A 72,089-nucleotide genomic window follows, 5' to 3' on the forward strand; every position below is an offset into this window, starting at 1 on the left:
CTGGTTAAAATAAGTTACATCTAGTTAGCAAAGCCATTATTAAAATTTAAAGGACACACGGAGAAAAATATTGAAAACATATAGAATTTTATGTATACTTGATTGATTGATTAAAGTAGATGAAGTTTTTTACTTTAAAGGGTATCTAGAGAAATTTTGACTCACATGCCATCTTTGTGAAACAAAATTCCCTAATTGCCACCCTTAATAAATATATTTTTAATTTGTCATCTTTAGAGTTGGCAAAACGGATCCCGTCCACAGAGAAAGTCTATTTTTCCCGCACTTTTACATGGGGCGGGGTAAGGTTTTAAGTCCACTCTCTTTAATGTGTTTGTCTCGCTCCGCCCCTTTTTTGCGGGCATGAACTTTTTCATACAATTATATTATTTTTAGGTCTAAAATATTCAATGCCTGCGAGTCTTCTCCGTTCCGCCCTCACTTTTTGTAGGGCAGGACAAGGTTTTAGACCCACACTCTCAAATATGTCTGCCCGTCCTGCCCTGTTTTTTTGTCGGCTTTTATAAGACGGACGTAAACGGGGCGGTCATGCCTGTTTGCCACCCCTAGTCATCTTTTTGTACATTTTAAAAATAAAAAAAGATCTCATCCTTTTAAGAAGCCGCCGTTCAATATGAAGGCCCTCTTTTTTTTCTTGTCATTTTTAATTCTTTTAAAAAGAAATTTTAAATATAATAAATCATAATTAATTAATTAATTAATTAATAATATATCAAAAAATATTTAAATTAATAAAATTTAAAAAAAATTAATTTTAATTGTCAAAAAAAAACATAGATTAATTTAATAATTTTTATATAATCCGGATAAAAAGTCAATTTCGAAAAGTAAAAGTCGATCACGAACATAAGCTTAATATAAGGTGCAAGAATATCGAAAAGTAAAAGTTGGTACGTGTCATTGAGGCGAGTGAAAAGTTTAGTAAAACTGTTCGGTTTAGATCAAAATTACAATTAAAAATACCCGGATAAAAAAGCTCTGATCAAAATGCGATCGTGTGCAAAGTTGAAAAAAAATAGATGAACATACCAAAATGACCTACGCGCACCATAGCTCAGTGAACACAATTTGCAAAACAGACAATTAATGTTCGAAACTTGAAATTTTTGTCTGCAGATTGTACACGCGATCAGAAAATGAATCAATTATTCTGTCTTAACTTTACATATCATATGTTGCAACCATTTTGGCAAAAAAAAAATCACCGAACTACGATGCGTGTAGTCATTTTGGTATGTTCATTTATTTTTTTCAACTTTGCACACGATCGCATTTTGATCAATCATAGCTTTTTAATCTGAGTATTTTTAATTGCAATTTCGATCTAAACAGAACCGTTTTACATAACTTTTCACTCACCTCAATGACACACACCATCCTTTACTTTTCGATATTCTTGCACTTTTTCATTAAGCTTAGTCCATGATCGACTTTTACTTTTCGAAACCGACTTTTTATCCGGGTTATATAAATATTAAATTAATATAAGTTAATTTTCAATTTTATTTTCTTTGACAATTAAACTTATAACTTTTAATTATTTTAATATTTTTTAATACATTATTTAGTTAATTATTAATTGATTATGATTTATTATATTTCAATTTTCTTTATAAAACAATTAAAAATGACAAGAAAACAAAAGGCCTCCATATTGGATGGCGAACTCTTAAAGTGGTGGATTTTTTATTTTTAAAAAAAGTACAAAAAGATAGCATATTGAGAATATATTTATAAAGGGTGGGAATTAAGGAATTGTTTTTCACAACGATGATGACATGTGAGTTAAAATTTCTATAAGTTATGCTTCATTGTAAAAATGGATAAATTATGAACTTTAAATGGAAAAAGTAAGAAAATAGACCGAAACTATTTAAAGTATAAAGTAGAGATAATAATTCTTTGAATGACATAAAATAGATGAACCAAAACTATATTGAAATTAATAATATATTAGTCAAATATAGAATTTTTTTTATTAAAAAGATATTCATTCATTCAAATTGAAAAATAAATCGATCATTACAAATTCAAGATTGCTAAAAATGGAAAAAGGTGAATCTTGCAACCCCTAGGTTAATAGCATACAACGGCAACATGAAAATGCCTACAAATATGACAAAATAAAAGTCACCAGAATATTCATACTTCTGGATCTGCAACACTAACGCCCAAGTCTTCCTCAGATCTGCAATAATTCGAAGTGAATGTGTCAATCTGAACCAACAAACACCGTACTAAGACGGGGAAACCAACAAACACTGTACTATGACGGGAAAACCAACAAACAACGTACAAGACGATGAAAACTCAAAAACACACAAAACAAGTAGCAAATCTACATGGATAACCACCTATATGGATAACCACTTATCTACTTAATATAAATGTAAGGTTGTCATGATGGCAAACCTAGACAAAACCCTAACTTTAGGATGATGTGTCATTCTCTCATAGCTTTTCAGATGACGTGTCATTCTCTCATATCAATTTATTAATTGTCTCACTTTCTTTCTTAAATATATAAATGCCCCTCACTTTCTTCCTCACACGTATATTTTAGAAGTAGATGCATAATCTGACAAAGAATGAGATGAATGAGTGAGCTATTCTACCCCATTTCAAAAAGAATATTTATTTTTCTATCTTTATCTAATCCAAAAGCTCTGCAAAGGTTCATCTTTTTCTACATCTATTCAAATATATTTCATGTCCATATTTTTCCGTATAAATTTTATTCAATTATTTTGACCATATTCAAATTTATTTCATAAATATTATTTTGATCATATTCAAATTCATTTCATAGTCATATGTGTAATATATAATTTTTCATTATTATTTTGCGGGTTTTGCAATTTAATGAGAGTCTACTCGGGTCTCGGGTCAAGCTCCTAACAATAACAATTTTAGAATGAAGATTGAAATATACATCTCTTGCAATCATTTGGAGCATCTAAATTTTAAAAACCGTAATACATATGCTTATGTTAAAATTATTTTGATATATGCTGTATATTTTTATTGTAATAAATATGCATATAAATTTACCTGTTCCAAGTTGGAAGTAATTTATCGGCCTCTACTTCTACACATAACAACCTTAGAATGAATATTGAAATATACAATTTTTGCAATCATTTAGATCGTCAAATTTCTAAAACTATACATGTTTTTCGTCCAAATATAACCATACCAATTAGATTATTATTTTTTGTTTAATTTCCTTTTTCCACTTATGATTTTTCGAATATAACCATACCAACAATATTTAATTTCCATTAAATTTCTTTCATCTCAACTTCACAATATTTTTGTGGTTTAGAAGAAACATGGAATAATTGATGTTGTTATTCTTTATAAAAAAATATTTTATTAGTTTAAAGAAACTACTTTTAACAATCAAGATTCTTACACTATAATTAGTGCATATTGATGATATTTAATTTTCATTTTAATCATTTTGAAGTTTTGTTTTTTATTTCTACATTCCTATTCAACCATCAATGACCTATTAAAAATATTAAAATATATTTTTCACTATTTATCAATCCAAATTGTAACTCTAAAAAAAATTAAAACTCCATTTTCCTATATTAAAGATATTATCTATCAATAAAAACTTTAACTTTGCAGTTAGTACCAAATTCTAATTTTAAAAAGATCGATCTCAATTATCCTAAACCTATAATTGATGACTATTAGAATTTTTTAAATTATATTTTTTTACTTATTATTAATAGAAACTTTAACCGTTTAAATGACAACCAATCAAATGTTGTTTTATATAATTATACATTAAGATAAATATTTTCTCATAAAGAGAAAACAAGTGCTCTACTAGGGTTGCGATTTCCGGCGAGCGAAGCGGCGAATTCAGTGTTTTCTGGGTTAGGGGTGAGCTTTAAGTTTCATCGTATTTGGTTTAAACTCCTAACCTTAGGGTTAGGAACCTTTACGGTGGAGTTTTAAGTTTATCTGCTAACGTGAGTTCTGGGTAATGGGGCGTGGCCGGCCAAATAAGAAGGTGGCGATGACCCCTCCGGCGAGTGTTAGGGTTTTCTCGTCAACACTGAGTTCTCCTAAGAATACAAGTGCAGTTGAGGGTAAGAATAGCAATGAAATAGTGTTGGAAACCATTGTAGAGGAGAAATTGGACAATGGGGAGCTGAATCCACCAAAACCTTGGGTGGATATCATTAAAGGCAATCGACTGGCTTCAAATGGGAGTATGATTCAATATTCGGCGCCAATGATTGTGAATGGTGAATTGGAAGTACATATTGAGGATCAGGATGTGGTCTTTGAGAAAGAATTTTGGAGGGATGCTCTCATTATGTACGCTATAGGTGAGGATGTAACACCCCATACATAATTGACTAGTATATTATGCATGAAATGTTAAAAATTGGTATTGAGTACATACAAAAGCTATAGTTATAGAAATATCCATATAAAATACAACATGAAATCCTAATAAGAATTACAAAACATGTGTCTTCAATGGATCTGCACAGCGGAAAATGAGATCTGACGAGGTCTCCGAGCCATCACCACTTCCCAGTCTTTAGTCCAAACCTGCTACTGACCAAACGCTACTAAACGGCACCTGAAAAAAATATAAGTTGATTGGGGTGAAATTACTAAATCTCAGTGAGTCCTCCTATCCTATGGGTCCACTCGGATCTACAGGGTACATGCAACAAAACTGAATACACCATTGATTCGGGGTTTATCCTCACATCCGGTACAAGTACGGAGAAAACAAGGAATCGTCCACCATAGGACTCATCATATCACAAGTATACAAACACGTATGCCAAAATCCATACCTGTGTACGGGGAATCCAGAAGCGCGTTAATGCCTCGACTAGGTTATAAAACACACCCTCGATGAATCACGCCCATGCCTATTGTCAAGAGACTTGTACAAGCACACCGCAAGATGATTAGACGGGTTCGCACAAGCCTAAATGGCCGCGAGATGACCTTAGCCTAATTGGCGTCATTGTCTCATTAACCATCTTCACGCACATGTGTTAACGCCGAGTACAAATACGCCATCTTGACACATGGGTCCATCGGGCGAAAGCCTAGTGATGTAGCCTACATGGCACCACTAGAGATGGTTTACCTGTTATGCGTAGGCCTACTTAGCCGCATAACGCCACCATACCGAGCATGCAAGTGTGTTAACGCCAAGTGGGAAAATGCCTCAAGACCCTCACAAGCACACTGCAACGGTAGCTCAGGTGTGAGCCCAAGATCACACGATCGGGGCTGTCCCATTGATCACAAAGCCCGGGATATAACGCAGCCTAGCCCCCGGCCCGCTTCGATTCAAGCATACACACGCATCAATCGCCAATCACAAAAGCACACAATCCCAATTGTTTAACCGAAACAACGTGCATCAACAATATATTCATGTCTCATCACAATATGGCATTCATATTTAAACATAATGTAGCAATTAAGTGCAATGAGATTAATTCATTCTAATCATGCATAATTCACATATTAAAATTACCACATCCATGATCATATATGATATTAGCATGTTTAAATACCAATTAAACAAGTCTCACATGACTAAGGAGATATCTGGTTCCCTTTACGGAACGAAGCTGTTCTCGGGGGAAAATAGCAACATTCAATTTCACTCGACAAGACACACTAAGTGGGGTTCAAATATAATTAAATCAAGCATTCTGGTTTGGGGACCAATTTTATTAGAAATTACACGTCGCTAGCTTTCCAACGATATAAAGTTTGCGCGAAACGGACTTACGACGCAAAAGTTACGGATTTCTAAAGTTTGCTGATTTTTGCACTTTTGCCCAGGGTAACCGGTTACCCAGAGTCCAGTAACCGGTTACTGGCATGAAAAATGCCCACTAACGCAATTTTCTACAGAGTAACCGGTAACCCAAATGCCAGTAACCGATTACCCTGAAGCAGAATCAATTTTCTGCATTTTTAAGGGTTCTAAATCAGTCCCATGCACTCCTAATCAATTCCAAGCATCACAATTTAATCCTAAACGAATTCTAACATGCAGCCATGATCCAAGGTACACATTACCCTCATGAACATAATCTAAGTATTAAATCAAGCATGCATTACATAGAATTCACCAAATAGCAATTAATCATATTCATCACTATTGATTCATGGATTTATCACTCACACCCAAAACCCTAACATGCAATTTCCCACAAATTTTCCCCCAAGTCTCTAACTAAGGACTCACCTTGCTAAAAGGAGGTTGATATGATGATCATGCAGCCATTGGACTTCCATTGATGCCAAAACTTCACCTCTAACATGATCAAACCCGTAACCAATCTTTAACACACAATCAACATGCATGTCCCAACTTCAAGCTTGTTTTTCTCCTTCAAAACAAAAGCTATGAACGCGAACCATATGTGCAAATCGAAGAGAATTTCGTTAGCTTTCCAACGAGACCAGAATCGTTATGATCGGAGTTACAAGCAGAGAGTTATACCTGATTTAATGGAGCTATATCAAGAGTTGCGAAAATGGAGAAGATGGTGATGAATGTGAGTTTCTCTCCCTTGCTTATGTCTCTCTCACCTTCCTCTCTTACCAAGAATCTGATTTGGAAAAGATATCTCTACTAACCATGCCTTAAGTCCATGCAAATATTATTTAAAATCCATAATGCCCTCCAACTAAGTGGTAATTACCAAAAGGCCACCTAGTTGGATTCTAACTAATCCACTTACTTTCTTAGGGTCACACTTAGTATATATGTATATTACTACTTATCCAATTGGAACAAGACTGGTGTATCCTTTAATTATCATTTTACCAATTAATGACAATTACCGGTGTCGGAGAGTCGGGGTATTACATTCTCCCCCCCCCCCTTAAATTTAATTCGTCCTCGAATTCTTTCTGGTCACCACGGAAACAACGTGCCCAAATCTATACCAACCAGGGGATGAAATGTTCCTTACATTTCTCTTCAGATAACCTCACTACTCTGTCCGAGGGTCATTCCATACGAAGAAACATAATATGCCAAAACACGTGCGTCCCACTATGCATGGTTAGAAACTTGACTCTCAAGCAACACGTCTATCCAGATACTTCGTCTTGACATATCTAGGGAAAGATCCTTCCAGGGTCCTTGACCTTCACTGCTCTGCACTGAATCTCCAAAACTTCAAAAACTCTAATAATCCACGCATGTCGGATATCCTTCGTTTCATTCTCTGATATGCTCACCCTCATTCGACAGACATTACTGATCCACTCAGCTCCTTGAATTACTTCCCGTTTGAGAATTACTGCCACAACGTCACTTCTGCGATAACACTTCAAATTATTCTCCATTCGAGTCCATACAGTGTCATCAGGCGTTAGCCAAATATCTTGGTCTCAACTAACAGTTCCCAAGGTCTTAGGATGATTGTCCCAAATTTACCTTTACTTATACAACTGAATCTCCTTACTTTAACCCTTACTCTAGTTTAGACATAACAACTGTCACCGTAAACCGCGAAGGTGTAATCATCTTGCAATTATAGCCTTGACATTCGACAACCTCACACAAGATTCTACTGAAGAGAGGCGAAATTCAACGGCTGACCTGTAACCATTGTCAAAGTCTTCCTGCACAATCGTAATACATAAGACATAACCACAAAGAACTTGCGCCAAATGAATGTCCTCTCTAGCCTTCAGCATTTTGGCCGTTACGATACTATGTCCAACCCTTGTGACTTACAAGCTAAACTGATAGCCTACGAACATCGGACTGCGTGCCATTCACAAAAAGTATTCCCAAGCTGGCCCATTGACAACACCTCTCGAGTTTATGGTGGATCCTCGAGAGACTGGAATGAACAAAACGCCGCTTCGACAATTTCCCTTAGGAAGATACTTTCATCCCAACATAAAATCCTACAAATAGTCCGTTCATTCCTACCTCAGACTTATTTGATTCTTCCTTGATCCGTTGCGCTACTCTGATTCCAACAAGCCACACACCTTGAAATCCTCTGAGTCACGTTATATCCATAATTCACTTGGTTTCCATTAATACACAATAATTCCTTATCCACAGTTGTCCAATTACAACACGTGCCAGGACTCCATATACATCCATCATCGACTACTATTCTTCAAAGTTGCATACTCTCCAGAATCAAGCTTCTACTTACTCTGCCATTCCATATAGTTCATCTACCACAACTTAGGTACACATTTCGATCTCAGGACATTGAAACCCAAAAATTCACTGACTTAGAGGTTTGTCCTTGTCACTGATTTCCACAGCGTACAACTGCTATGTTTCTCCCTTCTAACAAGTCTGGTTGCTTAGCCGGTATAATAAACCCTTCAAAAAACGTACTGCAGCTCATGATAACTCTAGCGGTTTTACACAACTTCTACCCAACCATACGCCTTCATTCTCTTAGCGTAGTATCACCTTCGATAACTCATGTGACTTACCGATATAACAATCCTCCCATAGCCACACTCCATTCACACAGTCATCTAATGTCAGTTCCACCTCTGAATTAGACACTCAACTGACTTCCTCGGCGGTTGCATCCTTCATTGCGGTGCTTCTAACAGTCAGAGTGTAGCCACAATGCAAGAAATTGCACTTGCACTTCGAACATCTCTCTTATAGACTCCTCAGAAGTTCTCAAACCAAAATGTCTATGCTTTACCAAGATTGACATTTATTCACTCTGAGTATCTACAGACACTCTACCAGATACGTCACACATCGAATTAGTCCAAGATACCATTCGCATATTCCATCTCCGGTCGCCAATGGTACATGATAGCCACTCACCATACTGACCAGGATATCATGACCGCACATGAGTCCCACCCTAGACACTCATGCAAAATTGCCAACTTAACACTTCATGAAACGAGAACGTCTGGAAGGTATAATCTTACTCTAACTTGTGTGAGCACGATCATTCAGAGTCTCTATAAGCATAGTATCGGATCTTGATCCGTCCCACCATCGCCTGTCTAGTTATTCCTCCACTATCGAGCGCGACGTATGGATCCTTATCCCACATACATTATGAGAGTCTGGATCTGTGTCTCACGAGTGCCAAATCAGAATTCTACCTTGAGCTTCAGATCACTTTGTCCCACACATGTCAGAAAAAGGATGACTCACGCATCTTGTGCACGATAGCGATACTGTGGCATCATACCCGTCTGGTAGTACCAACATGGTGGACCAAATCCGAGGCCATGTATCCAGGTAATCTACCTACGTGGCGTATAACGATCTCCACGTGTATCCTAAAGTCACAACCGACAAGTGTCTGAACAGGCCTCCAATAGGCTCATCATTCCTCAAGTCCTTCGAATCACACTCCTCAGGATGCTAGAACCTGAGAGTGCTACACACCAAGGTTTACTTACTCGGAAAGCTAAAACGCCAAACACGAAGATTTGAAGTTCAACTTCGGATTACCATGCAGTGCGCGTACCCACTCGTCCTACGCATGCATGAGATTCCAAGGATAATTCAGTCCAGATAGATCTTAGTTCTTACTCGGCCGAACGCCCAACGCCAAGCGTAGTTCTATGGCTTCACTCGGGGTCAGACGAATAACTACTAACAAGAACTTAGGTTACTGCATTTCACGCTTCTACATCATTTCATATTCCATCTAGCGTAGTTCTAGAACTTAAATATAAAATGATAAGAACAGAAATACATATCCTCTTCTATCGACCGGGTATTCAAACATCGCCCAATCGTAAGTTACCACACTCGTACATTCCACCAACATCTACTAGGTAACTACTCTCGCTTAGGGTACTTCGAGTTAAATCAGGATCTAATACTTCACCCATCCAATTACTGTCCGTACCAGCGCAATCAGAAAGGTCTGACTTCTGTGTCCGCACTTCCAAAGGTTATTCTGTCCTATCAGCTCATCAGTCGCACTGAACACTGGCAGCATCATCAGTACTGAATCCTACTAAATCCCAGCTCAACACCTTCGGAGAATCTCACTTACAAGGATCCTACTCAATCTGGTCTGGATTTCCCTTGCTATTACCCAGACTTAGAGAAGGTTTCACTTCGTCCAGTCAAAATCCTGGGGGTTCTAGTTGTCTCTATCCACACCTTGACAGTTCGGGTATCACTACTTCGCGTCAAACGTTCTCCTGAAGCTCGATGACTCCAATGTCATCCACTTAAAACGTCCAACAATTCATTACTCATCCCACTCCAACAACTTAGGTTCACAACCTTGCCGGTTTTTTACGAGTCCTCGTGGCGGCTCTGCCACAATTCTACTATCACGCACTCAGTCGATGAGTTGATCAAGTTCAACAAATGAATGAGATATCAGTAAAATTAGGCTAGCAACGCGCACATGTGAGGAAGAAGGGAATTGCTAGTGATATCTCATGGCTCGGCCGAGAATCGACCTGCTCTGATACCAACTATAACACCCCATACATAATTGACTAGTATATTATGCATGAAATGTTAAAAATTGGTATTGAATACATACAAAAGCTATAGTTATAGAAAGATCCATATAAAATACAACATGAAATCCTAATAAGAATTACAAAACATGTGTCTTCAATGGATCTGCACAACGGAAAATGAGATCTGACAAGGTCTCCGAGCCATCACCACTTCCCAGTCTTCAGTCCAAACCTGCTACTGATCAAACGTTACTAAACGGCACCTGAAAAAAATATAAGTTGATTGGGGTGAGATTACTAAATCTCAGTGAGTCCTCCTATCCTATGGGTCCACTCGGATCTACATGGTACATGCAACAAAACCGAATCCACCATTGATTCAGGGTTTATCCTCACATCCGGTACAAGTACGGAGAAAACAAGGAATCTTCCACCATAGGACTCATCATATCACAAGTATACAAACACGTATGCCAAAACCCATACCCGTGTACGGGGAATCCAGAAGCGCGTTAATGCCTTCACTAGGTGTCGCTACCGCGAAAATTAACAGAGTCGCCACTAACATATTTATCCTTAAAAGGAATGGAATGTCAGCAAACCACAAAACAAAACAACGGTCTCACGACCAGAGAAAAAGGGTAAGGGAGTCGGTTACGCGAGGGGAAGGTGTTAGCACCCCTCGCGCCCATTGTACTCGATGGTATCCACGTCTGTGTCTAAAACTATGGGTGTGTAAGTAAACTGCGCTAATCTGGACTAAAATGCATGCAAAATGTAGGGAAAAGAAAGAGTTATACTCGCACGGGCCCTACCCCGCTGCCTACGTATCCTTTTTGAGGAATCAGAGGTACCGTAGCTCGGCTAACTAATTTCTGTTTGTTGTGTTTTTTAGGTGAACGAGTTACATTTACACTCCGCTGCTCGACCTTTGGAGACTTATGCTTGGGAATGGAGCGGAAATAACAAGCTCTTAAGAAAAGAAAATCAGAGAGTGTGGTTTGTGTTTTAAAGAATGCATGAGGAAGACCTAAGCTAAGGGGGAAAGCTTGCTACCTAATGTTATCATACAAATGGTACAAGTCTAAACTAAACTAGCAACCTACGAGGAAAGGCGAAAGCAAACAATGAGTACACAAACGAGCATTCGCTCGTAAAGCAAACAAACCAACGGCACGGACCGAATGGTAGAAAGGCGGTCCCGCCATAGCCAAGGGGAGCAACTCGACCCAAGTCAACCAAGCATTAGACCTCGCGAAAATGATCGGGCCATAGACAAGAGGAGCGATTCCCTCTCAGCAACCAAGTCGCCACGGATCGTAAAGGAAAACGGTGCGTGCTTACACCAAGCATCAACGTCGAGCGACACGAGCTATAGGAAAGGCGGGGGTCCGGCTACATGAACCATTTTCCTGACATACTCGATAACAAGATCTTGTGCAAGTTCGGAAGCGAGCAACGCGTAGCGTGCGCATACCGAACGGACTCGATGAGACTGGGCGGGGGTTGATTGCTAACCCTTTCCGCGTGCCTTCCATGAGGACTAAACGGAGTGCCATAAAGGACTTATTACACCGTGACTCCCTGCCGCAAAGCACAAATGTAAACACACCAGCAAAAACAGAGCCTCTTTCGAGGGCTTGGCCAGATGCATGTCTAGGTCTTACTTCTCATGTTAAAGGATGATGCGAGAAAAGCGATAAAGTGCGAGAAAAGTAAAATGAAACGGGATCAATACCAAACGGATGATGATCCGTAAACTACAGCGAAGCAAAGCAAAGAAACTAAGAATCCCGCGAGCGAGCTAGCAAAGCAAAAGCAAATAGTCAGCACACCGATTAGCCATGAAAGCACACGAAGGTCGACACGCGTGTCGAGCATAATCACAATACACCTGCAAGAGGAACAAGCAAACCAAGCAAGCAGATATAAAGTAATAGGAACGTGTCTCCAAGATGAGAACACGAAGAGAGTGAATAAGATCGTGTCCCGCAAGTAAAGCGGAACACTCACGTAATAAGCGCCGGTAGGTGACTATCCAAAAGCCTTGCATACTAGCACACAAGTTAGAGATAACAAACATCGCAATCGGAATTGCGTTATTGCTATAAACCAAAAGAAACGGGCAAGTAATGTAAATATGAAATGGGTAATGAAACATCAAAGATAAATCAAACATGAATAATCTACAAATTAATGAAAACCAAGCATCTAGCTAGATAGTACATCTCATAAGCTTTCCGACGATATAAAGAACGTGCAAATCGGAGTTACGAGCAAAAAGTTATGTAAGATTGAAGTTAGAAAAGAAAACACGAAAATTACACACAGGAACCGGTTCCTGCACAGGACAACCCGGTTCCTGGTACTAAAAACCAGAGGCAGAAAACTGGGGACCGGTTCCCACCTAGGGACAACCCGGTTCCTGGCACAAAAACCAGAGAGTAAAAACAATGCAGGAACCGGTTCCTGCATAGGGACAACCAAGTTCCTGGTACTAAAACACAGAAAATCAGCAATTTTGGATTGAGTGGGAACCGGTTCCCGCATGGGACAACCCGGTTCTTGGCGTAGCAAAATAGGTTTTTATGCATTTTTAAGCCCTCGGAGCCATTCGCACTCAATCCAAAACCATGCCAATTCAAAATTAATTATAAACGAGCATCAAATTACATGCTATATGCAATGAAACGTTCACGGAAGTAAGGCATAAACACCACCACACATCAACACGAAACATGTTATGAGCAAAGCGCGAAAGCGACACGTCAATCAAAACAACGATCACATTAATGCAACAACGACATCAAGAATTAATACATGCGATAATGATCAAGCTATCAAATATATTCGAGTCATGATTTAAGCGTTAAACAAGTCGATTATCAAACACAAATTCATCGCATGCATTTATACAAACACTTTGAGTGCGTCGCAAGCCACATTCATGAACATCAACTATTATGTATACAAAATCAACAACAAATCATGAATCCAAACACGAATGTCACAATTCATTATCAACAATCATCAATTATATGCAACAAACATTAAATCCAACCCCAATTCACATGAACACGACTAATTCGAGCAAAAGATGAACAAATTCACCAATCAATCATCATCAATCATCCATTAATCAAGAACAAGAGGTAGATCTAGATTCGAATTCACAAAATAATCAACAATTAAGCACTTAATTCAAGATCCGAAAGCTTACCGGATGAAGATCTAAACCGAAGCGCGAACACGACACGAACGCGACACGAACGCGAAAACGAAATCCTAATGGAGAGAGAGGGAGGGCGCACGAGATCTAGTAGGAGAGGAGAAGAAAATCGAACTTCGAATCTTAATTTTTCAATCCATGTTCTTGATCTTGATGAAGATTGATGAGTTTTTGACGAAAGTTTGATGTAATTTGTGGTTTTAATTCAAGAGAATTGAGAGAGAATTGGGAGAAAGTGTTTTTGATCTTTTGGTGAATTGAAATTATGAGAGTCCCCCCTTGATTTGTGAAGAGTAAAATGTTTATATACTGTCAACGCGAAATGTCCAAATTGCCCTTGATGCATCTTATTTTGGCTCATTTTTAAGGAAACTCGGTTCTGCTCTGAATTCCGGAACGAAACCAATGCCACTTTGAAGATGACCAAATTCTTGACTCGTCTCCGCGAGAATCGTCTCAATCCGATAAGCGATGAAGAAAATATGCGCGTTTGAATGACGAGAAACGCCGATTCATCTAGTGCGACGGTGCAGAATTTTGTGAGTAACGCTCAAAGAACTCGATAAAACCCTATCTTCGGCTCAGAATCTGAACAAGCATGTGTGACGAAGAATCGAAGCTAACGAAATTTACGAGAAAATGCCGCCAGAATGGACTTCATACGATAAAAATCGAAGGAGTTATGAATTTTCGAACTCGGCGCGACATACTCAAAAACACACTTTTTACCGAAACAATGCGGCGATCCTTAAAATTCTGGGAGTTTTCAGTGCATAATTGGCCTTCGGTCCGAACATATGAAATCTTGGTAATGATGGTACGGAGCTCATATCACCTTCCAAATATGACTTGTGAATTTTCTCGTATTTCCACTGTTTAAACCATTTTTCACACCTTTCTTCTTAAACCCATGAAAACTCTTTATTATTTTTCTTCAATTTTTGAATGAAGAAATAAACGGCATCATTAACTTATAGCTCAGATAAAGAGGGCAAATTTTGGGGTGCAACACTAGGTTATAAAACACACCCTCGATGAATCACGCCCATGCCTATTGTCAAGAGACTTGTACAAGCACACCGCAAGATGATTAGACGGGTTCGCACAAGCCTAAATGGTCGTGAGATGACCTTAGCCTAATTGGCGTCATTGTCCCATTAACCATCTTCACGCACATGTGTTAACGCCGAGTACAAATACGCCATCTTGACACATGGGTCCATCGGGCGAAAGCCTAGTGATGTAGCCTACATGGCATCGCTAGAGATGGTTTACCTGTTATGCGTAGGCCTACTTAGCCGCATAATGCCACCTTACCGAGCACACAAGTGTGTTAACGCCAAGTGGGAAAATGCCTCAAGACCCTCACAAGCACACTGCAACGGTAGCTCAGGTGTGAGCCCAAGATCACACGATCGGGGCTGTCCCATTGATCACAAAGCCCGGTGTGAGATATTGGATCGAACTCTAGTATTGTCGAAGGGTAGCTTCTTGGTTCGACAGTTCGACCGAGTTAAGCATGAAGTCGAAGGATTGTTCACATGCTGGTGTCGAAGTGTGCATGCTGTAGTTGAAGATGGGTCTAGCATGCAGATGTCGAAGATGCTAGGGTTGTTAGCATGTTAAATTAGGTTTTAGTGTTTAAACCCTAATTTGTTAAGTTAGCTTGTTTATTAAGTTTGCTTGTGTAATGGGCCTTGCTGAAAAAGTCCATTAGTTAGTATGTTAGGTTTTATTATAAATAGCATACTAGTCTCTCATCATTGCTAAGCTGCAAATCCTAATTTAGGGTGAGAGAGGTTATTTGTTATTCTTGTAAACTTGTAATCTTGTTTTAAGAGAAAGTGAAAGAATAGCAGTTATAACCAATTCTTGTGTTCTTCTTATCCTCTCTAATTCCCTATTATACTTTGTTATTGGTATCGTTTTTCACAACAAATTGGTGCGGTGAGCGTGGAGAAGATGCCTTCAACAAAGTATGAGATTGAAAAGTTCACTGGAGTGAATGATTTCGGTCTGTGGCGCTTGAAGATGAAAGCCCTACTGGTTCAGCAGGGTTGTTTGGAAGCGTTGAAGGGAGAGGCAGCCATGAATGCTGCATTAACGGCAGCGGAGAAGACAACTATGATCGAGAAAGCACACAGCGCAATTCTGTTGAGCCTTGGTGATAAGGTTCTCCGGCAGGTATCAAAGGAGACGACGGCATCAGGGTTATGGGTGAAACTTGAAAGTTTGTATATGACCAAATCGCTGGTAAATCGACTCTACCTGAAGCAAGCTTTGTATTCATTCAAGATGATTGAAGACAAAGTATTGGCTGAGCAGTTGGATATGTTCAACAAGCTGATTCTTGATCTTGAAAATATTGATGTGAAGATCGATGATGAAGATCAAGCGCTGTTACTATTGTGTTCTTTGCCTCGATCACATGCTCACTTCAAAGAAACTCTCTTGTATGGAAGGGAGTCCCTGACGTTTGAAGAAGTTCAATCAGCCTTGTACTCTAAGGACTTGAATGAACGAAAGGAGCATAAACCTTCGACTGTTGGCGAAGGTTTGGCCGTTAAAGGAAAACTCTTACGAAAGGATGGTAAGTTTGACAAGAAGAAAGGCAAAAGCCAGTCGAAGTCTTACGGTGGCGAAGCATCTGGCATTCGATGCTACCATTGTAAGAAGGAGGGTCACACAAGAAAGGTGTGCCCTGAACGCCTGAAATATCATGGAGGTAAGGATAATGGCAACGCTGCCATTGTTCAAGATGATTTCGAATCATCTGATGTTCTTGTGGTTTCAAGCAATGACTCTAAGAAGGAGTGGATTATGGATTCAGGTTGCACTTGGCACATGACTCCAAACAAAGACTTGTTCGAGGAATTATGTGATCAAGATGGTGGATCAGTATTGCTGGGAAACAACAAGGCTTGCAAGATTGAAGGTGTTGGATCTGTGAGATTCAAGCTCCATGATGAGTCAATAAGGTTGTTGACTGAAGTCAGGTATGTTCCTGATTTGAAGAGAAATCTGCTTTCTCTTGGTGAATTCGACAAGAAAGGATATGTTTTCCAAGGAGAGAAAAGTATCCTAAGAGTCATGAAGGGTTCGAAGGAAGTCTTGAGAGGCGTGAAGAAACAAGGCTTGTATACCCTTGAGGCTGAAGTTGTAAGTGGTTCGACAAATGTTGTATCCACGAAACCTTTGTCGAAGACAGAAATCTGGCACATGAGATTGGGCCATGTCAGTGAAAGGGGTCTGGTCGAATTAGGGAAACAAAATCTGCTTGGTGGAGACAAAGTCGAAAAGCTAAAGTTTTGTGAACCCTGTGTACTTGGAAAATCTTGCAGAGTGAAGTTCAACAAAGGCAAACAAAGAACACATGGATCCCTTGATTACATCCATGCTGATCTTTGGGGGCCTGCAAGGTGTGCATCACATTCAGGAGCAAGGTATTTTCTATCCATAGTAGATGATTATTCCAGAAAATTATGGGTATTCATCCAGAAGACTAAGGATGAAACTTTTGAGAATTTCAAAAGTTGGAAGACTCTGGTTGAAAATCAGACTGGAAGGAAGGTCAAGAGGTTGAGAACCGACAATGGCCTTGAATTTTGCAATGAGGCATTCGACAGTTTTTGTGCTGCCTTTGGTATTGCAAGGCACAGAACTACTGCAGGTACTCCACAGCAAAATGGTTTGGCTGAAAGATTTAATCGAACTATTTTGGAGAGAGTCAGATGCATGTTGACTAGTGCGGGGTTAAAGAAGGTGTTCTGGGCTGAGGCTGTTTCGACAGCAACATATCTGATAAATAGATGTCCTTCGACAGCGTTAGATATGAAGACACCTGAAGAAGTTTGGTCGGGACATCCACCAGATCTCGACAAACTGAGAGTATTTGGCTGTGTAGCCTATGCTCACATTAGCCAAGACAAGGTCGAACCTAGAGCTCTGAAATGCATGTTCATGGGATACCCTGATGGAGTCAAAGCTTATAGGCTATGGTGCCTAGAGCCAGGTCACAGGAGGTGTATCACCAGTCGAGATGTAGTTTTCAATGAAGCTGAAATGGCTTTTAAGAAAACTGATGATGTTGGTCAAAGTACAGAAACATCTGACGAAGAGCTGGAACAGGTAGAGATTCCTGTTGAGGTGGAGCATGTTGATGCTGAATTGCATATCCCAGATGAAGTCGAAGAAGAAGCAGAAGATGCTGAAGTTGAGGAAACTGACGATGACTACCTATTGTCGAGAGATAGGTCGAGAAGAGTCATCAAGCCACCTCAGAGACTTGGATATGCAGATCTTATAACTTATGCCTTAATCTCTGCAAGTGAGGTTCTAGACGAAGAACCTAGAGACTATAAGGAAGTTATGAGGAGTCGAAATAAGACTGAATGGCTGAAGGCCATGGATGATGAGATGAAATCTCTTCATGATAATCATACTTGGGAACTGATCAAGAAACCTGTTGGGGCAAGGTTAGTCAGCTGTAAATGGATTTTCAAAGTTAAGGAAGGAATTGAAGGAGTGACGTCGAAAAGATACAAGGCAAGGTTAGTTGCAAGGGGTTTCACTCAAAAAGAAGGTGTCGACTTCAATGATGTGTTTTCTCCTGTTGTGAAGCATAGGTCCATTCGAATGTTGCTTGCCATGGTGGCACAGTTCGATCTTGAACTGGAACAGATGGATGTGAAGACTGCGTTCTTGTATGGTGATCTAGATGAAACGATCCTGATGAGGCAACCTGAAGGGTATGTCGAAAAGGGGAAGGAAGATTATGTGTGCAAGTTAAAGAGATCTTTGTATGGGCTGAAACAATCTCCTCGACAGTGGAATAGGAGATTCGACAAGTTCATGGCACGCATAAGTTTCACTAAAAGTCAGTTCGACCACTGCGTTTACTTCAGATTTCGATCTGATAATTCATTTGTTATTTTGTTGCTTTATGTGGATGATATTCTCATAGCAAGCAAAAGTGTCGAAGATGTGATGAGGGTGAAGTGTGAACTCAATAAGGTGTTCGATATGAAGGATCTGGGAGCTGCTTCCAGGATTCTTGGAATTGACATTCGAAGAGATAGAAAGAAGTCGAAGTTATGCCTATCTCAAGAGGCATATCTACGGAAGATTCTTGAAAAGTTTGGTATGTCGAATTCGAAGCCAGTTGTGACTCCAACAAACCCTCAATTCAAGCTGAGTATTGATTAGTGTCCCAGTACTGATGTCGAAAGAGCCTATATGAATAGCATCCCATATGCTAATATAGTTGGTTCTTTGATGTATGTTATGGTCTGTACTAGACCCGACATAGCATACGCAGTAAGTCTTGTAAGCAGGTACATGGCGAATCCTGGAAAGGCTCACTGGCAAGCATTGAAGTGGATTTTAAGGTACATAAATGGGTCTCTGAATAGAGTCCTAATTTATGGTGGAGCCTTGGGTGAAGATAGTAAAGCAGTAATAGAAGGATATGTCGACTCTGATTATGCAGGTTGTATGGATTCTAGAAAGTCTATTTCTGGATATGTTTTCACTATGTTTGGCACAGCAATTAGTTGGAAAGCAACTCTTCAAAAGGTTGTTTCTCTATCAACCACTGAAGCGGAATATATTGCTCTCACTGAAGCTGTGAAAGAAGCATTGTGGCTTGAAGGTTTTGCGAAGGAGCTGAAACTTCAAGGTCGAGGTATCACTGTTAAATGTGATAGTCAAAGTGCAATACACCTGTCGAAGAATTCAGCCTATCATGAGCGAACTAAGCACATTGATGTGAGGCTGCATTTCGTCAGAGGAGCAATCGAGTGTGGAGAAGTCCAAGTGCGGAAGGTTTCGACTGAAGACAATGTTGCTGATATGATCACCAAGACATTGCCGAGTTGCAAGTTTTTCCACTGTATGCAGTTGATAAAGCTGCATGAAGAAAGCTAGTTTGTTCCTTGACGTTGTAGAGTTAGGTCCAAGGTGGAGATTTGTGAGATATTGGATCGAACTCTAGTATTGTCGAAGGGTAGCTTCTTGGTTCGACAGTTCGACCGAGTTAAGCATAAAGTCGAAGGATTGTTCACATGTTGGTGTCGAAGTGTGCATGCTGTAGTCGAAGATGGGTCTAGCATGCAGATGTCGAAGATGCTAGGGTTGTTAGCATGTTAAATTAGGTTTTAGTGTTTAAACCCTAATTTGTTAAGTTAGCTTGTTTATTAAGTTGGCTTGTGTAATGGGCCTTGCTGAAAAAGTCCATTAGTTAGTATGTTAGGTTTTATTATAAATAGCATACTAGTCTCTCATCATTGCTAAGCTGCAAATCCTAATTTAGGGTGAGAGAGGTTATTTGTTATTCTTGTAAACTTGTAATCTTGTTTTAAGAGAAAGTGAAAGAATAGCAGTTATAACCAATTCTTGTGTTCTTCTTATCCTCTCTAATTCCCTATTATACTTTGTTATTGGTATCGTTGCGTAGGCCTACTTAGCCGCATAATGCCACCTTACCGAGCACACAAGTGTGTTAACGCCAAGTGGGAAAATGCCTCAAGACCCTCACAAGCACACTGCAACGGTAGCTCAGGTGTGAGCCCAAGATCACACGATCGGGGCTGTCCCATTGATCACAAAGCCCGGGACATAACGTAGACTAGCCCCCGGCCCGCTTCGATTCAAGCATACACACGCATCAATCCCCAATCACAAAAGCACACAATCCCAATTGTTTAACCGAAACAACGGGCATCAACAATATATTCATGTCTCATCACAATATGGCATTCATATTTAAACATAATGTAGCAATTAAGTGCAATGAGATTAATTCATTCTAATCATGCATAATTCACATATTAAAATTACCACATCCATGATCATATATGACATTAGCATGTTTAAATACCAATTAAACAAGTCTCACATGACTAAGGAGACATCCGGTTCCCTTTACGGAACGAAGCTGTTCTCGGGGGAAAATAGCAACATTCAATTTCACTCGACAAGACACACTAAGTGGGGTTCAAATATAATTAAATCAAGAATTCTGGTTTGGGGACCAATTTTATTAGAAAGTACACGTCGCTAGCTTTCCAACGATATAAAGTTTGCGCGAAATGGACTTACGACGCAAAAGTTACGGATTTCTAAAGTTTGTTGATTTTTGCACTTTTGCCCAGGGTAACCGGTTACCCAGAGTCCAGTAACCGGTTACTGGCATGAAAAATTCCCACTAATGCAATTTTCTACAGAGTAACCGGTTACCCAAATGCCAGTAACCGATTACCCTGAAGCAGAATCAATTTTCTGCATTTTTAAAGGTTCTAAATCAGTCCCATGCACTCCTAATCAATTCAAAGCATCACAATTTAATCCTAAACGAATTCTAACATGCAGCCATGATCTAAGGTACACATTACCCTCATGAACATAATCTAAGTATTAAATCAAGCATGCATTACATAGAATTCACCAAATAGCAATTAATCATATTCATCACTATTGATTCATGGATTTATCACTCACACCCAAAACCCTAACATGCAATTTCCCACAAATTTTCCCCCAAGTCTCTAACTAAGGACTCACCTTGCTAAAAGGAGGTTGAGATGATGATCATGCAGCCATTGGACTTCCATTGATGCCAAAACTTCACCTCTAACATGATCAAACCCGTAACCAATCTTTAACACACAATCAGCATGCATGTCCCAACTTCAAGCTTGCTTTTCTCCTTCAAAACAGAAGCTATGAACGCAAACCATATGTGCAAATCGAAGAGAATTTCGTTAGATTTCCAATGAGACCAGAATCGTTATGATCGGAGTTACAAGCAGAGAGTTATACCTGATTTAGTGGAGCTATATCAAGAGTTGCGAAAATGGAGAGGATGGTGATGAATGTGAGTTTCTCTCCCTTGCTTATGTCTCTCTCACCTTCCTCTCTTACCAAGAATCTGATTTGGAAAAGATATCTCTACTAACCATGCCTTAAGTCCATGCAAATATTATTTAAAATCCATAATACCCTCCAACTAAGTGGTAATTACCAAAAGGCCACTTAGTTGGATTCTAACTAATCCACTTACTTTCTTAGGGTCACACTTAGTATATATGTATATTACTACTCATCCAATTGGAACAAGACTAGTGTATCCTTTAATTCTCATTTTACCAATTAATGACAATTACCGGTGTCGGAGAGTCGGGGTATTACAGAGGAGCTCTCTATGAATGCTGTTAGGAAATTTATGAATACGACCTGGAATTTTGTTTCGATGCCGGATCTATACTACAATGAAGAGGGGTACTTTATCGTTCTATTTAGGAATAGTGAGGACAAGACTGCTGTTTTCATGCGTGGACCATACACAATATATAAGAAACCTATCATGTTACACGATTGGAGTCCTAAATTCACCTTACAGGATGATATTCTCAGGGTTCTGCCGATTTGGGTGATGTTTCCCCAATTGCCTCTGGTGTACTGGGGAGAAAAAAGCATAGGGAAGATAGCAAGTGCCATTGGAAAACCATTAATGACTGATGAGTGTACAACAAAGAAACTTCGGGTTTCCTATGCAAGAGTTCTCATTGAGGTTGATGTCACCAAGGAACTTAAGAATTACATCACCATCCGGGATCCTACAGGGGAGAAACTGATGCAACAAGTGGATTATGAGTGGAAACCCCCTTACTGCACCCAATGCAATAAGGTTGGTCATGTGTGTAAGTCAAAAACTGAGAAATCGAAGCAAGTCTATGTCCAGAAACAGGTGGTAATTAATTCAGCAAAGACTAAGGAAGCCAACCAAGACATAGCACAAGATAAGAAGATAACTCCTAAGAAAGAGAAAGAGGTGCCTTGGATCCCTGTTAGAACTGCTAGCAAGAACAGAGGCAAAGATCCAGTGATCCAAACTGAAGTAAATTGCTCGAATGGTTTTGACCTTTTGAATCAAGGTGAATGTTCCAACCCTTTCCCTGTACCATGATGATAAGCTGGAATGTTCGAGGGCTGGATAAACATGTTAGAAGCATGGAGGTTGGAGCCCACCTCAAGATGAATAAGGTTAGTTGTATTGCTTTGCTTGAAACTAGAGTAAAAATAAATAATAAAGAGAAGAGTAGAAAGCATCTGGGATTAGACTGGCATTTTAGTGATAATTATGCACACCATTTAAATGGTAGAATTTGGCTTGGATGGGATCACAGACTTTGGCACATCAAAGAGATAGGAGCTTTTGATCAGTATCTGCATTGTGAAGTATCCAATAGCAGAGATGATTTTTCTCATTTCCTAACTGTTATATATATGCTCAAAATCAATTGACTAATAGAAGGAAACTTTAGGCTGATTTACAGACGATTGGGATATCTATATCTAAACCATGGATCATTATTGGTGATTTTAATAATGTTTTGAGGAGTGATGACAGGATTGAAGGGTCTGAAGTCCATGAGTTTGAATATAGGGATTTGGAATACCTGATGGAGTCTTTAGGTTTGTTTGAACATGATACTAAGGGTCCTCACTTTACTTGGTCGAATAAACATGCTGATGGTTTAATCTACTCAAGGATAGATAGGGCCCTGTGCAACAGGCAGTGGTTCACAAAATACCAGGATAGTGTTATTGAGATTCTTCAACCACATATCTCTGACCACTCTCCCCTGAAACTCAGTCTAGAGACCACAACTGTGAGCCTGCATAGAAGGAGATTCCAATTCCTGAATGTGGTAATTGAAAATCCAGAGTATATGGAGCAATTGAAAAATAGTTGGCAACAAGAGATTGTGGGGAGGCCTATGTTTAGACTTTGGAAGAAATTGATTAGGCTCCAACCTGTTATGAAGGCTCTTAATAAGGCTGTCACTGAGGAGGTGAGGAAAATTCAAGAGTGTCGTGATAAACTGGATCAGGCCCAAAAAATGCTCCAGTCTGATGTTAGGAATCCTGAATACTGTAGGATGGTGAAACATTGGACTGAGGAGTTGTTGAAGCAGACTGAGCTGGAAGAGAAAATTTTGAAGCAAAAGGCCAAGATTGACTGGATTCAGTTAGGTGATGGCAATAATGCATACTTTTTTGCTAATCTGAAAGCAAAGAACAAGTAAACTACCATTCTCAGCCTAAAGAACCAATTTGGGGAAACTCTGACTGAGCACAAAGACTTGGAGATGGAGGTTATGCAGTTTTATAGAAGTTTGATTGGAACTGAGAACCATAACAGAAGGCAAGTAAATATCACTATCATGAGGAAAGGTCCCCAGTTAACTAGAGAGCAACAAATGTCCCTCATAAAGCCAATGACTAAGGATGAGATATGGAAGGCCCTCAAAGGTATGGGTGATAGCAAAGCACCAGGTCCTGATGGGTTTAATGGGAAATTTTTCAAGTCAGGCTAGAATATAATTAAAAGGGATGTCATTGATGCTGTGCAGGATTTCTTTGTTCATAAGAGATTATATAGGGCAGCAAACTGTGCTCTGGTAACTTTAATCCCTAAGCATAAGGATGCCTCTACCATGAAGGAAATGAGACCTATAGCCTGCTGCTCAACTATCTATAAGCTTATCTCCAGAATCTTGACTGCAAAACTGAACAAGGTTATGGCCTCTATTATACATGATAGTCAAACTGCTTTTATGACTGGGAGAAGTATTCATGATAATATTCTTATGACACATGAGCTTATTAGAGGATACAATAGGAAACACATCTCTCCTAGATGTACCATCCAGATTGACTTACAAAAAGCCTACGATACTGTTTGTTGGGATGCACTGGAAACTATCATGTCTGAGCTGAGCTTCCCAAACCAGTTCATTGAATAGATAATGCTAGAAGTCAGAACTGTCTCATACAGGTATTTGATTAATGGTCAACTTAGTGGTATTATGAAAGCTAATAGGGGCCTGAGGCAGGGGGACCCTGTGTCACCTTTATTATTTGTTCTGGTCATGGAATATTTACACAGGTGCATGATGGAACTTAAGGAGAACAGGGATTTCAAATACCATCCCAGGTGTACAAAATTGAATATCACCAACATATGTTTTGCTGATGATCTCATGTTATTTTCCAGGGGTGATGTTCCCTCAGTACATACCATGATGATACCATTTCAAAACTTTTCTGAGGAAACTGGTTTGAAGGCTAACCCAGACAAATGTAAGGTGTTTTTTGGAGGGACTGGATATGAGGAACAACAAGCTATTAGAGAAGCCACTGGTTGTGTTGAGGGCACACTGCCTATAAGGTATTTGGGAGTGCCTCTCACTAGCAGGAAACTATCAGTGATACAATGTCAGCCACTTATTGATAAAATGGTGGCAAGAATTCAACACTGGTCAGTAAAATTTCTGAGCTATACTGGCAGACAGCAACTTGTCCAAAGTGTCCTCGTGTCGATCAATAGCTATTGGATGAGTGTGTTCCCCCTACCTAAGAAAATAATTCAGAAAATTGAGGCTTTGTGTCGAAACTCTCTGTGGTCTGCGAAAACTGATGGGAGAAAAGCATTGGTGTCTTGGGATAATACTTGTGAACCGAGGAATGCAGGGGGGCTGAATTTCAAAAAGCTTATCTTTTGGAATAAGGCAACTATTATGAAACTGCTATGGAACATACACAATAAAACTGATAAACTCTGGATAAGATGGTTGGATATATATTTTCTCAAAGGTAAACCAATCCTCTCATGGCAAGTAAACCACACTAGCTCTTGGATGTTGAATTGTATTCTGAAATGTCGTGCATACACCCAGAATAATGTGGCATGGGAGAAAGCTTATTCGTTGAAGATATTTGATACTGCAGCAATTTACAAAAGCATTTGTGGAGATAGGATTATGGTCCCTTGGAAGCATTTATTCTATCAAAACCGTGCAAGACCACGAGCTAAATTCATCTTATGGTTTGCTCTGTGGGGAAGACTGGGCACTAAGGACAGGCTGGAGAAAATCGGGATAAGTCATGACAAATATTGTTGTTTCTGTTTACAGCATGAATCTTTAAACCACCTCTTCTTTGACTGTGCTTTTACAGGTTTTATTTGGAGCAAAATGCTTGATTGGAATGGATACTCACGCCATGGTGCTGACTGGGATAACGAGAAAAAATGGCTTATTGCAGAGTTAGCCAAAAAAGGGTGGCGTCGAGAAATATTAAGAGTCAATCTTGCTGAAACGGTATACCATATTTGGCAAGAAAGGAATGAGATAATTTTCAAGAATAAAAGTCCTAACCTTGATGTCACTAGAAGGATTATTGAAAGTGTCATAGTTAGATGCATACTAGCTAAAAAGCTGCAGAATCATATCAATGCTAGTAGAGATAGTATAATTTAATTCTACTACTTGTGTACTTGATGAGTTGGGCCCGGATCTTAGGATCGGCTTGTATTATCTGTTTTTGGAATTAATAAAAGTATTATTTTTCCAAAAAAAAAAATGTTGTTTTATATATTATTCGTTCATTAAAATCATTAAAAAAAATTATGCAAAAATCATTAAACTTTTAAGATACAAACTAATTGATAGAACTTATTATAATTCCTATATTATTTACTATTATATCTATCTAATTTATTACTCTTTAAAATTCAAAATATTTTTAACTATTATAATAAACTCATATACAATAATTAATCAAATAAACTCATTAGAAAAAAATCTTATAAACACATCAATTCATCCTTTATATTATTCTTAAAATTCAACTTTTTTTAAAATATGTATCTAAAAAACTACCTATAACAATTACTCAAATAAATTTATTTAAAAAATACTCCATAAACATAACAATAATTTTAAAATTTTGATGAAGTTTAAAATTTTAATATATTATAAGCTAACCACGCGTCGTGCGGGTTATATACTAGTTTAAATAAAAAACGATGTTGAGGGGTAATTTCTAGCCAAAAATAGCCAAAAACCACCCCTAAAATAGAAGAATGAAAAGAGAGAAAAGTTGAGAGCAGAAAAGTTACTTTATTCACATTTAATTGTCTTTCTTAATAGTCAAATATAGAATCTTAAATTGTTGGAAAAAAATTATTTTGTTTGAATTTATCTTTTCTTTTTAGATCTTTTAATAAATATGCATTAATATAAAATGTTAAGAATATTGACTAAATATGTATTAATTTAAAATATTAAAAAGGTTTACTGTATAGTTTATATGGAAAGTTTTGAAAAAATATTTATCACTTTTTCAACTTTACAATTATTTTATACTTTTTATTTGTATATATATTCGAGGTTTGCATACTTCAGAGAATACATCTCATTCATTCTATTAAAATTGAAGCTATTCAAAATGACTAAGTTTTCTGTCATGCCAATTTTTGTCCTTTTCATTATTTTTTCAGGTATATAAATTTTGTCTTTTTTATATTATTTCGTAGCACTTATATGTATGTAATGTTTATTTGTTAGGTGTTAACATTATCAAACTTAGTGATAAGAATGTACTTATGCTTTCTTTTTTTCACAGTTGTAACCATGACATGTCAAGCAGACAAATCATGTACCATAGTCAAACCTGGTCCTTCTGCTACTTGTATCCTTTATCAGTGTGAACAATGGTGCTCTGAATCGTATGATGGTAACGCAAGATGTGAGCCAGATGGAGGAGACCCTACTAAAGCCAGATGTATTTGCACATATCCATGTTAAGTCTATAAAAAATATAGCACAATGCTCAATAAATAAATGTTAAATATAAGAGCAGATCAAAATAAATTTAATAAATTATGCATTGATATTTTTCAAATTGGTATTTAAGTGTTTTTGTATACTTATTGCGATTTAATATTTTATATTAAGTAAATTATAATTGAATTTTTGTTAGGTAAAAATTTAAAATAAAAAAATATGATTGATTATTTATTTAATTATAGTATATGAATCCATTGTTTGAACATGTAGCATATCATGGACGTGGAAAAAACTAATAAAATATAAATTTATTTGTGATTCGCTTTGATTTGAGATGATTGATAAAAAATATTCAATTTGATTTAGTTCAATTTCATACAGTTTAATTTGGTTCAATTTTTGAATATACAAATTATAATTATTTTACTAAAATTATAAAAATTCTAATAACTAATATATTTATATATTTATATAATATATAACATATAGTACATTAAAAAATAATATTATAAAATGAGAATGATCGATTATGGTTAATACAAATAACATAATAAAAATATATAGATTAATTACTCTAAACATATTTTACGATAAAATTACAAAAGTTTGAGAAATAATTTTTATTCTACAATATATAAAACTCTTACTCTATTTTCAAATTCATAGTGTTGCTACCTCCTGCTTAAATGTTTTTCTTGATCTTGTCTTTATGACAAACGATCATTATGATTGTTCCAATATTTATGTTTCAATCAACTTTAACCCTTTTTAATACAAATCATTCAAACTTTTTTTTATTTTTATTTAAGGTTGAATTGAAAAGTTGAGAATTAAATTTACAAATATACGTTTAAAAAAATGATAGTTCATAACAATTATGATCATTATGATTGTCTTAATATTTCTATTTCAATCAACTTTAACCCTTTTTAATACAATCAATTGTTTTTTAATGTTAATTAAATTTAATTTATTGTGTCAATTCTTTTGTGATTCTACGTGAGATTTTTTATATAAAATTTTCTTTCTTTAATGAGATAATTAATGCATGGACTAATGAACATTTTGGTCCTCTAAATATCTCAAACTTTGTTTTTAGTCTCTATAAAATTTTCTTTCAAAGAATGGTTCTCCTAAAATTTTAAATTTTAACTTTTGGTCCCTCCTGCAATTTAGCGACGGTTTTAGCGGTTTTTTATTTTTAGCGACGAAATTAGAGACCATTTTAGCTTCGATTTTGTCATGAGGGACCAAAAGTTAAAATTTAAAATTTTAGGAGGACCATTCTTTGAATGAAAATTTTAGAGGGACTAAAAACAAAATTTAAGATATTTAGAAGGACCAAAAAGTTCATTAACCCTTAATACATTGACAATATTTTATATAAAATACATTCTAAATTTATTTATATTATTTTTTAAAATTTTATATACTTATTATTTAAATCTAGATTATAGAAGATATAAACTTTTTTAATCTTTGTCGAAATATTTAATTATTGAGGTCAAAATTCTAAAAAAAAAATATATTCAAGAATTATGTATATTAGATATATTTTTAATATTGATTATCAATTGGGAGATTTATTCAATAATGATTATTAAGATAATAAAAATTTATATATATATATATATATATATATATATATATATATATATATATATTAAATTCTTGCTTTTTGAGATTTTTTGAGTATTTGTCAGAATATTTAGTAAAATATTATTATTATCATTAGATGAATAATTTTACAATATTATTATTATATTTAATTGGTAGAATTTTGTGAGGATGGCATATTTTCTTTATGTATTAAATTATAAATGAGGTTTTATTAATTGGTAGAATTTTGTGAGGATGACACATAATCATGAGACTATGTGAGGATGACACATAAGCCAAGGTTAGGGATTTTGTCTAGGGCTGTCATCATGACAACCTTAGATTTATATTAAGTAGATTATCTTTTTCACTTAGTCTTGACAGAAAAATTTGAACCCACCCTAAATGTTTAGCTAAATGTTTAAATGTGAAAATTATGACATTACCCTAAAAGTTCGATGGGGTTTACGACAAGGAGTAATTTAACCTTTTTAAATATTTAGGGGTCCCTTTGACAAGTAGGAGGCTATCCATTCAGCAATGCAAACACTTGCTCAATTGATTCACAGTATTTTATTCTCTGTCACAAGCTATTAGTTATAATGTTTCCCCACGCATAAAGCCCCGGTTGCTTGGGATAGAGTTTGTGATCCAAAGAATGTTGGGGGGATAAATATCACTTCTTTACTCGAATGGTATAAAAGAAATGATGTCCAAGTTGATGTGGAATATGCAACAAAAGGATGATAATTGAGGATGTAATGACATGGAGGACTTCACTAACCTACTCGTGGATTCTCAAGAGCATTACGAAACAGAGCCTGGAAGTAGAGCATATATTTCGCTGGAAAGAGTTTATATGACACAATTAGTCTGTTACAAAAAAAATGTACAGGGAACTCAGAGGCAACAAGATCCCACTAGATTAGAGAAAGGTATTTTTCAGCAATGTGGCAACCAAGGGCTCTTTTTATACTCTAGCTCTGTTTTCAGGGGAGACTGCCAACAAAAGATCATCTACATAGGTATGGTGTTAACACTTATAACTTATGTATGCTCTGTTCTGGAATAGAGACAATAGACCATTTTTTAATGTAATGTGACAAAAGAGATTTGGAATAAATTTTTGAATTGGATGGGGATTGCTCGGCATCCAGACGTGTGGAGATTGGAACATAACTGGATTATCAGTGTTACGCTTAAAAAAAGTTGGAAAAGGGGAGTAATGAAACTGACAGCAGCGGAAACAATCTATGTTATTTAGTATTAGGAAGATCTTAAAGTTCCACATTGGTTGGGGATAAAGCATTGAAAGAGCTTATATAAAGTGGCACCCCTCACCTTACTAACCAGTTTTGTAAGGATGAGTTATGTCAAACTCTAATATGGTATCAGAGCCTATCAATCGGACCATGGGCCGCCCAGCGTGAATATCCACACACCAAGATCAAGAAGAATGTTGGGCGTGAGGGGGTGTACTAGGAAAATCTTAAAGTTCCAAATTGGTTGGGGATAGAGCATTGAAAGAGTTTATATAGAGTGACACTCCTCACCTTACTAGTCGGTTTTGTAAGGATGAGTTAAAATATGTTGGAGGAAACTTTAAAACTCAAAGTGTAGAGAAGTAAAATTAGTAGGAGGCTTTGTTATGGCCATATACCTTAAGGCTATGTTTGGGAGTTTTGAGGGGAGGGGAAGGGAGGACTTCGAAAATTGATTTTTTTTAAAAATATAAAGAAATTTTTAACATTTAAAAAAAAATATTTTGTTTAGAATGATAAAATAATGTTTATCATTAATGTATATTTACTTTTTGAAATACTATAACAACAAAAATTATATTTGAACATTTTGTCTAAGCCCTCCAAAACACTCTTTTAATACAAATTTTGAGTTCTCCAAATTTGGGGATTTTGGTATTACGAAGAAAATCAACTCCTCCAAAACCCTCCAAACTAAAATCTTTCTATTCTTTTCCTCCAATCCTTCATATTCTTTAAAGTCATCCCCTCCCTTCCCCTCCAAACTCCTAAACATAGCCTAAGTGTTATGGTTTTTTTGTAGTTTGCTATTTATCTAGGCTAAGAATTGGTATGTACTAAAGTGATTTTGGATAATGAAAGTATTTCTATTCAGAAAAAATGCCTAAATTCTTAAAAAAAAATGAGTTTGTTCGAATAATATTATTCAAATAGGATAAATTGTAATATTTTCAACCGTCATATTTTAAAAACTGAGTTAGGGTTTGTCTAGATAGTATTATTTGTTGGAATTACACCTAAAACTTGGAGAATTCCGAATCAATCTTGATGAACAATAATTAATCTTCTTGATTGATTTTGCCTCTTGTTCTTCACTTTTCACTCAAGTGAGTCAACCACACCTTGGTTGCAAGATGATTCTGCTACACAGAGATTATGATAGAACAAAAGAAAAGATGAATTGGGGAAAAAAAAGAGAAATTAGGGTTTGAGAGAAAAGGAGGAGAAGGAGAAAATTCTACAGAGTTTCTCTCGGCCTTCAAACTGATATATTTTTTTCAATTTTTTCTCTATGCAACTGCATTAATACAATGAGGGTACCTCCCTATTTATAGGTTGAGACTGCTTACACACTAAGCAACCTCCAACTAACATAACTCAGCAAAAACAAATAAAATAACATGTTTAAATCTGTCGAGGCTAGCTCCTTCGACACAAATACATTTTGACGGCATAAGCATTTTGACAACAACAGACACTATCAAAATTACTTGCTTTCACACAAAGAATTATACTCTCAACACTCCACCTAATTCATTGTGTCTAAGCTATCTACATTCATCATTGTTCTTAGTTTTTTGAACACTTCAACTTGCACACCCTTCGTCGTGATGTATGCAATCTGATTCTCATTCATGCAGTGTTCCAAGTTCAACTTCCCTTTTGCTACTTTTTTTTAAGGTAATGGAGCCTCATCTCGATGTGTTTTCTTCTGCCATGTGCTATCGAATTCTTCGCTAGCAGACATGTTTCCGATCTTCATGGTAATTGCTCCATGATTCTTTGTTGTAATCTCTTCGACCAAACTCACCATCAACAGTGCTTGACATGCTCAAAGAGAAGTAACTATGTACTCTACTTCACACGGCGATAGTGCTTCTACTTGATCTTTTCTCAAGTTCCAAGAGACTAGTGCACCACCTAACGTAAACACATAGCCAATTGTGTATTTTCTATCCTCAACATCACTAAACCAACTTGAGTCGGTGTAATCGGCTATCTTGCATTATTTTCCTTCATCATCTGCAGGAAACGAAATTCCATAGTCGAGAGTTCCTTTAAGATACCTTAGTATCCTCTTCGTCGCTACTTGATGTGATACTTTTGGCTTCTGCATAATTCTACTCACCATACGACCATACATACATTATATTCTAGATCAGGCCTTTTGTTACAAAGGTATCATAATGACCCAATAAGTCTTCTATACTGCGTTGGGTCGACATCATCTTTATCTGAGTCTTTTTGACAGTTTCAGTCTTAGTTCAGCATGTGTCGAAGTTGCATTGCAGTCTTCCATCTTAAATCTTTTGAGTATTTCACTTGCATATCCTCTTTGATGCATCGTCAAGACTCTACTACTCTTATAGAATTCAATACCAAGGAATTCCTTGCTAAGATCACCTTTGAAGTCTTCGATCTCTTTCTTGCAACTACCTATTATTAACAAGTCATTGATATAGAGACACGGTATAAGCAATTCAGTCTTGCTTCTTCTTACATATACTCCATGTTCAGTTTTATACTTCACAAATTCCTTCTCCCTTGGGAAACTATCTATCTTCTTACATATACTCCATGCTCAGTTGTACATTTCACATATACTCTTAGAGCTTGTTTAAGTCCATATAGGGTTTTATGCAGCCTGTATACTTTGCTTTCTTGACCTTGTTTCATAAACCCAACTGGTTGTGCAACATAAACTTCTTCACCAAATAGGCCACTTAGAAATTCACATTTCACATCTATCTGACACATATGCCAGTTGTTCATGTTTGTTAGACCAACAACCAACCTGATTGTTTCGTTCCTAGCAACAATTGCAAAAACTTCGTTGAAGTCGATTCCTTCTTTTAGAAGAAATCCTTTCGCCACGAGTATTTTCTTGTGTCGAGTTACTTCTCCTTTGGGATTCAACTTCACCTTGTATACCCATTTTACATTGATTTCCTTCTTGTCTTTAGGCAATTCGACAAGTGACCAACTGTTATTGAATTCGATGGACTTCAGTTACTCATTCATAGCTTTCATCCACTTTGAATCCTTCAATGCCTCACCTGTATTGAATGGTTCGATATCTGCATAAGAAGCATAGTGTACCACCAGCTCACCTTCATTGGCCACCATATCATCTGATGTAATCACACATTCCAGCAACCTTGCAGGCACGTGTCTTGTTTTTTGAGGTCTGCATGTGCTTGCTTGAACTTTGACTTCTTCTTGTTGAGCTTCTCTTTTGACATCACTTGTTGGTTCTTCACATAATATTCTCAATAAATCTCTCTTTATATTTTCAGTCCAATCCCATTCCTTAAACTCATCTATCATCACGTCCCTGTCGATCACTACTTTCTTGTTCACTAGGTCGAATAATATCCTATTAGGATCATTTGACTGGACTTGACATCAATTTTTCTTCTCAAATGATCAGAAACATGTTTATTTGCTATAGATCTAAATACCTTCAGATGACTTAAACTAGGCTTGACACCATACCAACATTTTTCTGGCGTGATTCTTTCTAGTTTCTTTATCGGACATCTGTTCAAAATGTATGTTGTAGTCGACACAACTTCTCCCTATTATTATTTAGGTAAATTCTTGCCTTTTAACATATTTCTCACCATGTTCATGATGGTTTCATTCTTCCTTTCAACAGTTCTATTTTGTTGTGCAGTGTAGGGTGGCACCACCTCATGCAGAATCCCTTCTTTCTCACATAATGCGTCAAAGTATTTCGACACATATTCTCCACCACCATCAGTCCTTATAATCTTGAGCTTTCAACCACTTTGTATTTCGACCATAGATTTAAACTTGGCAAATACCTCAATCACTTCACTTTTTCTTTTGATTAGGTAAGTCCACAGTTTTCGACTAAAGTCATCTATGAATATGACTAAATATCTGTTACCTCCATTTGAATCCACCTGGACAAGACCATACACATTAGAGTATATGATTTCGAAAATTGCCTTTGGCTTGCTTCCTGCATCCTTGCTGAAGTTATTCTTGTGTTGCTTTTCCTGCACACATTTCTCACATACTTCATTTGGAATATCGATTTCTGGTAACCCTGAAGTTGAGATGGCCAAGTCTATATTGCCATATCCATTCATCCCTATTAGTTGTAGTTTCGTGACACTTGTGCTCCATCACATTAAGTTCAATCTTGAAGGTTTTATTCTGACACATAGGAGCCTTCAAGATTAACCTTCCACCTGAGTTGAGAACTCTCATCATCTTATCTTCAATCGAAACTTTGTAATTCTTTTCGACCAACTGCCTATGTTGAGCAAATTACTTTTCATGCCTAGCGGATACAATAAATTGGAAATTACTGACCTTTTTCCATCTTTCCTCATAATCAGAACATCACAAATACCTTCAGCTGCTAGAGTATTGTTATTTGCAAATTTCACCATGTTCTTCATCGAGAGTTTTATGTTGACAAACCAATCTTTCCTACCAGTCATGTGTGACGAGCATCATGAATCCAAGTACCATTGGTCCTTGAATCTTTCTTCCAATCTTGTTGTGACCATCAACAACATCTCTTCTTCTCCATGCTTTGCAAGCCTTGCATCATTCTCTTAATTCTTTTTTTCTGGACAATCACTAAAGTAGTGAATATACTTCTGACAATTGAAACAATGAATATGACTCTTGTCAGGTTTTCGTCCACCATCTCTTCCTCTACATGCAACACCACCTATGTGGTTGCTTTGGTATGAGGGTCTTCTTTAATTCGACAAATTTCCTTCTTGTTGGTTTCCTCTACCATTCGAATTGTTGTAGCCTCCTCTACCTTTGTTGTTGAACCATTTTCCTTTGCCTTTCTTTTCTCTTATTGATTGTGCCTACATGGCCATATCACTCTTCGACTTGCCTACAGCTCTTTCATTCATTCTTTGTTCATTAGATTCAAGCGTCCTTTGAAGCTCTTTCTTTGTCAATATTGACAAGTCTTTCAATTCTTCTATGGATACTACCACATGATCAAATTTTGGAGTTAATGACCTTAATATATTTGCGACAACTAATCTTGATGTTAACGCTTTTCCACATACCTTGATTTGATTCACCAGTTTCGTAACCCTAGTGAAGAAATCGGTTAAGCTTTCACTTTGTTCCATTTGAAGTAATTCATACGTTCTTTTGTGAGTTTGTAACCTCGCCACTTTCACCTTCCTAGAGCCTCCAAACGATTTCTCCAGAATATCCCACACTTCTTTCGTTGTTTCTACATAACTCAACTTTTCAAAGTTATCTAGATTGACACATTGATGAATTATAAAGAGAGCTTTATAATTTTTCTTCTTCAATTCTTTATGTGTAGCCTTTTGTTCTTCCATAGCATCTTCTATAATTGGCGTTACCCCTTCCTTCACAAGATCCTAAAGATCGTGATAGCAAAAAATAATCTTTATTTGCTTACACTAATTCTCATAGAAGTCATCTCTCAGAATCGAAATACTCGCTAGAAAATGCTCGTTCAGATGTTTCATCACGCTATGGTTCCCACGAATCACACAGCTAGTGCTTTAGATACCATATGTTGGAACTACACCCAAAACTTGGAGAATTCCGAATCAAACTTGATGAACAAGGATCAATATTTCTGATTGAATTCAGGTGTTGTTCTTCACTTTTCCCTCAAGTGAGTCAACCACACATCTTGGTTGCAAGATGATTCCGCTACACAATGATTATGAGAGAAGAAAAGAAAAGATGAATTGGGGAAGAAAATAGAAATTAAGGTTTGAGAGAAAAGGGGGAGAAGAAGAAGAAAATTTTGCATAGTTTCTCTCTTCCTTCAAACTGAAGTTTTATTCAATCTTTTTTCTATGCAACTGCATTATTACAATGAGGGTACCTTCCTATTTATAGTTTGAGACTGCTTGCACACTAAACAACATCCAACTAACCTAACTCAACAAAACAATCAAAATAACGCTAAATTTAAATCTGCGGAGGCTAGCTCCTTCGACACAAATACATTTTGACAGCATAAACATTTCGACAACAATAGATTATGTTAAAATTACTTGCTTTGACACTAAGAATTATACTCTCAACATTATTTTGACAAACATGTAAAGTGTTAGTATACTATTATTCGATCGAGACAAAAGGGTTAATTTTAGAAATTTGTAGGATTTGAAAGAAATGTATAGATGTAATGAGCAATCCTCAAAAACATATTTGTAAAATAAGGCTCAAAATAATCTCACACCATCTCGTCATTCTTTTATAATTACTGGCAAATACATGTGCTATAATACGATATTGCTATAGATATTAATAATATATAAATGCTGATAAAATAGGAAATAATAGTTTAATTAAAATTTTGATTTCTTATTTTCACTCATTTACGAAATTGGTACTCCAATTTCAAAATCATCTTTTTGTTCATCTCTCGAAAAAAAATAGGAGGGTCATGAAAAAAACCAAAACAAAATGGTTAAGTGATATAGTTTTTTTTTAATTGGAAAGCGATTTCATTCAAATCAAAGGGCTGAAGCAGCCATACTTACAGAATTCAACACAGGGTAACCACCCAACCAAGTTTTAAAACCGTGGACAGGGGCAGAGTCAGAAATTTCATGGAACTTAGGCAAAAATTTTACATTATATTTTTATTAATTTTATACCTTGTTTTCACTAATTTTATCTTTGATTGTCTAAAAATTTTGCCTTTAATTTTGTCCAAAAATTTTACACTCTGTTTTTATTAATTTTGCTCTTAATTTTATCTAAATATTACTAATTTTGCGCCTAATATTGTCTAAAAATCGACTATTAGTATGGGGAGTATACAACGAAAGAAGGGGTTGAGCCCGGCGCGTGCCCGGACTCGCTGGGCTATAGCTCCGTCCATGACCGTGGACCTTGCCAAGCATCACCAAATTGTGAGCGTCGACATTGAAATCTTTAAAAAAACAACAGTACCAAAAGAAAAGTTACTAAGCAAAAGTCTACACTCCGCCGCTATGGGCTCAAATACCACGTTACATAAAATCGAAAACAATTTCTTTATCCACCCCCGGGGTGAGAACCCCTGCTGGAAACCCCATAATACCCCTGACTTCGAAGATGCATCTCCGAAGTCACTTTTTTTCCTATTTTCTCAGAATTCGGAGATGCATTTCCAAAATAAATCTGATTTGAACGATTTTTTCGATAGTTAGCGCTTAAACCTTTTCTTCAAATTTGTTGATCGTTGTTGATTCAAGAAGAAATTCATGCTTAGTATAAAATGGTATATGGTTTTCTTGTTGTTGTTTAGTTGAGAGAACGATTGATTTTGGGTTTCAGAGAGATTAGATTTTTATTGTTGTTGTATTCATAAAATAGAAAAAGAAAGGACCGGTTTGAAGGTGGGAGAGATGGAGGTTGAATTTGAACAAGAACGTGAAAGATTGAGAGATGCTTGTGTTTGTTGTCATTTGAGAGGTTGGGTGAAGAGTTTTTGTTGTTGTTGGGTTCATGAAAACGAGAGGAGGAGAGTTTGTAAGATGAACAATTGAGAGAGTAGTTAGAAAGTAGGAGAAGAAATGGCGTTGGAGCAATGGAAATTTGAAGAAATAATCGTGAAAAACATAGAAGGAGAAATTGGTAGGTGTTTTCGGAAATGTATTTCCAAAGACACGTTTTTTTCTAAAAAAAAAAGTGTTTTCGGATATACATTTTCAAAAATACCTTTTTTTTTTAAAAATAAAAAGTGATTTCAGATATGCATTTTTGAAAACACATTTTTTTCTAAAAAAAATGTGATTTCAGAGATACATTTCCGAAAACACATTTTTTTTCTAAAAAATAAAGTGTTTTCGAAAGTGCACTTCTGAAATCAACTTTTTTTCAGAAAAAATATGCATTTGGAGATGCACTTCCGAAATATATGGGCGTTTTAGAAATTTTCCGCGAATTTCTAAAAAGGTTGGAGGATGGATAAAGAAATTGTCAAAATTGAATTGATGAAATCGACCACATAAAGAAAATCCGATTGGAAAACAACTTTATCCAACTTGAGCTCCATAGTCAGGGTAATGCACCATCTGACCGCCAACAGCTCAGCCAATCCTTGATCAACATCAATAAACTTTTTCTTGCTTGCTGCGAAAATAATCTTTCTCCTGTGATTCTTGAAGATACACCCAAAGACCGTGAAACCCTCCCTTGACAGGCCCACATCCACCTGTGCAATATGAACATCTGCTAGAAAAGATTCCAAACTGTGAATAACAAATTGATGTCGTAAAGCGACCGGGTTCTCTCTGATGAAAACGTGCACACTATCAAAGGCAGCAGAGGCCACGGCAACCGGGGAACACGGGTTTTATCCTAACTGATTGATAAACTATAAATTCATTAAAAAAATTAAAATTAAATAGAAAACTGAGGCATAAACCTAAACTCAAAAGAGTGTAAAATTAAATTAAATTAAATAAAATAAAAAATTTAACTAATTACATAAATTTTATCCTTGACCGAGTATTATATCATAGAAATTCTTTTGACACGTTTTTCTTCTTTGTTTTAGAGATCACTTTTATAAAATAATTTTTTATCTATGATAAAACGATTCTACAAATATTTAATGATGGTTGTATTTTCTTTCTTATAAATATATGTCATATACTTATTGGCTCTAGCATTTTTACCTATCTAATTCATCAAAATCGTCATATCATGAGCGACATTGACATGCATATTAACTGCATTACCCTATTGTTCCTCTATTTGTTTGTTGTCTTGATTCATTGCGAATTTCGTAATTGTTTGAGAAGGATGAACTCCGATTTCTTGATATATTTCTTCTTGCTCCTCTATCTCATGATAATCCTCTTTCTCAACTTTCAATCATAAATCTAATAAAGGAACCAGTGTAATTGAAGAGAGTCCCTAGGAATAATCATGTAGGTGGAATGGGCTTCTGAAACATTCAAGCCTTCAAATTTTACATATTTTCATTTTAACAAGTGCTTTTTGATAAGTTTCCCCCCACTAATTCTAAGTTTAAAACAATGAATCTCTCGCCATATATGCAAATCCAACCGAATATAAACAAAACCAACACTCGACACCTACGTCAATGGCAAGCCTATCAATGGAGTACTACGGTTCTCAAGTTTTTTAAATGTCACCTACTCGCCTAGCCTCGAGGATTTTCCAGATATTATCAAGTTTAACATGTAGAGCGCCTTTCGGAAGTTATGTCTCTTATGTACAGTTCAATACATGTGTCTTTGGATCCTTAGGAGAATACTTATTCAGCTAAGGAGGAAGATGGTTGTCATGCAAATGAGTTGAGGTTGCATTGTGAAAGGGGGACGAAACATTAAGGAACATAGCAGCCGGCACCATGCTGTGAAACTGCATTTGCATGACATTATGTGACCTTAGATCAGTAGGCTCCTGTCACAAGCAAATACAAACATTTAAAATTTGAAACCATGTGTCCATACTACAAAGATGCTTTTGGCACAACAAATGTTAAATCTAGCTTGGAAACAAAACATTTTTGTTGAAGAAGAATCACTTGTCTTAATAAGAACCAGAAATTTAGAAAAAGAAATTAAATAAAGAGATAAAACCATGGAAAGTAAAATGTACTTGTTAAATGAAGATATGAAAACTGTAGAAAGGAATGAATCTCAATCTACTCCAGAGTTAAACTCCATCCATCGAAATGGAGAAAACTCTCTGCTTAACCATAATGATTCACTCAATAAAATTGAGCACTAAACAAAATTCACTCCCTTTGCTATAGATACTGGAAGTACTAAGTCATAACAAACTTGCCAACTAAACATCCTTACCACTCATAATTTCATAATTCCCCTTTTTCCTTATGACCCCTGTTTTAATGGTCATTTCAAAGCGGCACAACGCCACTAGTAACATTCTTAGAATCCTTGTTTTTTTTATTTTGTTGGGTCATGAGAAGGTTCGGGGATCAATCTCCCCCTCAAGTGTGAGTCCCATTTATTCTTATGGGTATGCTTTCCCTCAAACGGGAGTTTTTTCATCCATAACTACTTGCACCGCCATTGTTGCACTCAACGGAACACACCACCTGAACGCCCTTGCCAGAAAGACTTTCAATACAAGGAACCCCGATCAAACAGGGCTCTAATATCACTTGTTGGGAAGTCTAGTGAGCGAAGCGCCGGAAGTGTCAACGGATCCAAGACTTTAAGGCATATTAGGGGTATGAGTTCATTCTCTTATATATCTAACATTTCTTTCATTTCTAGTTGATGTGGTATATTACCACTCACACTTCTAACCCAACAATCCCCCCACAAGTGAGAGTCACCCACATCACAAGCCTTGATCCGTACTAAGATCCACTTCCCCTCCCCCACCGAGCCTAATCATTGCTCTGATACTACTTGTTGGGAAAGATATAACTTAAAACGCCTAATAAAATGTCAGCAAATGAATAACAATAATAACAATGCAACAACAAGAATATCTTCTTTGTAAATGAACGAGAATACAAAAATGATTATTATTACAATCTCACCAACAAAAGGTGGCTAAACTCGCTTTTTAATATTTTTCTTCTCAAAAGGTTTTCTTTCAAATTTATTGAGTTATTGTTATTGATGATGATTTAAAATGAAGTATGGAAGTGGTTTTTATAGTTATGCAATTTGATTATAATGTCTATAATTTAAAAAGAAGTTTTCTCCTCTTGTTACTTATTTTAGTTAATCATGTTTGCTACATTTATTTCCTAATTATTCATTTCTTTCCACCTAAAGAGGAAAAACTCATCAATTTTTCACAATGGACGAGTCAATCTCGACGACATCAACAACAATGATTAAGTTAATCTCTTTAAACTACTCCATTTGAAATCTCAGAATAGAAGACATATTCTATTGCAAGGATTTGTATCAACCTTTACAAAATAAAGGGACAAAGCAAACTGGCAAGACTAATGATGATTGAAATTTGATGAACAGAAAAACTGTTGGACAAATTCGACAATGGCTAGATCAAAGTGTCTTTCATCATGTTGCACAAGAAAAAGTTGCGTACTCATTATGAACGAAATTTGAAACCTTGTACGAGAGAAAGACAGTCCAGAATAAAACATTTACTATTCACCGATTGGTGAACCTCAAGTACAAAGAAAGCCAAAGTATTTTCGAACACTTGAGTGATTTTAAAATATTGGTAAAACAACTCACCAATATGAATACGGTTTGCAAGCATTGTTATTACTAAGTTCCTTAGCAGACAATTGGGACACACTTGTGATAGCATGTTTAATGAAGAATAAAGAAGGAAGGAACAATGAATTCCATCAGAGTATGAGGCGTATGTCATAGAGTATCATGGAAGAAGAATCCACAAGAAGTTAAATACTAGAGACAGGTCAAAGGGCAAGTCTAGAGATAATTTCAGGTGAAAATCGTGGACGAGAAAAGACGTAGAATGTTACTATTGTCACGAGAAAGGTCACATGAAAAGAGAAAGTAGGAAACTCAAAAGAGAGCATCAAGAAAATGGTGATGCAAGTAACATAGCCGCTACCATTTTCCGGATTTCTTTGTACTTGAGGTTCACCAATCGCCGAATGGTAAAGACTTTATTTTAGGTTGTCTTTCTCTCGTACAAGGTTTCAAGTTTCGTCCATGACAACTACGCAATTGTTTCTTGCACAACATGATGAAAGACACTTTGATCTATCCATAGTCGAATTTGTCCAACAGTTTTTCTATTTCATCAAATTTCAATCATCAGACTTGTCGGTTTGCTTTGTCCCTATGTTTTGCAATGTTTGATACAAATCCTTGTAATAAAATATGTCTTCTATTTTGGACTTTCAGATGGAGTAGTTTGAAGAAGTTAACTTCATCATTGTTGTTGATGTTGTTAAGGTTGACTCGTCCATTGTGAATAATCGATGAGTTTTTCCATTTTAGGTGGAGAGGAAATGAAGGATTAAGAAATAAATTTAGCAAGTATGATTAAAGAAAATACGTAACAAGAGGAGAAAACTTTTCTATAAATTATAGCCATTACTCATCAAGTTGCATTACTATAAAAGTCACTTCCATGCTTCATTTTAAATCATCATTAATAACAACTCAATAAATTTGAGAGAAAACCTTTTGAGAAATAAAATGAGTATAGCCACCTTTTGTTTGTGAGATTGTAATAATAATCACTTGTATTCTTATTCATTTATAACGAAGATATTTTTGTTGTTCCATTGTTATTATTGTACTTATTATACTGTGAAAAAAGTATGATAGTGAGATAATCATCCGCTGGCATTTTATTAGGTGTTTTAACTGATATTTTTTCCAACAAGTGGTATCAGAGCCATGGTTAGCCTTGGTAGAGGAGCAGAAGTGAATCCTAGTGTGGATCAAGGCTAGTGGTGTAGGTGAATCACACTTGTGGAGAAGATTGTTGGGTTTCAAGTGTGAGTGGTAAAGTCTCACATCGACGAGAAATGAAGGAAATGTTGGATATAAAAAAATGGACTCATCCCCCTAATGCCTTAAAGTTTTGGATGGATATGTGGTGTCGAGGTCTCTTGAATCCATGAGCGTTTAGTCCATTAAAACTTTCGGCGCTTCACTCCCCAGACTCCCCCAGCATGTTTGACTTTAAATTGTTTATAGCATCATGTTGTGTCCTTTCCACATTAAGTGTAACCAAACGTTCAAACTCAGAAAACAAGCATTTTTATGAAAGGAAATTTGATCAATCGGCATTATTTATTTTTGAAAATTTGAACACATATGATTATAAAAAAAAAACGGGGCATAACATACCATTTGTTGAAAACCATCGTTACCACTTACTACTCCAAGTTGAGGTACCTATAACATACAGAATGCCAAGTCAAAGACAAATTTAAAAGAAAATAAGGACATCACTCAATCAGTAATCACCAAAAAAACCAACCTTTCCTTTATTTCCTTCAATATTTTCGATACTTCCCATACTCCTACCAGCCACACCAGTCCTCGGAGCCTTCTTACCCGAATTCATTTTTGGATCAGACACCTTATCGGTAGATGTACTAATAGATTGATACTCTTCTCCAACATTGCAATCAACATGAGTACTAGTTAAGGCTGCATTCTCAACAGAATTGTTCAAATTTGCACATTGCTTTAGAGCTTCACTTAATGCACTTAAAGCCATATGGTAACTTTCTTGGGATAAAGAACCTTCTTCACCCAATATTATGGCCCGTCTGCATAAATCATTGAATCTCCGAACCTTTGATTGAACGTCTTCCAGCTTTTCACCAATAGGATGCCTACTTAGAGCAGCATTTGTCCATCTTTTCAATATATACTTTGTCGGGATGTTAAAAACACCAGACATTTGGAGAACGACAATTGCATGTCTACAGAGGTAACCCTTATACTCAAACAAGTGACAAGAACAACATATATCTGAGTTTGATGTGTTCCATTCGACCATGTAGTTCTGATTATTTTCGAAGTCTTTCACATTATAAGTACTAATCACGCCATCGTTTTCTTTCTTTAGATGGCAAGCAGAAGCACCCAAAACCTCAAACTGAAATTTTTGATAGATTTCGTGAGTGTAAACTAACAACAATTGTTTTTCAAACGGGGAAGGAGACTTTAATTCGGGTGTTTCATGCCAAGCATCAAAATTTGCTTTGGCTTCCTCTTCATATCTATCTTCAAGAATCAATCGGTACTGTTCTATAAATTCTCTCAGTGAAGTATCAACTTGGACGTATTTATCAAACAAAGAATTTAAACTTTCTGAGCGCGAGCCAGTAGACAAACCGGAAAAAGAAATATCCCTCATAAAAGTTGGCACCCAACATGCACGATCATCGTACAAGGATTGGACCCATTTAACATCTCGAAGTTTAAACCTATCAACCAGCTTCCACCATCTCCTTTCAAATTGGTCTTCTGTCCATGACTTAAATATACATTTGTTGAACTTTTCCATAAAGCTATCGTGCCATGTACCTAAAAATTCAAGCTGTTTTGGTATCTTTTCCAAAACATGCCACAAACAAAAACAGTGATGCGTTCCTGGAAAAACAGCAGCGACAGCAGCTTTAATAGCCTCGTTTTGGTCGGTCAGAAACACTCGCGGAGCATGTTCTCCCATTGCTATAAACCACGTTTGCAGTAACCAGGCAAAAGTAAAAACTGTCTCATCGGCTATCAACGCGCATCCAAGCAATGTCGGTTGAATATGATGGTTAACTCCAACGAAAAGCACCAACGGTATTTTATACTTGCTAGTAAAATACGTTGTGTCAAAAGAAACAACATCGGCAAAATAACCGAAATCTTCCAACCCTTTAGAATCGACCCAAAACACATTCCTAAGCCGATGCTCTTCATTCAAATCAATCGCATAGAAAAATTTCGGATTCTCTTCCTGCATATGCATGAATAACTCAAGAAGCAATTGAGCATTCCCGGGCTCCAAAACCAAACTCCGTCCTTTATCATTTTGACGATTCATAAAATTCTCCAAACATTCAACATTCTGATAAGCACTAAACAATTTACCACCTGCAGTCGAGTTCTTCTTCCGCCGCATCCGAGCATCATTACTCAATGGATCAGAACTCCGATGACTTCGAAAGAAATGAGCTTGAGCAGGTAAAAGCTCATGATTATGCTCCTTCACAAAACTAAAAACATACCATTTACCATCCGGTCGTCTCTTCACATGCAAACTAGCTTTACAACCGATTTTCGGCGAAGGACGAGGATTAATCGCATCGTCCGATTGTTGCTTATTACCGTATCTTATACACGAAAATTTAGCATCGATAAATTCCTTCGATGCCCTAGACCGACGACTACTTAACTTAGCAGTACCAAACCCTGCAGACTTAGCATATTCTTTGTAAAATGAATAAGCAGCTTCATGAGATTCAAATTCCATTTCATTATTAGGTTCTGGAATTGTGTTAGCCATTACATTAGAAGACTCCATGGTTTCTGCTATAACATTCAAATTTCTCAGATCCACCTAATTTCCAAAGCAATTGTTTCACGTGTTCAATATACAAATTATACAACAGTTTTCCTCAATAATCTGATTTCAATGGTGTACCTAAATGGAGGAACAGTGATTTATTGAGAAATTAAATTAAGCAGAAGCTAAAAATTTGATTTTTTTTTTCCGAATGTAGTAATTCAATTTATCAAAATCACGTTGGAAGAGTATATGGAAAAGTGAAAATGAAAACCTGGAGGGGTTTGCTGATGGTAACGGCGGCCTAGGAAGAACTCCGGCGAGTTTTCCGGGCAGTTGAGAAGTTCAGTTCTGTGACATCAAGTTGTTTGTGACGCTACAAGGGGAAAGTGGCCAGGGTTGTTTTTTTTTTTTTTTTTGAGATGCTGAGTTTTGTGTTTTACAATTTAATTGTTTCTTTTTTTTTGTCAAAAGTTTTTAATTGAATTGATGTTTTTTTGTCTGATGAATAATGGGCCTCTTCAAAATGAAATATATTAGGCCTTGAATTAAAATACCATGTTCTTTTTGGTAGTTTTCGGCATTGATCTTCTCACCCTATGGCATTATCGGTCACCCTTATAAAACTGAGAAATGTTCTTTCCGTGTCCGGAGATTGGAATTCAGACGCAGCTCCTATTTAAAAAAAAAAACTTTATTAGATATGTATCTTTATTATTTCCAAAATTAATTCGGATATTAATCTTCGGATAAATTCAAAGGTGAGTCAGGATAACAATCTCCGGACCCATTCTCATAATAGTAAGTTATTAAGCAATAAGTTTCTTAAAAACTTGACAGTAATAAATATTATATACAAAGTATGTTACCATGTATAAACATTATATATAAAGTATTAAGTCCAAAAATTTAAGTCAACCTGGGTAAATGTGAAGGCAGCCAACTTAGGTAGAAGACTATCACATCCAAGGGATGTGTCTGACGGTGATCTACATATAGCATGAAGCAGATATCATTTGCCTCCATGCGATTAAGATAAACTCCAAACGACTTGATTGCCTGATATCCTCTGAGCGGGATGATGGAGCAGGCACGTGGCAAATCCTCTTAGTAGTCTTCTACATATACTCATTCGATGAGACGTGCAAAGTGTTGGTGGATCCATGCTTGAAAATGGTATAGATGGAATATTAATAACGGAGTAGCATAAGTATTATGAAATATTAGTAATAGTAAATGTGAAAAAATATTATCGTAAATAGACCGTTGTTTCTCGTCAATTGTCTAGTCTTCCACATACATATTTCACCTAACTTGGAGTATAGGTAAACCAAACAAAAGGTCTCCTAGTTATACTCACAAATTCTTCTAAGTTAATAAAGTATTTGAGATAGATAACATCGACATAGAATGCATTTTTATGGATATATATATATATATATATATATATATATATATATATATATATATATATATATATATATATATATATATAATTTACTCACATAAATATTATAGTTAGAGAGAGAACAAGGTTTTGTAGTATATAAAAGATATTCAAATTCTAGTAGGTATGACAATATGGTAGGGTTTTCAGCATTACTATCTTCGTTCCCGCCTCCTTATGCCGCTATTGCCTCCAAATTCTATCAGGGGTGATTATTGAACACATGTTTAGGTTATGTTTTCTGACCTCGCCCTCAATACATATTTTTGAATTTTCATATTTCAATTCTTCATAGTATTAAAAACTAAATTAAATTAAATAGAATCATTATAAACTTACATTTTAAGAAACAAAAATAAATAAATATTAAATCATTATAAAATTATATTATCTTATTTAGGATAAATGTAGTCACTTATAAATTTTATGTAGATCAAGTGGGCTTAAGGTGGGTATCCAATATCATCTTTGCCTCTATTTTTCAAATTTGGGTTTTCCATGCATCTATCTTAGTTAAATCATTTTTTTCTTCGTTAAATTCAGGCAGGATCGATTAGAGTTGTTAATTTTTTTTTTGTATTTTGTTGACATGCCTAAATTATAGAGTTCCCTATACATTTTAACTTATCTTTTCCTAGGTTTATTGTATCATCCTCGTTTTTAACCTTCACATCCATCAGCACGATGACCTTTTTTTTCAAGTTCTTCAATCTTCTCACAATGTTTGGGTTTCATATCATATACAATTATTATATCACTGTGAGCATGATTGAGCTCGTTATACCTAACTATTTTTGGAAGATATCTAAATTCTAATTCAAATGTGTTTGATTAAATGTGTCCTTCCCATAGTGAACTTGTGTAAGAGGTATTTGATAGTTACCTTTCAAATATATTTGTAATAAAATTTATTATTTTTTTAATAAGATTTTATTGAAACAAAGAAAACGGAACAAAAAGAGATCCGCACAAATATTCTCTTTCTCTGAAAATATAAGAAACCATAAAATCCATACTATCAGTGATATTAACACAGTTGATTTACCGGTTCCGAACCTGCCAAAATATTTTGAAAGGAGGAGAAAAAGCTCGAACCAAGAACAAAAAATTACCTTCATGAAATTATTGTTATTCACATATTCGAGGCAAATGAGCCGCTCATTTTCTTTTGGTGCACTTTTGCAACATAAACAACATTTTAAAATAAGAATATCACAGTCCTCCCTTCGATCCTCCCTTCGATCTTGGTCGGAACATCTGACGCCAAAAATCCAAAAAAGCATACAATTCCTGCAACTATCCATCTTGATAGCTAACTACTTCACACAAGGTCTTGCCAATGAAGAGCGGGCTCTAACGGTTGACCTGCAATGTCGCTCAAATTTTCCACATACGCTCACAAGTTTACCCGACATAGTCACAATAAGACTTCGTCAAGTAAAATCCTCTACTTACTTCCATCATTTTCAATGGTCACAATACTCCTTCCAATATTCACAAGCTAGCCCATGAAACTAATAATTATATTTCGACCACACCGTCCTGCTATACAAGTCCAACGACAATTTTCTCTAGACTATGGTGGATCCTTGAGAGTCTGTGATGAACGAAACATTACCTTGTCGAGTTCATCTTCGGAAGGTATCTCCATCCATACCTACTACAAGCATATCTCATTCTTCCTTGTCTTCTGCGCTACTCTGATTTCAACCGGTCACACACTTCACCAAACCCTCTAAGCCATATTGTGTCCATAATCTACTTGGCTTCATTACTCTATTACGCTCAATACCTTAGTAGTAACAATTTCTTCTCGGCATTCGTCCAATTACGATATGTGCTAGAGTCTTAACCATACTCACCTACACTACACTTCGAGGTCGAGTAGTTCTTAACATCAGGTCACTAAAAACTCCATCCTCCTTGGCAAATTCTCCTTAGAATACAACCTTTGTCATACTCTTCATTTTCAGAACGTCTGAAACTGAATACTCGCCAAATATGAATTCATCTTACTTTACTAACTCTCGCATCGTACAGTTGCTACGATAACTCTGTCAACCTTTCCAAAGCTTATTCCTCATCATACATCTTCATACCGATGGCATGTCAATACCTCTAATAACTCATGTGACTTAACCGATACGACACTTTTATATTTGTGTAATAAGAATATCATATTTGGCATAATCGTTCATTTATCAAGCATTTTGCATCGAAACAGTATTTATTATATGAAATGAAATTTTTATTGATCGTGAATTGTAGATACCATTCAAAATATAATACACAACAGGAGGAACAATGTCAAATTTTGCATCAAAAAGTAGAGCTGTCAAAATGCGCTAGCCTATTGATCGTCATTTGAAAATAAGATTCATGTAAATTGAGTCTTTTTGGTAGCTAGGTTTGTAGTGAATAGAAAAAATATGGTGGACATGAGTTTCAAATTTTAAATATATGTAATTTTTGAAAGTGTTTAAATTTTAAAACTCGACTACTTTTAAAATACGCTCCAAATTCATAATGCAATTTTTTTATAAGCAGTTTTGCATTATACAACATAAGGGTGCTAACCCAAACAAAAACAAAAACAAAAAAAGAACAAAGGAAAAACAAAGTTCCAAAACAAAAGCAAGGAAGAGATAATTTCACTCTTCTTTTTAACCAATTTTTTCATCAAGGATATGTTTATTCATTGGTTTTAAAATTTCTTCGTAAAATTGACTTCTTTTAAGAATTTTATTTTCGAGAATGTTATTCCTTGGTAAAAAAAATATATATATATATTTTAATTAGTTTACAAATATAAATTTAAGATAGAAAAAAATGCAGTTTTAATAATTGTGTTTTAATTTCTAAAATAAAAAGTTAAGAAAATATAGGTAAATTTTTTTTTTTTAAATAATTATTTTGTTTTTTTACCAAATATAGAAATGATATATTTGAACAAACAGACCCCATATTTTTTCAAAAACACATGATTTCGATACCTACAGTGGCCTCTAGACTTCTGTTGTGGTTTTCAGTTAGACTCTCCCAATCTCAAATATCATTATTATGTCATTTGTGGGACAAGTGCTCCCTCCTAAAAGTCCTTTCACTTCAACAACTATTATTTTATGAATTTTGTTACTTATTAAGGACATTTTGTTGGCATGCTTCTATACTTGACTACCACAAATTATAGAAATTTTCTACTCATTCATTTTCAAGGACATGGTCAAGACAACTAAGGCTCTATTATTCTTTAGTTTCTTTCAGTAATCATATGAAAATTCAATGGTATTTCTTGGTATATTTTCACAATATAATTTTACGTGATTATCGCAATGGCATGCTTAAAATCTCAGCGAGTCCAATGTGAGATGTGAGATAATTTAAGGCATTATAAGTTGATAAAATATGTTAGATTTGGTCACATACGAATCAAGATTCTTACTATGTCTTTAAGGAGCAGCAAAATAATTATTACCTCATCGTTAACCAAAAGCAAATAATTTATCTTGTGGGAATTAGGAGCCTGCATTGTCCTTGAAGACTTTCCTGTTGTGGGTTACCTTTTGATACATGAGCAGTATTATTAGCTAGGGACTTGACTTTGGCAGACGCGTGTTGAACTTCCTAACTAAATTCAAAATGTCTTCCATATTATGGTAGTGATTATCTTTGGAGTTTTTAGGACCAAGTCATCTATATTGACCTTCACATCATCACCATGACCATCTATTTTAGACTGACCCAAACATAGTCCAAGGCCCAAATCCAACCTGACCCAAGAGAAGGCCCAATCGACCTCCTCGTCATCAGGGACAACTTATGCCCGTCCACCGAGCATGAACCACGCTAGGTTTAACTGGCGAGTCCATGAACCTTCGGTCGGGAAGGACTATGAATCGAGCTAGACCTTCTATAGGGTCTCGCGCATGCGTTCACTGCGAGCACCTCCACTGTACCTGTTCTCCGAGGACCTTCCTCCTCGTAGGATTCCTTCACCCACAATCCTTCAAATAAGACAGAGTCCACACACTCTCGAAAAGACCGTGTCTCCCCTAGAACTTCGGAGCGGTTTACCCAGAATGGAGACCACATGTTGGTCTGCACTATACAGGTAGAATCCTGACAATCTCCAAATTGGACCTGGGCATCCAGTCCAATGTGAAAATCTTGGCCCAACGCTGGGGGCTATAAATAATCTCTTCACTTAGAGGGTCAGATAACTTCAATCATTCGTACTCTTACCTTGTATTTGCACAGTTCCACAGTTCACAAAAGTAGAACACGTTGCAGGCCCTGACAATTTTCGTGAGCCGGTAAGATCACCATCTATTTCAAGTTCTTCAATCTTCTTACGATGTTTAGGTTTCACATCATATATCATTATTATATCATTGTGAACATAATTGAGTTTGTTATACCGAACTATTTTTTTAAAAATATCTAAATTCTCATTCGAATGTGTTCGATTAACGGTGTCCTTCCCATAGTAAACTTTTAGGAGGTATTGGATAATCACCCTTCAAATATATTTATAATAAAAGTTATTATTGTTACACACACGTAACACGATAATTGTAAATATAAGTTAAGAATAAAAAATTATCTCCATGAAATAAATGTTATTCTCATATTCGAGGCAAATAGGTCGCTCACTTTCTTTTGGTGCACTTTTGTAACGAAAAAGTATTTTATAAATTTCATACGGGGACAACTTCTCTACCCATCTTTTTGTGATGGGTAGTGTAACTTCAACCAATCATGTGTCACCATTTAATTTATGTATATTTAATTAATTATTAAATATAATAATTATTTGATGTTTTCAATCTATTTTACACTAAAGGTAACTTTACACATTTTTTTGAGTTGGGTAAATAAGAATTCACCATTTCATATTTGGCCAGTACAACCACAACACTTTTATATTCGTGTAATAATAATCTCATATTTAGCATAACCGTTCATTTATCGAGCATTTCACATCGAAACAATATTTATATATAAAAATGGAATTTCTATTGATCGTGAATTGTAGATGCCAATCAATTATAATACACAACAGGAGGAACAATGTCAGATTTTGCATCACCGGAATTATCCTTATTTGAAACGGTGCAAATCAATTCGAAAACACAATTGCTTTAGTGAACACATATTTGTGATTTTTATGAGCTAACCTCACATATGTACATGCTTGTTTGTATTCGGATTTTAATTTCCGAAAGTGCATCATGAACATGCTTGAATTCTATAATATAAACTATACCACTACAAAGTGTTTGACATCATTGAAAAAAAAAACGTTAAAAATGTAATGACAAAGGTTTTAGAGTTATATTACCTTTGCATTAAGACAAAAATGGCATGTGTGAATCTATTGATGATTTGATCGTCATTTGAAAACAAGATTCATGTAAATTGAATATTTTTGATAGGGTTTGTAGTGAATAGAAAAAATATGGTGGAGATGATTTTCAAATTTTAGATCTATGTAATTTTTGAAAGTGTTCGAATTTTAAAACTCGAGTACTTTAAAAATACACTCCAAATTCAGAATGCAATTTTTTTTATAAGCAGTTTTGTATTATACAACATAAGGATGATAACCCAAAACAAACAAAAAAAACAAAAACAAAGGAGAAACAAAGTTCCAAAACAAAAGCAAGGAAGAGATAATTTCACTCTTCTTTTTAACCAATTTTTTCATCAAGGATATGTTTATTTATTGGTTTAAAAATTGACAAATTCTTTATACCCTTTAGTTTTAGTTGAATATCGATATACTTAATGTTAATTGATTTAAAATTTATTTATTTTTTAAAATTAATAATATTAAAAATGACGTAGCATTGAATATTTTTATTTGATTGGAAAAATGTACAAGTATCCAATCAAATTTAAGGGTAGTGGAATATCCACCTTAAAAATTTCTTTGTAAAACTGACTTCTTTTAAGAATTTTATTTTCAAGATTGTTATTCCTTCGTAAATTTTTTTTATATATTTTAATTAGTTTACAAATATAAATTTAAGACAGAAAACAATGGAGTTTTAATAATTGTGTTTTAATTTCTAAAATAAAAAGTTAAGAAAATATAGGTAAATTTTTTTTTTTAAATAATTATTTTGTTTTTTTACCAAATATAGAAATGATATATTTGAACAAACAGACCCCATATTTTTTCAAAAACACATGATTTCGATACCTACAGTGGCCTCTAGACTTCTGTTGTGGTTTTCAGTTAGACTCTCCCAATCTCAAATATCATTATCAATATGTCATTTGTGGGACAAGTGCTCCCTCCTAAAAGTCCTTCCACCTTTCACTTCAACAACTATTATTTTATGAATTTTGTTACTTATTAAGGACATTTTGTTGGCATGCTTCTATACTTGACTACCACGAATTATAGAAATTTTCTACTCATTCATTTTCAAGGACATGGTCAAGACAACTAAGGCTATTATTCTTTAGTTTCTTTCGGTAATCATATGAAAATTCAATGGTATTTCTTGGTATATTTTCAAAATATATTTTTACGTGATTATCGCAATGGCATGCTTAAAATCTCAGCGAGTCCAACGTGAGAGTGAGATAAATTAAGGCATTATAAGTTGATAAAATATGTTAGATTTGGTCACATACGAATCAAGATTCTTACTATGTCTTTAAGGAGCAGCAAAATAATTATTACCTCATCGTTAACCAAAAGCAAATAATTTAACTTGTGGGAATTAGGAGCCTACATTGTCCTTCAAGACTTTCCTGTTTTGGGTTACCTTTTGATACATAAGCAATAAATAACTATTAGAATATTCACAACAGCTATGAGATCATTGAAAATTAACCGGCTAAGACTATAAAAAGTCAAAACCCTAGTAAAGGTACCAAATGAATTTGAAGGTTGCTCATCTTGAATTGAACCACACTTGGGCTTGAATATTGATGAGGAAAATCACTTGAGCATATGAGAAACTTGAATCTCTTTGTGGACCTCAAAATCCTAATTTGCCTGAGCTCCTTAACCAATACCTACCTTGTGAAGTAAGCAACAAGCAAACACAATCTTTTTGTATATTTTGGGTTAGCAAATGATGCATGAATGATTATGAATGATGATAATGAAGTGGAATCTTCGGGTCAAAATTTGGGGTATGACAATTGCGACGTAGGAGGTGACTGTCTCCATCTCTTGATGGTTTTGATAGAGAACTGATTTTGGACCGAAGATGATATATTTGTGGTATTTCACAGGAGTCAGGAGTCAATTTTTAGAGACAACCCCACTGTTTCATTGTGAAACCAAAATTGATGTTGATAAATGACGTAGGACTCTGAATCAATGGTATTAGTCTTATATGGTGGCCTGTGGTGTAGAGATGTCAAAATGGGCCGAATTGAAGCCCATGGGCAAGCCCATCGAGGCCAAAAAAAGTTAGGGCCTGGGCCTTTTTTTTTAATCCCATTTACTTCTGGGCCTTTTTTAGCCTGGCCTGAAAAAGCCCTAAAAAATATGGGTCAGCTCGTATGGGCTATGGGTAGTCCGCCAGCTCGAATACTTTTTTAATATGATTATAAATTCTAACCCTAAAAAGCTAAACAAAATAAAAAAAATGTAATTGGGCCAAGATCCCCTGCCCAAGTTAATATCAGCCTAACATCACACTACATTGCTTATGTTCCGCAGCCTATCACTCAATCAAAACCTAATAACCTAATTTCACTATCGTGAGGAAGCGGCTGCCGGTTGGTGATGTCTTTCAATATCGGGAAGAAGCGACTGGTGATGTCTCTTTGTCTGGTTCTGTTCTAGCTTTGAATCAAAACCTATCGCCACGTTTTGTGAAGCCTATCACCTCTCTCTCATTAGCGTTCTGTGAAGCCTATCACCTCTTTCTCACATGCGTTCTGTGAAGCCTATCACCTCTCTCTCACTAGCGTTTATATGGTTTGCGAGTCGAGTCAATATCTGAACAAAGTTATTTTGTGTTATCATGAATATGTTATGTTATCATGAATATTTTGTTATCTTGAATATTTGAAACTTAAAATTTGTTGGAACAAGTTATTTAATTTGGTGTGTTACATACATTGGATAATTTGTGATGTATTTTGGATAATGTTTGAATTAAGTCAATGTGTTGTTTTATATTTTAATTGTTAGCCTATATAGATTATTTAGAAATCCTAATATATATATATATATATATATATATATATATATATATATATATATATATATATATATATATATATATATATATATATATATATATATATATATATATATATATATATATATAGGTATTATTGCATTGCATTGCATGGTTACTTATAAATGGAAGAAGATTTTTTTTAAAAATGGGCCCGTTTAGGACCGGGTAGCCCGCAGTCCAGACAGGGCTGGACCTGGGTAGGAAAACAAGAGCCCAATTAAATATGGTATTTTGGGCCCGGCCTAGTGAAGTCCGAGGCCCACAGGGGCCAAACCCGAGTCAACGAATGAAAATCCGAGTTGACTGGGTTCGAGTTTGGGTATCACCCAGTATTTCAGGTACGAGTTTGGGTAGTGTGAAACCCGTGGCCGAAACCCGAAATCACACCCTCTTATATACATGTTATGTATTTTGTTGCGGATTCGGATTTGGATGGAAAAATCCGAACGCAACGGGTGTGGACGTGTATTTTGCCATCCGAACAACATTTGGGTTCGAATTTGAATGACAATTTCGAGTACGAATTTAGGTAGTGTGAAATTCACTTTCGACCCAATTCTTTGTCATCCCTATTAAAGGTAAAGCCACTTACCGTCTGTTCACTAATATAAAAATATTGAAAAAACAGGATAAATTAAAAAGAATTCAATATATTAAATATATTTTTTTAAGGGCATATTAGTCAAATACTCTGGGACATTTCTTCTTAATAAGAAAAGCCAAAACTTTGTTAAAAAATTAGCAAATAATTTCCAAGATCTATATAGGTACAATTGTTGAAAATAGATTATGTTATCTAAAAATGTGCTTTAGTCTCATGACACCACAACCACTCACTCAAAGAATTTTGTCTTTTTAGCACAAAAGTGAAGTGTGAACAAGATCCAATAATTAATTATGCAAATCACAATCATAAACTGTAATAGGCTGTAAACTCATATTATAATTTTTTCGCTTCGTTGGCCGCATTAATCGCACCCATCACGTTCCTATCTTAACTTAAATTTCGGGTATATCATTTAAATAACCATAGAAAAAAGGGTTTAAAAAAATTCCATAAATTAATAGTTAATTGATCTAACGATGATTGATGCTAAATTTAATAGAAAGAATTACGGTTTAATTCTTTGTAATTGTAATTGTAAGATCGAAATTACTTGACGTCAGAATTCACATCTTAATCAGATTAGCAGTTTAGTAACCAGATACGGAATACTGATCATAAAAAAACCATTATTTATACAATTAAAGTAATTATTTTAATTATCCAATAATTATAATTGATTGAATAAAATAAATAAATGTATTAAGTAGGTCACATCTAAGATAAACATATACTTTAAGTTAATATGTATTAAGTAAATAATAATAGATCGAAAGAACAAGTAAATAAATAATGAAAAGGACAGCTGCTTGCTCCCCTCCCCAATATAATGGGATAGTTGTTGTCGTTACTCTATTGGTTTTATTTTTCTAATTGAAAATAGTAGGATATCACATCCGTGACATTTTTAATATTTTTTCCTTCATATTTTATTTATATGACCGAAACTTTCAATTTTTTTAATCATTTTATTCATACGACCGAAACATTTATTATATTTTTTTAGCATACTTAAATAGTACCGATATTAATGTATTTTTTTATTTTGAAGTGTGTTTTCCAATTGTTACCATAATAATGTTAGACTTTCAACTTTATCGGAATTAGGTTTTTTATTTTTATCATTTATAAACAATCTTTACTATTAGACTTTCAACTTTATCGGAATTAGGTTTTTTATTTTTATCATTTATAAACAATCTTTACTATTGGAAGAGTTTGAATTTGTTATGAGTGGTCCGCAACATTCGATAACAAAAACATTCAATTGTCACTTTGAGATCATTCCATTCATATTAAAAGAGTGTGGTTGGACAAAACATTTTGATGAGGTAATGTAATGTTTTGAGAGAATTAAAATAACTTGTACAAAATTTATTGTTTGGATAAAAAATGAAGAATTGTTAAAATGATGGAAATTTATGGAGTATTTTATCTAAGTTAAATTTAATCATTTTGAAATGACACCAAAAACCAAAGAATTTGAAATTCCTTCCTACTCCATAAAATGTATTTGTTACTACTATTTCTTTAAATTTCACAAATTGGTCCTCATATTTTTCAAAATTACAAAATTGACCATAATTTTTTTTAAATTGCAAATTGGTCCTTAATAATTTTTAAAATTTACAATTTGGTCCTTCAAATTTTTAAAAATTAATTTGGTCCTTCAAATTTTTAAAAATTAATTTGGTCCCTACTTTTCAATTTTTTAATTTGGTCCAAAAAAATTATATTTTATAAAAAAATGACCTCAAAAACCTAACACTGAATTACCTTAATACTCCATCCAAACAAAATAATTTAAAATGAATGAATTTCAATTGAATCATTTGAATTGCTTTGAATTTTAAATTCTTTTAAAATTCTCAATTACCTCGTCCAAACACACTCTAAAGGTTCAAAATAGTGAAATTTTGAAGGATACCATCGTTTGATATAATCACACGGTTTTTCTCGTTTCTCATGTTAAAAGAAAGAATTTCTCAGTCAATATATATATATATATATATATATATATATATATATATATCTCATAACAGGTGAAACCTAAAGTATTATTTTCACCATAATTAATTTTACGGTCTTTTTGGACTCATTTATTAATTGGCTTGAGTATTGAAGTGTTAACATTGTAGGTTCACCCCCCGTGTCGCCGTATCAGAGACCTGCACCACTACATTGAAAGTCCACTTCATCGATTCATCAACAATTCTAGTTCCTGGAAGGAACAATGGTGTTGTCTATAGGAATTGAATTTGAATTCCTGCGAATTTTCACAATCATATCTCTTTTGATCCAAAGCCTTGATCGATGTATTAGCCACACTGACATGGAGAGAGTAACTGCATATCTCATTTCTAAAAGCATCTTGGAATCCTCCAATCCAAATCACCACATATCTATGTCGTAGATCTGATCAATGAAGAATAACTTGGCGAGAGAAAGACATATCGATCTTAGGGTTTCAAAACCCGAGAAGGTGGACGAAATTCCTAACGTGTCTACTCGCTCATGTGGATGTATAGATTTATTTATTTCCAGAAGTAAGGAAGAATAAGAGAACAATGGATGTTTTCTTCTTCATGATCCTTGTGAATGCGTTTATAAATGCACTTTTAAAAGGTCATTCTTAGAAACACTTGATGCAATGGCTTTCACCATTCACTTGAAGATGAAGATTTACAATGATTTTGGCGAGCCAGTCTTAATTGCAGTAGACTTGCGTGGAGCATGTCTTATACTTAAGTCAATATTGAAAAATCCTTTAATAACCATTATCACTTATGGGAGTAGAAGAAAAAAGACATCTCGAGTGATCAATGTAGCTGACCTTAACTTAAGAGAAGATGAAATCCTACAAGATGATGAACTTAGCATGTCCGCTAGAACCAAGAAGAAGGCCTTGAGGCCGATTCCAAATGTTGAATTTGAAGTCATCCAAATCAATGATAATATGGCCTAGTTGGTCATATTAGGTGTTGACCTACAAGCCAGTGTGAAGAAAGGCTCGGTTGAATGCTTAAGAGTAAATGATGACCTATTTACCCCTTCCCCTAGAGATGCCAAACATGGACCCAAGTGTGACATGCCATAAGTAAACATCGGTTTTGGTGCTCAATACGTGTCCTAGCAAAGAATGCGACAGACTCTTGAGAAGGTTGAGGCAACTATGAATATAGTTTAGGGTTTGGTGGACACTAACTTTATCTCCAAAGTGAGATATTTTTAGTGGTTGTCCAATGTCGTGTTGATCAATAAGGCATATAAGAAGTGAATAATGTGTGTTGATTACACCGATATTAATCAAGCATGTCCTAAAACCTTGTATTTGCTTCCAAATATAGATAGGTTGGTGGACAATTTAGCCGAATACAAGCTTTTGTAATTTATGGTTGCATATACTTGCTATAATGACATACCCATGTATGGACCAAATAGAGAAAAATAATCTTCATGATTAAAAAAATCCAATTACTAGTATAACATGATGCCTTTTGGCCTGAAAAACGCATGAGCAACATACCTGAGGATGGTGAGTAATTTTTTTCTCGGGAAGAGATATAAGAAACATGAGAGGTATATATGGAAGACATGATTGTTAAGTCCAACAAAGAGGAAATACAAAATCAATATCTCACATGCATATTCTTAAGAGTTAGGTAGTAAAGTATTAGGCTCAACCCTGACACTGTACCTTTGGGGTTAGGGACAAAAAATACTAGGTTTTTAATGACATAGAGAGGTATAGAAGAAAACCTGGATAAGTGTGAGGTAGTCATTTGAATGGCATCACCAACAATAAAAAAAGAAGTAACGAAATTGAATAGAAGGTGGTCATCTCTAAACTTGTTCATCTCGAATTCGAATCAACACACCTTTTCATTTTACAAACTATTGAAGAAAGAGGCATGTTTTGAATGGACTCCAAAATGTGAGCAGGCCTTTACATCCCTGAAGAGTGAAGAGGACCCTACTAGTACTAACTCGGCCATCTTTCGGGGAGATTTTGTATCTTTATTTGGTTGTGTCATATGAAGCAGCCAGTGGCATCCTTATAAGAGAGATGAACACCGCCCATTGCCCAATCTATTCCATCTCTAAATCCTTAGTTAACCAAAAATGCTCTATCAAAAGATAGAGAAAGAGGAATTGGGCTTGGATACTTCCTAGAGAAGACATTTTATAGATGGTTTCTAGCAAAATTAACTCTACAGATGATAACAACTTGATCTTTAAAAAAAAATCAAACTTTTGACTTTGAGTTGACCAAAGGGAAATAATGATAACTTGAGTATTCATGACTACATGGTAATGTAGGTAGCATGTACAAACAATTACTTATGGGAAGTCTTCATGACGTGTGCCTAGAGGATGCTCCATTAGATATAGCACCAAAATACTTATTGATCATTGTGTAAAATGACATCTTCTAGATTTAACTTAGGATCAGATTATCATTTTGTAGAACTTCCTTAATTTTTCTTCTTTCCATAAGATATATTACCTTAATATATAAAAACTTTACACATTTGTAAAAAATGGTAGACAAAAAAAATGTTATGTAACATTGTGTCATAATAAAAAAACACATTAAAGAGCATTGAAAGAATTCTGTAAAAATTAGAACATATGAACCATCTTCTAAAAATGAGAAAAACTCGTTGAAATTCTGGCACTTTTAAAACATGTCACTGTTGAGGTGCCAACATCAGAACATGATGTCAAGAACTCAAGATAGATGTTACGACATCTTTTGACAGACGGAACATAACAGAATAAACCAAACTGTAAAATATGCAAAATAAATTGCAAAATGGTAAATAACACAGTCAGTTATTAACTCAGTTCAGTGCAACGTCACCTACTCTGGGAGCTACCAAGCCAGGAAGAAAATTAACTATGATAGTATTAGTTTAAAGCCTAATTAATCCCATCTTACAACTTCTCGCATAATCCCTACCTTGTGCAACTTCTACCTATTTACCTCCTAGATATGAGACCTCCCTCTCACTTCCTACTATCACCACAATGATAAAAATAGTCCCAATCCCAGTTATTATTTTAAAATAAGTTACAATCCCAATGAAAAAACAAGTCATAATCCCAATGACAAAACCAATCATAATCCCAGTGACTAGTAACCAAAACAAAATATTACACTTCCAATACAAAATAATACTTAGTCAAGAAACTTAACAAAGAACAGTACTTGATCTTTCTTAAAAGCTTCAACCAAGAACATTAATCAACTCAATGCTTACAAGATTTAAGAGTGGGAACAATACTCAACTCAATGTAAGACTTCTAACATTCCCCTAATTTTACAATTGTGAAAGACTTAGTTACATTAGGTCTAGGTTCCTCTTTAGATATTACTCAACAGTCCATGGGCCTCAGAATCTTCACCCAAGTATTACTTGATCCATAAGCTGAGAGTTGCACAACTTATGCATATAATATCCTTAAATCTTGGAACAAAACATTAAGTTTCCTAAATTTTCTCAATATACAACTTTTAGAAACTTATGTACATCTGGATATTAGATAACTTGTTCGAGATTAAATCTTTTTTACGTGTCAAAATTATTGAGATATATCTAAAAGAAACATCACAAAATCAAATCAAATCATTCAAGATTTAAAACAATTTGTACTGATGTGCTGGTTCAGCATGTCGCAACATCTGTCAGAACATTTGTCTACAATGCAACCTTCACACTCTGTTGTATCAGCTTGATTAAGATGTTATGACATCTTACTCAACATCTGTCATGAACCATGGTACTAACATCCGTCAAAACTAATTCACCCCTTTTAGATTGTGCACTCAATACTTAAATCCTTCTCTTCTCACAAAGTCTTAGATGAATATATTAAGTGTGATTAATTATACATTTTGAAAAATAAAGTTGATGATCTTCAAAATACACTTGATAAATTCACTAAAGGAAGATATAACTTGAATCTTTTGTTAGGTAAACAAAATGTTTCTTATAATAAAAATGGTCCTTGTTATGAATCTAAGAACTACAGTAAAAGTTTTAGCAATATTTATAATACCCATCCAACTTTCAAATGCAAAATCCTAAAATGCAGTTACTGTAATAAAGCTGGCCATATTTCTATGTTATGTTTTATTAAGAAAAATCATGAAAGCAGGTAAGGATATCCCCCTCGTATTTTTATAAAGAACAATGTGAACATAAAATTAGAAATAAGCTTGATCATAATATGTATTCCACTAACCTCAAAGGACTAAAAAATAATTGGGTACCAAAAGTCGAAAAGTCAAAATGTGATTCAAATATGCTTGGCAACTTGAATTCAAAAGATCATATCGATAGTGTTATTCAAGTCACACAAATGAAGAAATAAATTTGTTCTCTTCAATCCTATGAGAAGAGAATTTTTTCACATAACAACAAGGAAAAATCCTTGAATATGTGATTTTTGGTAAGCTCCCTAACCCCACCTTTAGGTTGTTCTAATTGATTAAAGTTTTATAGTTCAAGTTACTTAGTATTAAGTAAGTTGTGTAACAAAGGTAATAGAGTAGGTTTAATTCTTCCGTAGGAATGGTTGTTAAAAGCTTTGAAATAAAATATTTTTCCTCTTTTAAAACTTCTTTTTAAAAAGACCATGACTATAGAAGAACTCATATATATTACGTTTGTTGAACTAACCCCTAGTAGGTAGAAGTATATGTTATTAATTGTGCATGTATCTTCTAAAGGAATGTAGAATGATAAAAGACCATCCTATTCAGAATCTAATTGGAGATATTTCTAAGGGAGTTTTTACCCGATGCTTCCTTAACAAGGTACATAACTTTGTGGCTTTTGTTTCACAAATCAAGCCAAATTGAATAGACGAAACTATAGTTGATGAACATTGATCTCTTGATATGCAAGGAGAGTTAAATCAATTTAAAAGAAACAATGTTTGGGAGCTTGTTCCAAAATCTTCATCTAATCTAGTGATTGAAACCTAAGTTAGTCTTTCTCAACAAGCTTTATGCTTTTGAAAATGTTTTGAGAAATGAAACAAGTCTTGTTACGAAAGGTCACAATCAATAGGAAGACGTATATTTCGATGAAACTTATGCTCATGTAGCTCGATTAGAATCCATAAGGATGCTTCTAGATTTCTATGGCATTATATTTTCTTAAACTCTTTCAAAATGAATTATATTTGTGATTAGCCAATTGTTCAAAATATAATCAGTTCATATTTCAAATATATTTTCAAGAACACAATCTTTGTGATTATAAGTAGCCACCTAGACTAGTTAGCTAGCCAATTTCACAAAGATTACAAAAAACGGGTCCTGTCCTGAAAGACTCCCTCATCCTTAATAGTGGCATCCACTCTCTGACATTATCTATTAACTATGTGTTCCACTCTGCCCCACATTTGGAAGAGCTATGGTGGTTTGGCCACAAGACTCCATTTGTTAGTGTTGCATCCACATTACTATTTCTTACTGGAAGTAGCAACACTCTCACTACCAATAGACCGACCTTTATTGAGAGAGACATCAACTCTGCATTAGAATTATATGAAGTTGATATAAGAGACAACATATGACATCAAATTGAGCTTTGGCCACAAAGAAAAATTATCTCCGATGCACGAGCAACAAGACTTCTCTTGAATTAAAATAAGAGAACAAACAATTGATTCACTAAAAAGAATCAACTTCATTTTTCCCGAGAGTAAATGGATGATATATTTTCAAGACAAGGTTCCTAGGAGTCTTTGAAATGTAAGATTTCGAATAGTTCACTAACAGCAGAGACCACGACTTTGCCTCTTTGCCCTTACCAGGTTCTTTATCCACAAGAGCAAAAGTACCTACAGGAAGACGTCCGAAGTTTTGGACCCCTAAAAAGCAAATATCTTTTTTGATAATGAGAGTATTCAAATTCCTAACATAAGGCTTAAAAATTGAACAATGAGCCATACAAACTAAGGTAGGAAACAATGTACAAGAGAGAATAGATAACAAAAATGGATAGTAGAGCCAATTGACTCATGATTATTTATGTGGAAAACCATCCAATGATAAGACAAGACACTAACATAAGTAGTTAGGAAGTCAAAATTACTGTTAGATAATTGAATCGGTAAAAGTAAGAGATGTTTTGACCATTCTAGGTAGGGTTTATTAACAACTATTTTTCTATTTTATGGCACAGTGATGATCCAATTTAGGTATAATAATGATTGATTATGTCACATCATCAAACAAAATTATTGATTTGTCAATAATATAATGCATTGGAGAACTTGTTTACACTTAAAAATAAATTACATATCAAGCAAAATGGACAAGACAATTAATTAATAGATATGCAAACTCCCTTTAATTTATAGCAAATTAGACATATATGAACATAATCGAACACGAGTCATCCAAATCTTTCTTAAGCATACTACAATTTATTAATGTTACCAGAACTTTTATTTCAGGCAAAACGTAGTAAAACTTTGCAATTGGGCATTATGATCACATTGCATGTTGATAGTACAATTAACCAAAAAGGACAAAGGTTACAAAACTACACTACAAAGAAATATACATACATATGGATAATATCAACATATCATGCTACAAAATAGAAGCGTCAAGTTGAACGTAGACGTCATGACCATCTATTAAGGGGAATTGATACAGATGAGGCTTGAGTGACTTTGAAGACCCATGCCTTTAGTGACTTTAGTTGTTTTTGATGATAAAAAATATGAAAATTGGAGGAAAGAGATTGATACATAGGTGAGAGAAAGACTCAAAATTATGGTGACTTTAGTGTTTCAAATCACTTAAACCTTACTCGGATTGACACATTATTCATGTAAATAGATGAACATTGCTAAATTTTATAAATTATCACAATTTAACCAACAAAACTAGTGTTGTTTATTAATATACTAGACTTTATAATTATTTTAAAAGATAATAAATCAAATCCTAAATCCTAAACCGTAAAACCATATTAATCCTTGACTAACATTTCCTAACTTTTAATTTCAGCAATATTTATCTAATAAAATTTTCTTTTATCTAACAGAACTAGTATTTGTTTCAACTACAACTTTTTTTCAAGGCTTAAATGCACTTTTGACCCCCCTATTTTCATTTTAATGAACTTTTGATCCCCCATTTTCAAAATTCCTTATTTTGATCCCCAAACATTCAGTTTTTTGGCAAATTTAGAGCCCCTCTCCAAAAATGCATATGTGGCTGTGGGAATTGCTGAGTTGGCTAAAATTACTTATGCCACGTAATTACATTTATTTAATTTATAATTTTAAATAACTGAAAAGCCATGAGCCGATCCATACGTGTTTTGTATCGACTCATACAACTTCTGCTTCTCTGTTTTTCAATTCAAACTCAGCATGTATCGGACCATAGCCTTTGTGCATCGAACCAAAATAACATGAGCCAATACATACGATACATGGATCGAACCATAATTGTTATGCAATTCTGTTTTGCATCTTTACTCAGTATGAATCGGACCATAGCCTTTATGCATCAAACCATAAGTGTATGGTTCGGACCATACGACGTTTGCATCGACTCATATAAGTTGAGAAGCTACTGGTTTGTGATTTATCACAGTATGTATCGACTCATGAAGTCATGAGCCAACTCATAAAGGCTCATGAATTGACACATAGGCATTAAGTGTCGAATCATAACTGTAATTTTATGTCTAACTAATTATGTTTCATATATAAGCAACTTTTGACAGATTGGAAAGTGTCACGTTATCCCTATACTGCAGACCAAGACTTAATAATGCAGGCCTAAAATTATCTCTATACTGCAGGCCATATAACATATGCCAAGACTTTATTAGACAATCAATAAAGTCATAACAGAATAACCAATGCCAATGCCATAACAGAATATCATAAGCACATTATAACAGAATAGCCAATGCTAATGCCAATGATTATAACAAAATAGTTTACTAATCAGCATAACAGAATAACCAATGCCAATGCCAATGATTATAACAGAATAGTTTACTAATCAGCATAATAGAATAACCAATGCCAATGCCAATGATTATAACAGAATAGTTTACTAATAAGCATAACAGAATATCATAACATTAGACAATCAATAATACCATAACAGAACACCTTGTTCAAAATATACTTAGAAACCCTAAAAGATAACATAACATTAGAAACCCAAAATATACTTGTTCATTACAATAAATAACCAAACTACATCAACATCTACTTGTTCATTGCAAAAGATAACCACACTACATCAAAATATACTTTTTCATTACAAAAATGACCACACTAATTATAGAGCACTACTCCTGAGATGGTTGTGTAGATGGAGGTGCTTGTGATGAGTTTCCAATCTCAACTTGGTTTGTTTTACTCTTCTTTCCTATTGCCACCTTTGCTATTGTCCCCTATGATGAAGCCTTATCTTAACGTAGTTGCTTTTAGATGGTCTGAACAAATAACAAAGGATGAACATTCAGAATACTTTACCACAGTAAACAATGTTATTTAAGCCTAACGATTTAAGAGAACAAACCTCATACAGAAACGAACATCCTCTTTGCAAGTTGATGATGGTGGAATGTTGCGCGTCGTCTTTGATGATGATGGTGGAATGCTGCTCATCTTCTCCGATGCTTGGGCGAATGGACGAGAACTGATTAGAGCGACAATGGAAGACTGCTCATCGACGAAGAGAGATCACGAAAACAAAGATAGAATTTTTCTGGGTTACGTTACAATTTGGGGATGAAGTTCTGGGTTAGGTTAGGAATTGTTTTTGATTTATAAAAAGAGAATTAATGTTATTTAGGATATTCAGAAGTTGTTTTCTATTTAAAATTATAAATTAAATAAATGAAATGACATGACATAAGTAATTTTAGACAGCTCAGCAAATTACATGTGCCACATATGTAATTTTGGAGGGGGACTTCAAAATTGCCAAGATAATGAATGTTTGGGGATCAAAAGTTCATAAGACTAAAAATAGGGGAGATCAAAAGTGCATTTAAGCCTTTTTTTTTCAATTAAATTTCTATTTCCATAATTCTCAAGAAGTACCCTTAAAACAATTCAATTTCACCCAATACCAATTTGACAGAACAGAGTACTTTTTACTGATGTGTAAACCCTAGTTTATTACTATCACTTTTCTAGTGTGTTCTATGCAACTCTGTGTAGCCAATAACAAAGTCCACTTCACCTGGTATCCTTCCAATTTTATCAAAACCTACATTACTTTCCCCAAAACTAAATCATCTTTTTCCCCTTTTCTCCCCTGTCAACTCCTCACGTGTCACCCTCACTCTGTTCCCAAAATCAAGGACATTATAGTAAAATTTATTACACCAAATCCTACCACCAAAGATTTCTCACCATGTTTTTCACTTTCCATTGGCTACACTAAATTAATTTTTTTTTTCTTTTTCCTCTCTTTCTCTTTCCAACAACACAATACAGCTAAAAGCATCTCCACCACCCAAACCACAACAACAACATTAACAGAGTCATAAAAAGTGTTCTGTTTTTCAAACAAGGTTGGTGTTCTTCTTCTTGTTCTCTTCATAATTTTTTTTATAATAAACAAATAAATAAAATTATTATTTTTCCCTTAACCTTCTTTCTATAATTTATTTTATATTAACTTATAAAAAAAATATTCATAATTTTTTATATATATTTTTCTTCATTTTCCATTCCTCTGTTTTGTCCTGTTTTGATATAATCAACCTACATCACACTTCAAACTCCAAACTCAAAAAAAAAAAAAACTGAGTTGTTTTTTTCTACTTATAGATCTGAGAAAAGGGTCAAAGAAAGTTTAGTTTTTTTTTGAAGAAAAATTCTCAAGAAAGAGAATTCAAGCAAAAAGCTATGGAGTCAGATCTTCATCAGCAGCAACAACCACAGGCCAATTCTTCAGGTTTAACACGCTACCGATCAGCACCAAGTTCATATTTCAACAACATCATTGACAAAGAATTCTACGAGCATGTTTTCAACCGACCTTCAAGTCCAGAAACAGAGCGAGTTTTTTCAAGGTTTATGAACAGTTTGGGTTCAGAAGATGATTTACTCGCTCAGAAAATCGCCGTTGAATCGACAGTAAAAGAAGAGGAGATTGTTAATGTTAACATTAACCAACATCACCAACAACAAGAACAACAACAACAAGAAGAACAGGAACGAGAACAAGAACACATGGTTCAACATAATTATGAACACTCTCATGGTTTTTATCAAACCTCAGTGATGCCACCTTTGCCAAACCAGAATGTTGTTTCTGGTTTGGATGGAGGTTTTTCAGTGGGAGTTAATAGGTTACAGCAGATGAAGAGTCATGGTGGGAATAATTCTAATCTTATTAGACACAGTAGTTCACCAGCTGGATTATTTTCTCAAATCAACATTGAAAATGGTATGTCAAATTTCTAATTTTTATTGATTTTAATTTATTTTTCCTAGAAAAAAATTTCATTTTTAAATTTTGTTGTCAGGGGATTTATGATGCTATAGTATATTTTAAAGATCTCTTTAGGGTTGTTGCATATATTGTTTAATATTTACTTTTATGTTTTACATTATATTATATATTTTATAGTCACTAATGGCTCTGCAGCACTGATACCTCTAAAAAAAATTTAGATCGTGTTTGTGTCCAAACACATACACTTACACTTGTGATTATGATTATGTTTAATTTATTATTTTTTTAAATTACTTATGTCGACGTGTCAGTATCAGTGTCGTGTCGGGAATTCGTGTACTGCTTTCACAAGTGGTGAAAAAAAATAGTGGGAATTTTAGTTATTAAACTTAATTTCTGGCAGGGTATGTTAGTATGAGAGGAATGGGAAATTTAGGAGCTGTTAATAGTTCTATGAAAGATGCAAAATTTTCTAGTGGAAGGAGTTTGAAGAATTCAGCAAGCTATTCATCAGGGATAATGTCAACAATAGCTGAAGTTGGGGACAAATGCAATGAAGAAAATAATCAAGAAAATGAAGTTTTTGGTGAAAGTCATCATGGTAACGATTATATCGCGGATTATCAGGTTGATACTTGGGATGATACTGAAATGATGTCTGAAAATGTTGGTGGTTTGAAAAGATTTAGAGATAGTGATTCAAAACAACAATTTTCTGCAGGTTTTAATGCAGCAGCAGTTCAGGTAGATTACTATGTAACATGGTTTAATCGATCTTGACCGTTACTCTGAGATTGCCCGATAATTTGACATGATTTTGTTGTGGTTGATTAGAATGAAACAGGAGGAGGACATTCGTCTTCTCCATTGGCTCATCAGTTGAGTATGCCAAATACTTCATCTGAGATGGCAGCTATTGAGAAGTTTCTGCATTTCTCAGATTCTGTTCCGATGAAAATTCGCGCTAAGCGAGGTTGTGCTACTCACCCAAGAAGCATAGCAGAAAGGGTACGGATTATTGGTTTAAGGTTATAACTTTTTTTTTTATCTTATCAAGAAATAAGTAAAATTTGATCAAGAATCGTTCTAGCCATGATCGACATTAGGGTTTTCACAAACAATTCGTTTTTAACTAAAGTTTATTGAGCCAGATGACTTAAACTTCCGTTCATCGCTTGTCTTCAGGTTAGAAGGACTAAAATTAGCGAACGTATGAGGAAGCTACAAGATCTAGTCCCAAACATGGATAAGGTATAAGACACAATATTTTTTACTCAATTCAGCCAAATGCGCCTACGTCTGCCACTACATAACAATTATAGTTCCGTATTATTATTTGAATGAATTAGGGTTTCAGTGTTACTAATAATATATACAATACTATATTACAAGAATATTCCTCAACGGTACCGCAACTCTTACGTGATTATGAGCCATACTCAACCGACACAATGCTTAATGATTGGTTTTAACCTTTGTAAATTTGTGAATGCTTTAAGGTACAAAGTTGTTTCATTTTCATTTTTGCAGCAAACAAATACAGCAGATATGTTAGACTTGGCTGTGGATTACATCAAAGACCTTCAAAAGCAAGCTCAGGTAATTCAAAAAGCAATATCTCAACTATATGTCAACATTTATCTTATTATGGATTGTTAATTATCTGATTAATTTTGTTTCCACACATGACATGTTTTATAGAAGCTTCAAGATTGTCAAGCAAAGTGCACTTGTTCACACAAGAAGCACCAATAACATCGAAGAATGAATTTTCTTAGTCAATGTATAGATTTGTAATAATTAATTTGGTCACCAAGTTAAAAAAAAAAAGAAGCTAGCTAGATTAGCTTTAATTTGTTAATGCATTCACCCTTTGATGTATATAAAGAAAAATGATAAATGTTGTAGGGTGACATTTTGTTGAATGATTATGGAAGTAGATGTTATAGGTAGGGAAGAAAAATGGGTTATAAAAGTTGAGTGTTAATTGGGGAAGCATGTGTGTACAAAAAGTCTATGTGTTAAGTAGACGTAATTTGAGAATTTAGGGCCCATATTTGGTGATGAAATGTGTGGTTTTGCCGTAACTAATAATGTGTTTTCATTTCATATTGAAATTGAATATTGAATGAATGGCTGGCATTTGATGATATGAGAGGCGCCGTGACACCGACATTTTTTTGTTGGATTGGATATGATGCTATGATGTCTATGTGTGAGGTTTACCATTTACATTACTCTTTTCAAACAAATAGTAATCAATGTTGGTTTTTTTATTGCATTTTGGTGTTAGTTATTTAAAGTCAAATGAGTATCATCTTTCACTTCTTATTTTTTAAGCTTAATGTAAAGAGAATATACTTGTGCTTAATCATAAACTATGTTGCCATGTTTAGATGATGTATCATTTCTTAAAGTATCAAGACAAATGTATATACATATTAGAGTGTCATTGATTATATGTAAAATAAACTTGATGAACTTGCTTGCATATATCACAGTCGTCTTAAACTTTTGAGAGAAATTAGAAGATAACTTTAGTTAGGGGTGGTAAAACAGGTCGTGGCTTGTCGGGTCAATCCGCACACCCGTAAATAAATGGCGGTTTGAGTTGATATTTTAGGTCTGCCGCCTGTCGAAATCCGTTGCCTGCCATAGCCTGCCCTGTTAAAGCCCCCAGTCCGCCAAAAATGGCAGGTTGAGTTGATATTTTAGGCCCGCCGCCCGCCAAAGCCCGACGCTCCGTCAAAATCCGCCAAAGCCCGACGCTCCGTCAAAATCTGTTCTTTTTTAATTAATTCTACTAATTCTAAGTCTCGATGATTTTATTTTATACATTTGTGAATATATGCAATGTTTTTAAGTAAAATTTATTTAAATAATGCTTTATAAACATTCTTCTAAAAATTATGTGAAAAATCTAATTAAAATATAAAAAAGTTGATTAATCTATTAAAAAAATGAAAAAAAATATATAGGCGGGCAAGCTTGCGGTCCGCCAGTCCACCACCTTAACGGGGCGGTCTAGATTTTTATGTCCATTCAATTTGACAGGCTTGTCTGCTCTATTCTTTTTTTTTTAGCGGGCATATGGTGGGGTGGACCGCCCGCTTTGCCACCCCTAATTTCCGCTGTGTTCTAATTTTTTAAAGAAGATTCTACAACTATGTAATATGTATATGGTTACTTTTTTTCTATAGTTTAATCCGGGAATAATTTGAGGTCCTATAATATAGGCCTTCTTGCACACCAAAGACAGCCTATTGCATATTATAGTGTGTACTATTTATCCAAATGTATAGTATCTCTTCTACTTACTTCATACATTGAGTTTCTTCTTCTTAAAAAGCTAGGTTTATTTATAAGGGATGAAATGTGACCTATTATATTAATTTACAGACTTATTTTTTGGAGCTAATAAACACATTAAAATAAATTAATTCATTTCATATTCAATTTTGTCAAAACTCATTTGAATAAGTACTATTCTTTCACACACTATACTATCACTTCAATAGCCATGATAATCATAAATATAGAGATGAGAATAATTTGGCCGAGTTATCTATGGATGAACAAAAATAGAAATGCATTGTAATTTGGGCTTGATGATGGTAAATCTGTAGAGTACCCTTTATTTTGTTTTTGTTTTTGTTTTTGTCAATGGAGTTAACATGCTTTAAAGTGAGAAAGTTAGGATGAAAATGGCACAACTAGAAGCAATGGACAAAGTGTCAGCATAAGCATATCTCTATTGGGCCAAAAATGTGGGGTCCAAATCTAATTTCATTTAAGTGAAAGTCATGTCACATATGATGTCAGAAACCTAAAGTTAACCCTAGAAGTTATTACTGTGAGGTTGTTGTGGAAGGTAGATTCAGTCTGAAACATGCAACACCATTATTTGAAGTAATTCACAGAAAAGTAAATAAGAGTGCAGTAACTCACACACCCTAGAATGTACTATAGAACAAGATGGAAAGTACAAAATAATAGTAAAGAAAATGGAATTTGTATTCATGTGAGGCTCGTGGAGACACGTAGGAGCTTGAACTTTTTTTGCTAGGGGGGTCCCTTGCTATGGCTATGTATGACTTATAAGAGTGTGAAGTTTGGCATCTACTATATGCTACTATTAATGGAATCAATCTTTTTCAATGCTTCGGATTCATATGCTCAC

The 72,089-nt window shown here is 35.1% G+C and overlaps 4 protein-coding genes and 1 long non-coding RNA gene across 5 annotated transcripts; 4 read left to right on the plus strand and 1 right to left on the minus strand.

Annotated features, from left to right (window-relative positions):
- The first annotated feature begins 21,911 nt into the window (after window positions 1-21,911).
- On the plus strand, window positions 21,912-22,676 carry LOC131651365 (uncharacterized). Its single transcript, XM_058921029.1, has one exon. It carries the CDS (start codon window positions 21,912-21,914, stop codon window positions 22,674-22,676), a length of 765 nt encoding a protein of 254 aa, XP_058777012.1.
- LOC131651366 (uncharacterized) lies at window positions 22,673-23,799 on the plus strand. The gene is made up of 2 exons (XM_058921030.1): window positions 22,673-22,948; window positions 23,047-23,799. The coding sequence occupies exons 1-2, from the start codon at window positions 22,673-22,675 to the stop codon at window positions 23,797-23,799; spliced, it is 1,029 nt and encodes a 342-aa protein (XP_058777013.1).
- A 3,164-nt stretch (window positions 23,800-26,963) lies between these two features.
- Window positions 26,964-27,460, plus strand: LOC131648279 (uncharacterized). The gene is made up of 2 exons (XR_009298084.1): window positions 26,964-27,056; window positions 27,182-27,460. It is a non-coding gene; the product is annotated as an uncharacterized LOC131648279 (long non-coding RNA).
- An 11,637-nt stretch (window positions 27,461-39,097) lies between these two features.
- Window positions 39,098-45,610, minus strand: LOC131653991 (protein FAR1-RELATED SEQUENCE 4-like). The gene is made up of 4 exons (XM_058924357.1): window positions 45,448-45,610; window positions 43,146-45,311; window positions 43,013-43,060; window positions 39,098-39,626 (listed from the first exon to the last, which is right to left on the minus strand). The coding sequence occupies exons 2-4, from the start codon at window positions 45,189-45,191 to the stop codon at window positions 39,486-39,488; spliced, it is 2,235 nt and encodes a 744-aa protein (XP_058780340.1). The 5' UTR covers window positions 45,192-45,311; window positions 45,448-45,610; the 3' UTR covers window positions 39,098-39,485.
- A 21,231-nt stretch (window positions 45,611-66,841) lies between these two features.
- LOC131653992 (transcription factor bHLH130-like) lies at window positions 66,842-69,978 on the plus strand. The gene is made up of 7 exons (XM_058924359.1): window positions 66,842-67,019; window positions 67,279-67,900; window positions 68,313-68,653; window positions 68,744-68,917; window positions 69,095-69,160; window positions 69,440-69,508; window positions 69,611-69,978. Exons 2-7 carry the CDS (start codon window positions 67,357-67,359, stop codon window positions 69,662-69,664), a joined length of 1,248 nt encoding a protein of 415 aa, XP_058780342.1. The 5' UTR covers window positions 66,842-67,019; window positions 67,279-67,356; the 3' UTR covers window positions 69,665-69,978.
- The last annotated feature ends 2,111 nt before the right edge of the window (window positions 69,979-72,089 follow it).

This window comes from Vicia villosa, linkage group LG2 (genome assembly GCF_029867415.1).
Source record: "Vicia villosa cultivar HV-30 ecotype Madison, WI linkage group LG2, Vvil1.0, whole genome shotgun sequence".
Classification (NCBI taxonomy): Eukaryota; Viridiplantae; Streptophyta; class Magnoliopsida; order Fabales; family Fabaceae; genus Vicia; species Vicia villosa.

Excerpts from the sequence above, each read along its gene's own strand:
- LOC131651365 (XM_058921029.1), top strand. The coding sequence starts at position 21,912 with ATGAATGCTGTTAGGAAATTTATGAATACGACCTGGAATTTTGTTTCG.
- LOC131651366 (XM_058921030.1), top strand. The coding sequence starts at position 22,673 with ATGATGATAAGCTGGAATGTTCGAGGGCTGGATAAACATGTTAGAAGC. Across the intron at positions 22,949-23,046 it reads ATCAGTATCTGCATTGTGAA|ACGATTGGGATATCTATATC; the intron begins GTATCCAATAGC and ends GCTGATTTACAG.
- LOC131653991 (XM_058924357.1), bottom strand. The coding sequence starts at position 45,191 with ATGGAGTCTTCTAATGTAATGGCTAACACAATTCCAGAACCTAATAAT. Across the intron at positions 43,061-43,145 it reads TTGAAGGAAATAAAGGAAAG|GTACCTCAACTTGGAGTAGT; the intron begins GTTGGTTTTTTT and ends TGTATGTTATAG. Across the intron at positions 39,627-43,012 it reads ACGATGGTTTTCAACAAATG|GAGCCTACTGATCTAAGGTC; the intron begins GTATGTTATGCC and ends TGCTTGTGACAG.
- LOC131653992 (XM_058924359.1), top strand. The coding sequence starts at position 67,357 with ATGGAGTCAGATCTTCATCAGCAGCAACAACCACAGGCCAATTCTTCA. Across the intron at positions 68,654-68,743 it reads TTAATGCAGCAGCAGTTCAG|AATGAAACAGGAGGAGGACA; the intron begins GTAGATTACTAT and ends GTGGTTGATTAG. Across the intron at positions 69,509-69,610 it reads ACCTTCAAAAGCAAGCTCAG|AAGCTTCAAGATTGTCAAGC; the intron begins GTAATTCAAAAA and ends CATGTTTTATAG.